Source organism: Macrobrachium nipponense, chromosome 18 (genome assembly GCF_015104395.2).
Source record: "Macrobrachium nipponense isolate FS-2020 chromosome 18, ASM1510439v2, whole genome shotgun sequence".
Lineage (NCBI taxonomy): Eukaryota > Metazoa > Arthropoda > Malacostraca > Decapoda > Palaemonidae > Macrobrachium > Macrobrachium nipponense.
In genome coordinates this window covers 81,117,477-81,189,565 of record NC_087211.1, presented here as the reverse complement: position 1 = coordinate 81,189,565, position 72,089 = coordinate 81,117,477, and the positions used below count along the sequence as shown (strand labels likewise).

General features: G+C 37.7%; 2 protein-coding genes, 1 long non-coding RNA gene and 1 pseudogene across 3 annotated transcripts; 3 read left to right on the top strand and 1 right to left on the bottom strand.

The window, feature by feature from the left end:
• The first annotated feature begins 25,656 nt into the window (after nt 1-25,656).
• Nucleotides 25,657-27,774, top strand: LOC135196861 (uncharacterized). Its single transcript, XM_064223638.1, has 4 exons — nt 25,657-26,047; nt 26,468-26,520; nt 26,933-27,035; nt 27,562-27,774. Exons 1-4 carry the CDS (start codon nt 25,935-25,937, stop codon nt 27,755-27,757), a joined length of 465 nt encoding a protein of 154 aa, XP_064079708.1. The 5' UTR covers nt 25,657-25,934; the 3' UTR covers nt 27,758-27,774.
• Nucleotides 27,775-28,318: 544 nt separating this feature from the next.
• Nucleotides 28,319-29,134, top strand: LOC135196860 (uncharacterized). The gene is made up of 2 exons (XR_010310497.1): nt 28,319-28,490; nt 28,609-29,134. It is a non-coding gene; the product is annotated as an uncharacterized LOC135196860 (long non-coding RNA).
• A 4,736-nt stretch (nt 29,135-33,870) lies between these two features.
• LOC135197259 (ankyrin repeat, SAM and basic leucine zipper domain-containing protein 1-like) lies at nt 33,871-52,221 on the top strand. Its single transcript, XM_064224357.1, has 11 exons — nt 33,871-34,084; nt 35,397-35,457; nt 39,511-39,646; nt 40,028-40,201; nt 40,606-40,728; nt 42,018-42,237; nt 42,589-42,730; nt 42,886-43,083; nt 43,969-44,132; nt 50,783-51,008; nt 51,812-52,221. The coding sequence occupies exons 1-11, from the start codon at nt 33,948-33,950 to the stop codon at nt 51,902-51,904; spliced, it is 1,674 nt and encodes a 557-aa protein (XP_064080427.1). The 5' UTR covers nt 33,871-33,947; the 3' UTR covers nt 51,905-52,221.
• A 4,694-nt stretch (nt 52,222-56,915) lies between these two features.
• On the bottom strand, nt 56,916-65,714 carry LOC135197258 (proteasomal ubiquitin receptor ADRM1-B-like; annotated as a pseudogene).
• Nucleotides 65,715-72,089: the final 6,375 nt, after the last annotated feature.

Genomic DNA, 72,089 nt, shown 5'->3' with positions numbered 1-72,089 from the left:
TAATTACATTCGTGGAAATAAATTGGTACGTTGACAAGAAATGTTATTTTACTTACCGAATTTTCCGGCCACAGATCAGGGTGAATGGCTGCTTAAGTTTTGGTTGCAGATAAGGATTCGGATAGGATATGGGTTAGGATAGGTACAAACAGGAAAGGAGATCATACAAACCAATTATCTTAAGGGTTGTCAATTTCTAAAAACCCTACATTACGTAAATTAAACTCGAGACGAAGTTTACGAACAAGTTATCGATCCGTCTCCGGTGCTCTGTTAAAGAACAAGGCCCCAAAAACACGCGCTCGGCCTATGGCTACCTCCCCCCCCCCCCCCCCCCCCCCCCCCCCCCCCCCCCCCCCCCCCAGAAAAGGCTTATGTCAGGTCATTGGTTCTTATCACTCCCCCCTAAATCAATAAATAATCTTCTTAACTAATTTTGGAAGGGCGACAGTTAAATCTATTTATTAAATCTATCTATCAAATATTTTAAATGCTAGTAAAATTATCAGATTATTCAAAATATAATTATTATAATTTCTGCAGAGCTTATACTAAAGAAAATGGGGTATAGTTATTTTGTAGTTATCGTTAGCAGTGACTTCGTTAAAGGTTAGAAAATGGATATGTACAAATAGATTTACAACACTTTATTATCTTCCCTTCCCCACAGTTCACCTTTGTTAGTACGACATCCAATATGTCCAGCCTGCATTTCGGCGCCGGAACACACCTTTTTGGGCCTGGAATCATGACCCATTCCAATTCGCAGGTAGGTACATATTTCCCTAGGATTTCGTCTCTGTCCTGAAGATATTAAAGATGGCGGAGTAATAGTAGTAGTAGTAGTAGACGGGATTTATAATAGAAAAAGGCTCCCCCTTGCACGTTCTATTTCTCAGTTTGTGTTTGGTGAGGTATATTGTCTCTTTTTTTAGTACTACAAATTTTTCTTTTTATTAATTCCTTTCTCATTTTCAATACTTTCGACAGATCTGCGCTAGCCCAGAAAATGGGGAGGTGCACTCTATCATGCCCCTTAGAACGGCGCACCTGACGGCGACGACTATGAGGGTGTCGCGGTTCATAAGAAGCCCTTCGCAGGAGCTCCTCAGATGTCTGTCGTCTCTTTCTCCATTGAAAAGCAGAAGAAGAAGAATGGGCAACTGTTTGGAGCTATATTTACTTTGCTTGGCTACAGCACTGTCCTTCGCACCTGTAACGGGACAAAACTGTGAGGCTAATTATATTTATCGTAATTAATACTTCATATTAATTCCTGGACTGCATTCTCTTCTTCTTCGCCTTCAGCTTTTCCCATTTCTATACTGGGTCGCTGTTTCTCGTCAGCCTTTTCCATCATCTTGTACATCTTGTTCTCTTCGACTGTAATACAGTTTACATAATCTAAATATATCAATCTATCATCTGCTTTGAAAGACTATAATTACATAATCTTTAGATAACCTGTACTCTGTTTTTTTTCATCTGTCCACCCACATGTGGTGTTTTTGTATGGTAACACTGCATCCCGGGCTTTTAATAGTTACGCTATGTGTAAGTTTTAGGTAAATAAAAGGATATCTGGGTGTACTTTGCAACTGAAAAGTGTTTTAAGAATTCACTGTATGCTAATTACACTGTTAATATTCGAAAATAGGAATTATTAAATTTGCACGGACGCAGTGTTAGCATGCGCAAACACACAGGCGGATGGACAGATGGAAAAAAACAGAGTATAGCTTTGCCTCAAGCATAAATCGTAATTCTCAAGAGCACCTAGTCAAAAATGTTCGAAATTCCCATCCACAGTCGGTTCCATAGTGGCAGTGGGGCAAGTGGGAGAAGATTCCTCGGTGGAAGTGGAGGGGGTATGCACAGACTTCGACCCAAACTGCAGGGAGAGGGCGGATAATGGCGACTGCGAGTCTGATCCCGCCTACATGATCGTCTACTGCGCCATGGCCTGCGATTCCTGTTTGCCTCAGAGTGAGTCAGTGCGCAGGAAATTGTCACAGTTTCGTGCATAGGTCTATAGTTTGTCGGTGAATTTTTGTTTGTTTGTTTGTGTGTTTTTACGTTGCATGGAACCAGTGGTTATTCAGCAACGGGAAGGACCAACGGCTTTACGTGACTTCCGAACCAACTGTCGAGAGTGAACTTCTGTCACCAGAAATACACATCTCTCACTCCTCAATGGAATGGCTGGGAATCGAACCCGCGACCACCGAGTGAGAAGCAAACACCAAACCAACCACGCCATTGAGGCGCTGCGGTGAATTTTTGATTAAAGGCATTTTTTTTATATAGGAGATTATATTTCACATAGTTTATATGTTATTCAGTAGATTTCTGTGTTCTTTTTTACATGTTTTGTCCATTGGGACATTAACATCTATAAACCTAGCGGTCGGAGTCAGCATGTACGTGGCGACTGTTGAGCCAGTTCTCATGGAAGTGATTCGTGGATGACAAAAAATGTCTGTATATATATATTTATATAATATGTATGTTGCTTTAATTTACTCATTAACATTAAAAATCACACATTCCTCAACAGGTCCCTCGGAATGCCTCGATAAGGGCGACAGTGACTCCTGTTACCTGGGATCCCTCCTTGGGGAGTGCACTGCCAATCCTTCCTACTACCTCAGGTTCTGTGCTGGGTCCTGCAGCGAGTTTCTGACAGTGTGCAGCCTTCAGACCAGGGACTTCGGTAAGAGAGACACGTTTTGCAATGGCTGAGCCATTCTCTTTCTCTCTCTGTCAAGAAAATGGCCCGAACCACTCACTTGATTTCACGCCCAGTTTCCTGCAGATACAAGAACTGTCACCTCAGATTACTTACACTACATCAATTCACCCTGTATTGTATTCTATTGGTTTATTATAGTTTCATATATTCATTTGTTAATTTATTCATTTTTTTTTTCCTCTTGAGACAACTAATGTCATCTTTTTCTGTATTTCCCCCCTATCATATTCTGTCACAATCTTAGACTGAATGCCATAATATTCTTTAGACGCTTTGGGAATTTCAGTCGATGGCCCTCTGTGGTGGGCTTGTTCCGTGTGGAGTAGGGGTTTATCTTGTGAATGATAATAATCATAATAATACCTTTTCGATTAAATCTTTTTATGCTCATATTTTTCAGGAGAAGAATGCGAAGATGGCGGAAGGTCTCTCAGGTCTCCAGAATTTGGTAAGTATCTATACTTTTTCTATTAACCCCTGAAGCTTGGCAGAATGAACCTCACAGACTGAACAGCCTAGAACTTGAGAATTAGCCAAAACAGTTAACCCCTCATTATCTAAGAGCTAGAATAATTGTTGTTCCAACTTTTAGTCTCATACCAGGTATAATGATTGCCAAACAAGTTTTGGCTTCTGGGGCAAATTGGATGACAAATGCTAAAAATGGCTCCTTCCACTGACATCTTTTTGCCAGAAGATACTCACTAAACCAAATGCTTTTCCAAAAGGCTTGCTAGCTAAAGTTTGAGCTTGCGACTATGTTCCTGACTCACAGACATCTTAATCTTTGAATAAACGTAAGCGGTCCATCTTCCTGACATACACGGACACTGGAATCTCTGAGTGGATGTGAATGACTTGACCCGCGATGGTTTCTGATGACTTTCAAAATTAATATTTGTTTGTATTTCTTACCAAACGACTGAGATTTACTTTATTTCAGTATAGGAAAATAAAAACGTAGTGATAGTTAGCTTTTTTAATAAATGACCCTTTTCTCTTCCCAACGGCAAGACTGTGGAACAGATTTCGAGGAAAGGACCGTCGAGAGGGATGCCCGAAAGAGCAGCTTCTTCAGTTTCATGGCTGTTTACGACAACCCAGATAAGCGTCCATCTGTTAGACGTGGAAGAGAAGGTGCAGCTGGATCTGTTGTTCCAAAGGGTGGGTCAGAGAGACGACGAGATCGAATACTGACATCGCCTTCAGGGGACGAGAAGAAACCCATCATCACTGCCACCAAAGGAAATGGAAACAAGGAGCTTCGTAGGAAGGTAGAGAAACTTCGCGCCAAGATTCAAACGGTGAAGAGGCAGATGGCATACAGAGGCCAGAAAAAATCTTCGTCCTGGTTGCGCAGAGAAGAAGGAAAAAGTCAAGGAAGAGTAAGAGAATCACATTTTTGTTTGTTTTCCATTGCTATCAATCACAAAGAGACCCATTATCCTTGAAAATCAATACTCTCAAGAATCACTACTCTTGATCACATGTCCATTGCAGAGACAAGGTATTGGGTTCTACAGAAGAAAGTTCAGTCACAGAGGGACCACTGAAAATTGGCAGTAGGGGACTCAAACGCTCAGCACCTTGGAACACCTCTCAGACAAAAACCTCCGTAATAGAATCAGAGGAACCGTCAACTATAACAATAACAGTGTCAACAGTTACAAGTACATCAACTGTTACTGGTTCCATGGAAGACGCCACTAGCACAGAGATCAATGTCATTGGTGTCAGCTCAACGTTATGCACCAAATCGAAAGAATATTGCACATCCACAGTGTACGTAGACCCTCAAGAGAAATCTATACAATTTGGAAGGTCTCCTCGGCATTTAAGCAAGCCTGGTTTCCCATTGATCAAACCCACACAAGTTTTCAGTGTACCGGCAATGACAAGTGTCGTCCTTGGCTCGTCTCTTAGACAAGCAGGGGAATTTGAATGTCCTGAGACTGTTATTGTCAACGTTAGTTGCACCAGAGTAAAAAGAAGCTGCCAAACCTCCAGCGACGCGGGGACTTGCAAGATCGATTACAGGAGGCAGAGGGATCCAGTCTGCTACCTTCCCTGTGATCGTCAGTGTCAAAGTTTTGCGATTGAAAGGAACTGCAACTGTAGGCAGAGAAAGACGAAGGAAGCTGTAATGATGTTAATGTTGATCTTATCCTCCTTGTAAAACCGGGGCATTGGTGATCCCAGCTGCCCAACAGCGGTTTTAAAAAATTATAGGTGGTTGTATCAGCGCTGATGGAGGATGTCCAAATCTGAACATCACTTTGAAAGCTTCCAGTGGCCAAGAAAGGTGTGAAATTCCAAAGCTCGATTTTGAGGAAGAAGCGTCAGAAAACTGCAAACTTCCGTCAACATTATTGCTGACGTTGATGAAACCATGACACGGAGAATAGAGTTTCAAGACCGAGGCTGCTGAAGATCTCCCCAAGGAATTTGGAAGGTGCCCAACACTGCTGCTGAGAGATGTGAATTGCTTAGACGTCGTTATTGGAGATGTGCTGTGCCCCAACGCGGCAGCCTCAGAACGAGGCCCAGTGCACAGTCGTCCTAGCAAGAAGGCTGAAAAAGCTCATTGTGACACCAGTCCCATGTCCCCCACTTCCTTCTCCTCCCCCACTCCTCTCCTCCATCCTCCTCCTCCAAACGCAACTGGTATAGTTGAATTCCTGAGCAAGCTGCACCCATCGCTGGTGCTGCAGTAGCTGGGTGCTGCAGCAGCTGGTGCTGCAGTAGCTGGTGCAGCTTTCGTGGCCTTCCAGGCTGCCCCTCCAACAAGCGCTCCAACAGCAGGCGCAGGCAGGGCAAGGAGGTTCAGGCAAATGCAGATTCACAAAGCAGTCAAAAAAAATACAATCAGAATAATCAAAACAATCAGAACAGAGCAATAACCAGGACAGCAACACTCAAACCAGTGATAACAACCAAAACAACCAGGACAGCAATCAGGATAGCAGTCAAAGACAGCAATCAGTCTGGTGATCAAAACGACCAAAATGCTCAGAGTGGCAGTCAAGCCACTTTACTGGATACCCAGCGCAGGATTTAAACCAGAGCCCAGGCCTGGGGCTCAGCTGCAGAAGGCAATTTTACGGCAGCAGCAGCAGGCCTTCTCCCATCGTCCTGTTCCCAAACTGTGATGGTGACGGCTCCATCTCCCTGGGAGATGAGCTGCAAAGAATTTGTTGGCCAAGAATACCGGAAGACCTCTCTCGCCAACTGCCTTCTCCAGGGTTGTCAGAATCGTCGATGCTCTGAACTTCTCCCCTGGTCTGGTGGTTTTCGTCTCTTTTCCGTTTTGTAAGTCATGTGAAGCCTTGAGTTTTTATGAAAGAATTCCGTTTTCCTACCTCTTCTTCTTCACTGTGGCCTTTCCATGTATTGGGTGGACTTTATTTAGATAGATAATATTTCTGAATCTTTAGGATGAGATGTTAATTATCCTCTTGATCCTTGGATAAGGAACATTGATCATGTTTTGTACCCTGGAGATATACGAATATTCTAAGCCAAATAGATATGATGCTTGTAAGATATGGCAATGATGTTTGTTTGAGGACCTATAATGGGATACATATTTTTAATGTATTCAGAACTGATATATAAATTGGAAACATTGCTAACAAGGATATAAACTATCTTTGATGACCAATGAAGCTGTGTTCTTGACTCAAGAGAACGAGAGACTTTAAAATTCTTGTAATATTTTTTTGGCATTCCTTGTAGCAAAGGCCTTTCAACTTTCAGTTTCTTACCCTCATTATTTCTCATTTCCAGTATGGTGGCAGAGACAGGCCCCCTGCAATGGCTAGGCGTATTTCATTTACTGATGTCGAGTTTGATCCCCCAGCCGAATGGCAAGGGTTGGTAAGTCTTCCTCAACAAAAGTATGGTTTGTCATCGCATTGCGCACACATTCTTTATTCTCGAGAATATATTGCTTGATGGCTTTAAAAAGTCTTATAAAACCTGAAAAATTGGGGCAAATCTCACCTAAACTTGAAACATAAGGAAAACCAGGTACACTTTTCACCATTAAAGGAAAGGAAGGTATGCTTCTTTTCCCACTAATATTGGCCCCTTACATTTTTAGAAATTATAAATGTTCCAGTAATTTTTTTGCAAGAAACCTATGCTCAAGTCTGCCCTCTCGAGACCATCCTCCACTGTGTCGCAAACTTCACCTTTTATTTTCTTTCATTGCTAAAATGCACTTAATGAACTTCCAGTGTCATAATTTGCATATTCAAGAATTAGCTCTATTGTTTCCAGAGTTCTCCGATAAGTAGCACGAAAGGAAGAGGCAGACCAGAACTAAAACGGGAGAAAATGAATCCAAACCAAGACACCCCAAGGTCAAACCACGAGGACACAACTTTAGGTCTAAAACACGGTTAATTCTCGGCAATCACTGGTCTCACAGATACCCTGAAATCCTTTATGGCGGGTGGGAACCCATGATAGGCCCAGGCCGGCCCAGTTCTGGAACCCTGGAACAAAGGGAATTCAAGCCTCCGGCGGTTTTTTTTTGGTTTTAGGAATTCACCGTTTAAGAACGGGATCAAAGAGACAAAGACTCTCAATGAAGTAGTGACTGGTCAGCGCAGCCCCCACCTCGAGGTAATCATGAATCTTACCTGCCCCGGGCCAGTTCTGTTTCACGACGAAGTTCCAGGGGTCTCTTTCACGGAAGATGGACACGGAACTGAATCTGGAATGAATGGTACCATCAGTGACCCTGAATCTTCTCATGTAACTTTGCACGCTGTCAATAATGATAATGTTGGTATTGGCATAGAAGAAAGCGATGACCTAGATGAAGGAGAAGACCAAGAGAAGGATGTTGAAGTTGATGCCGAAGAAGAAGAAGAAGAAGAAGATGAGGAAGTAGAAGAATTAGGCGACGAGAGAAAAAATATTCTTCTGTGGTGGAACACTCATCACTGCAAGGCACACCTTACTGCAGCCCATTGTGTTATTCCAAAAAGGTATGTACTCTTCGCCTAAACTGAAGGTAGGAAAGTTCATAAACAACCTATTCCTGTTTGCGTCTGTTAACCATAAACTTCAGTTACCTCGCATTATTTTTACGTCCATTATAAAATTATGTAAATAATAGCAATTGTTTTGTACACCATCTGTCACGTTCATTCTGTTGATAGCTTCAATTATTGAGAATTATGATCTATTTTACAATATCTAAAACCAAGTTATCTTACATTACCTTTCTAGTTCTCCATCTGTATTATTTCCTCCTTTTTATGTTGTTCACCATCTGTTAAATCCACTAAATTTCATTTTTTCCAAGTTAGAATTTTCCCTTTCACTTGTAGAAAGCAAATCCAGGTTATTGTACGTCTCTTTTCCAGTAAATACAAGTTACCATACGCCCCATTTCCTGCAAATCCAGGTTATTGTACATCTCCATCAAAGCCAGGTTATCATACATCCTATTCCCCTTAAATCTAGGTTATCATACACATTTCCCTCAAATCCAGGTTATTGTACACCATATTTCCCTCAAATCCAGGTTATCGTACACCATATATCCTTCAAATCCAGGTTATTGTACATCCTATTCCCCTTAAATCTAGGTTATCGTACACCATATTTCCTTCAAATCCAGGTTATTGTACATCCTATTCCCCTTAAATCTAGGTTATCGTACACCATATTTCCTTCAAATCCAGGTTATTGTACACCTATTCACCTTAAATCTAGGTTATCGTACACCATATTTCCCTCAGATCCAAGTTATTGTACATCCTATTCCCCTTAAATCTAGGTTATCGTACACCATATTCCCCTCAGATCCAGGTTATCGTACACCATATTTACTCTCAAATCTAGGTTATCATACATCCTTTTCCCCTTAAAATCTAGGTTATCGTACACCATTATTTCCCTCAAATCCAAGTTACTGTGCATCCCCTTCCCTCAAATCCAGGGTTATCATACACCATATTTCCCTCAAATCTAGGTTATCATACACCACATTTCCTTCACATCTAGGTTTATCGTACACCATATATCCCACAGATCCCAGGTTATTGCACCATATTTCTCTCAAATCCCCAGGTTATCATAAACCATATTTCCCAAAGATCCAGGTTTATCATAAACCATATTTCCCCCAAATCCAGGTTATCATAAACCATATTTTTTCCCCCAAATCCAGGTTATCATTAAACCATATTTCCCCCAAATCCAGGTTATCATTAAACCATATTTCCCCCCAAATCCAGGTGGTTATCATAAACCAGATTTTCCCTCAAATTCAAGTTACTGTACATCCCGTTTGCCCTCAAATTCCCAGGATATCGTACACCGTATTTTTTCCCTCAAATACCAGGTTATTGTGTACTACTGCATCCTGTTTTTTTTCCGCCAATTTCAGACCAACGTGATCCGGTTGGGCGAGAAGGATTTTGGCAGCGCAAACGAGAGCAAAATCGTCGATTACAAGGTGACGAGGATTTCCGTCTTCCCGCGCTACAAAATTTCCACTCAAATACAACGATATCGCCGTGAGTATGATGTACTTCAGAAGTCTTGTATGAGTCTAGAGTTGAATTTGGCATATATCTGCCTGGTGTTGTTGTTCAGGGAATCTAGTAGTAGTAGTAGTAGTAGTAGTAGTAGTAGTAGTAGTAGTAGTAGTAGTAGTAGTAGTAGTAGTAGTAGTAGTAGTAGTTAGTAGGTGGGATATGCCTTTGAAACGGCTCCTCCCTCTCGGCAGATAAAGGGGATCATATTTACTGTTAATTTGAAAGATCTCGTTGAAAATACAACTCACGAAAACCTCTTCAGTATTAGCTTTCGTTCAAATTGTATCGGTGTAACGCCAGATAAGTGTAAAATCGATCACTCAGTTGGGGTTCCTAACTTCGTTTTCAGATCATCACGCTGGATAGGACGTACCCTGCCCGGTTCTGGTCTTGGTCCAAGTTGCGTCCCGCCGTCCAAGTTGGATTCTGATGGAAGGAGACGAGGCGACGGTCTTTGGCTGGGGAACTAGCCTAATAGTGAGTCTCTCTCTCTCTCTCTCTCTCTCTCTCTCCTCTCTCTGTGAAAACTCACAGAATTACACTCGCACTTACTTAATAAACACTCTCTCTCTCTCTCTCTCTATCTCTCTCGAATCTCTCTCTCTCTCTCTCTCTCTCTCAAAATAAAATAAATAAATAAACAAATAAATAAAATAAAACATGCAAATACGGGTATATTGAACATTATACAGCTTAAATTTCGCCTAATTTAGAATATAATCATGTAGTAATACCTTTTCAAATAAAATAAAAATGGCGCAGGTAAAAAAAATGTAGTAAACACGGTTGCCTTTGTCGTGTCAAGAAGATTTTACAAACAATAATAATAAACAAACCTCTCCACTTCACAAACTGACTCCCACATCCTCCACAGTTCCTGCGGCGGACGTCCTGACGAATGTGGAGGTCTGGTGCGCTCCCTCCAAGGATGCAACGACCTCGTAGCGTCCCCTGGGGGCGCAGTTTTTCACTTTGCTATCCCCACGACTACGCCCGACATGTTCTGCGCAGTTGTGCGATGACGGGGAAGACGGGTTTGTCGGGTGAGTCACGTGGTTTGAGTCTAGACGCCCTAGACCAATGTCTTGAGTCCAGCTTTACGGAACTCGAACGACTCCGTAGGGCAAGGTCTCAAGTCTAGCTTTACGGAACGACTCCGTACGCCAAGGTCTTGAGTCTAACTTTAAGAGACGACTTTCCGTAAGGGCAAGGTCTGAGTCTGCTTTACGGAACGACTCCGTAGGCAAGATCTTGATTTGCTTTAAAGGACCCGTAGGGCAAGGTCTGAGTAACTTTAAGAGACACTCCACGCCAAGGTCTTGAGTCAACTTAAGAGACGATCCGTAGGGCAAGGTCTTGAGTCTAGCTTTACGGAACGACTCCGTAGGCCAAGGTCTTGAGTCTAGCTTTAAGAGACGACTCCGTAGGGCAAGGTCTTGAGTCTAACTTTAAGAGACGACTCCGTAGGCCAAGGTCTTGAGTCTAGCTTTAAGAGACGACTCCGTAGGGCAAGGTCTTGAGTCTAGCTTTAAGAGACGACTCCGTAGGCCCAGGTCTTGAGTTTAGGTTTACGAGACGACCCCGTAGGGTATTACTGCCCAATTCTCATGGCTTTGGTGGGCATACTTAAGACTCTGCTTATTCGTGATATCCATAAGATGAACCTCTATTCATAACAAGCCCCCACAGGGTTCCCGATTCCTAAAGGCACACTGCGCGGTTCGTGTGAGGCGCAGAGATATTTCACTTTAAAAAGTTTTATTATCTTATATAGTATTTTTTCAATCTGTTTTCCCAAATGACTCTTAATTTTCCCTTGGTATTTACTGTCTCTCTCTTTTTTAATATTTTTTTAGTCGTCTTTAGTTTACTATTTCTAGGACTTCATTAAATTGTTTGTTTCAAGAACATTATTCCCTTTCTCCGCAATAAACGCTTAAAATCATTATCCGCAAGTATACTCTTTAATGTTGACGTTTCCTATTATCGCTAATCATAATAACTTTTATTTTTCATTCTTCTTCTTTCCTTCAGGGCCGACTCAGGAGGCCCTCTCTTCCACCTGAACGGAGAAAAAACCTGCTTGGTTAGCGGGCCCCGTTGGGCCCCCAGCTCCGGCTTCGGGCTGCGGTGACAGCCGGTTCCCTGGACTATACACGAGAGTAGACAGCTACCTGAATTGGATGGACCTCGTCGTGTATGGCAGATGCGCGCGCGCAGGCGGACGAGGATGAGAACGGAGTGCGCGGATAATTAAGAACAAGTGCTCACAGTTGGCCGGGTCAATGCGATGCTGAGCAATCTTCAATAGGGTGGTTTAGGGTGGGCGGGGCCGTATAGTCATACATAGACCTATGGATTCTTGTTGATGTGATGAGTTTATATAACGTTGAATAATTCTAGACCACAATATTTAACGATTATATTATCAAAATATACAACATTTACCACATGTATGTGTGTTCGTACATACACGAAAGCATTTTAGTTATGGACTAAAGCTTGCCAAAAAAGGTCTTTCGTGCAATTTGAGAAATATTCACATCTGCTGGATTTGTCGCTATTTGAATATTACTTTTGTCAGTTAATGGGAAGTATAGAGTACGCCTATTTACATCATGCATTATGTTATGTATGTGCGTTCGTGCATTTTTCTCACAAATAGGCATTTTAATTCTTAACATTATCTTTGGTATAAATATTATAATTTATGTTCTAAAGGGTCCACAATAATACAAAGTGTAAAAAGTCCGTGTATAATTTTGAAGACTTTACAGAAAGCTTTCCCTGGGTTCATCTTCAGTCCAAATCAGGGTTGCCGCGAAGTCCGCACATCGCCGAGAAACTAACTCCGCACCGGGAGGTGTAGTACGTGTTTACCAAGCAATGTTATTTTGCAAAAAAAACACAAAATAGATGACTAGTCCAGTCCCCTGGGTTATATTATATTTAATTTTTACCAGTATATGAGAAAAATCTTAACTCTAAAACTTTAGAGTTAGATTTTCCCCATTTCCGAAATTCAGTTGCTTCATATCTTTTGAAACATGACGTAACTTTAATGATAGTAAAATTTAGAATCGAACGAGATACGTGCACGGTGTTCAGTCTTGAAGATGATTGATTACATTCCATACTATATATATATATATATATATATATATATATATATATATATATATATATATATATTATATATATATATATATATATATATATATATATATGTGTGTGTGTGTGTGTGTGTGTGTTGTGTGTGTGTACTGTTTTTTTTATAGGTATTTTATTGTTATATATGATTTTTTTTTTTTTGATTTGCGTAAATTAGGCTACAAAGAATGAACGCTGGCAAGTTAAATTTATTCATAAAGTTTTCAGCAAAAAGTGGGAAGTTAAAACAAACTGCACTGAAATGTATTTCTTTACTAAAAAAAACGGTTGCTTTTCACTCGGTTCTTTGCGTTAGCCAACTCCATAAATCCTTCGATATCCATAGGTAGTTTGTTCTTTCCTTTCTTTTTTAAACCACATTTGTCACTTTATGTAATATGCAGTATGTTAAATCAGAACCTTTGCTGAAGTAATAATGATGATAAACAACCTGATATATAACATAGGTCAAAAAACGATATTAAACATGTAGGTCTATGCCACCTTTTATTATCCTGATATTTTGTAAAGAGATATTTCCCCAGGAGAATGGACAGCATATATACATGTTTTATGGTATATATATGGCAATCCTAAGCCAAACGAATGCCCTCATCATTGGGCTATGAGTTTCAAGAAAATGGAAAAGAGCACATCATAAATGGTCCAATTTTCAGCAACAAACTACATTAATATAAAGAAAATACACGATCTTAATACACCATTCCCCCTGAGGCTAGTATACTGGGTATCGAAAACTCATTCGGTTATAATCAGTTGAATCACTTCAATTAATGCAATTGCCTAAAAAACAATTTGCACTGTTTTTTTCTAAAAAAAAAAAAAATACTCATTAAACATGACTAAGTTTACAATAATGTAAGACAGTCTTCGCCCTAAGATTAATTTACAAATTAACCAAATTTTACTAACCTATATATATAATTACGAGGGCAGATTGAAGATTGCTGGACCCAAAGAATGAATATATTGTAGGACATCACGTTTGGGTTACGTCATCTGCTGCTGTCACAATTGACCATCTTAAATGAGAATGGTTCGTTTTTTTAATAATATTAGTATTTTAAAGAAATATTAAATATGTGTAATGTGGTTAATGAAACAGTTATAATTTAAATTAGCTTTTATTAATGGAAAAAAAGTTTCAATAGCATAAATACAATAAGCGGACTACAGCTCCGCACGCGTTGCGGAGTGCAGACCGCAGCTCTGCATTCAAAGATCCCACTCGAATCTTCTCCGCACTTTTGTCGTTTCTCCGCGTTTTGGCAAACACTGGTCCAATGGAACAATAAGTTACGACAAGTACAGGAGGGTAAATTAAAAAACAAGAGGACGTTGAAGATCGTTGACAAAAAAAAAACGGTCGTTAGATCGTTAATGGGACCAGGTGAAGAAAGAGGGTAGTTAACAACAACTAGGTGATACCCTCTCCCCTATCAATCCTTCTGGCTGCAATCCTGTTGGATCTTCGTACAGGTTGTTACAACATTACATAAAGTCTTCAAAATTATACACGGACTTTTTACACTTTGTATTATTGTGGACCCCTTTAGAAACATTATATATACTCTCGTGATTGAGAGTTTTTTTTCAACCCTACTATTATAATTTATGTTGTCGCGAGAATGCATTTAACCTAAAAAAAAAATGGTGATAATTGTAACTATGGCGCCCAATTTTCAAGTCATACGTTCTAGCCCTTAATAAATAAATAAAAAAAAAGGATTGAATAATTTCCTATTATTAGTAAGCCTCCATGTCAGTATCAAACCCTGGATCCTGAAAATGAAAATGGGAGACAGATCATAAATCTTTATAGACCTAAAACCTTAATCGTTAAGCGGTTTGGGGTTACTCCACAGCGTATACATGTATTTAAAAAATTCAAAGAAATTCATGTTCTCTTATCTGAGCAAATAAACTAAACTCGAAGTGAATGCCATGCCTCTCCGACAGATTACGTCGAACAAAGGCACACAAAAGCAGAGAGAGAGAGAGAGAGAGAGACAATGAAAAACAGCAAAGAAACTCGTCTGAAACACTTGGTAACATAAAGAATGGCTGGAGAAGCCATAAAGTATCAGGCAGCTCTCTGGAAGCTAGACCGATATGTCGAATCTCATCAGTCAGTGTTGTTTGGTTCGTTGGAGGAATACTTCGGTTCATAATCCTTTCTCGTGTTGGTAAGGCTATTGAATGCTTTCCTTGATTGTTATATAGGTTGTAAATAATTGTATCACTAGAAAAAAACTGAAGGCTAATCACTCACCACCGTCAAAAAAGCTTATGGTACTATGCAGGTGGATGCCTAAGCATGGTACTATATTGTCACCATGAACAGGAAATGGTAGTGCTATTCTGGAATGAGGTTAAAATACTGCCGTGGGAGATTCTTTTGCTTGTAGTTTATATTTCTAACACCATATCTCTACGTTGATTAAACTTTTCCAATTATACAAAATAGGGTATATATAAAGACCAACTTTCAATTCATAGAGACCTAAGGAACAACTTAACTATTGGTTTCAGGATATTCGTCCATTGCTTGTTTAGGGGGGGAGGATTTAAATCTTGCTGTACGATCTGCAGATGAGGTCGGGAAATTTTGTCAAGGATGTTAATTGGCGCAAATGCCTATGATAAAATAATTAAAGAATTAAAGGAGTTAAGTTCAAATGGGCCTAGTGCTTTAGAGGAGAATAAGCCATTCAGCTGAGATACGGAATGTGATGATTAAGTGAGACTGAATATAATTAAATACAGGTGAAACGGTGTAAGATAGTTGTGCGCAAGTAACTATGACACATCCTTTCAATATATCGTCTATTGTAGATCTATATATCGTCTAATATAGATACGTTTCGCCTTACCGTTTTTCCATTCAGGTTTAGTATATTTAAGGAAGACTACCTAAGTTAGGATGTATAATCTGCAAGTTCTACCCCGTATATAACACCATTTCAACCTTCTAATATTTTATTTCAGGCTTAAAAAGCTTACAAAAGGTGTATGTAGGTAGGAGCAATTCAACCAAATATTCTTTGTGCAGATTTTGAACATTAGACAGTAAATTGATGCATTTCTGTAATACCAACAGGTGGCAGCACCTTCCAGCAATTATTTATTTTTTTTTTATTTTAATCTGGTGTGCCTTTTTTTAGTCGTCATATATCTTGGATCTTTGCTGCATCTTGACTCCTTTCATCAATATTCGGCCGTGCTTTTACGTGTATCCGTGTATCTTATTCGTTAAGATTTAGTACGTCAAAATACACATTTGTATCCTATTCTTAATGACATGTAGCCTATGAAACTCGGTACTTAATGGCCGTGACCAGTTTCGTGTGGATTAGTCCATTGTTTTTAATTTGTTTTCATTGTTTAATTGAATTCTGCATCTTTTTTCTTTTTTTTTATTAAAACTGAGCTCAAAATACATTTTAAAAAAGTCCTGATTATATTTTTATGTCCTTTCAACACTTATTTCGTAAAGATACTATATATAAATACGGCTCCATTTCCTATCTACCGTATCTGCTTCTTCTGTGGTAGTACAGAGAGAGAGAGAGAGAGAGAGAGAGAGAGAGAGAGAGAGAGAGAGAGAGAGAGAGAGAGGCCCATAGACCAATAATGACGAATACCCTTCAATGCATAGTCTCAATGTTCGATACTGGCGAATACCCTTTTCTGGGCATAGTTTCAGAACAATATTACGTGAAGGAGGACAAGATCGGGAGGGGTTACCAGGGTTGAAAGGAGAGGAAATAAAAAAGTAAAAAAAAAAAAAAAAAAAAAAAAAAAAAAAAAAAAAAAAGGACACACACACACAACAGGTAATCCGGATTTGGAAGGCTAGCCTAGGTAGGGCTTCCTTTTGGTGGATGAGAAAGAATTTTTGTTTGCTTGGTTGTCTGTACACATACACACACGCAAACAATACACAGAAAAGACAAAGAATAGGTCATGAACTTCCCCCACAAAACAATGGTTTATCAACGTAAATTTACGATTATTTTTCCCTTTTCCATCTTTTTTTTATTTTATTTTCCGGTTATACGGATTAGCAAAAACGCACACAAACGCCAGCACAAGCTCCCATAGCATCTCTTTGTTTATTTTCGTCTTTTATTCATTCATTTTTTTGTAATTTTTTTTGTGCCAGGGAACTATTTTCCTTTAACGTTGTATTGTTACAGTGGCGTTTAATTCATTCAGAAATCTCTTTAGTATTTTAAAAATTATTATATTATTATTATTATTATTATTATTATTATTATTATTATTATTAAATGGTGAACAGTAATAGCTGTTTGTATAAATCAATATATAAATTCTTTAAGCGTTATGGAGGTTATCGTACCTTTCGTAGTCTCTACATAGTTTGTCTCTTATATAGATACTATAAATATTATATATTATTCTATATATCTATATATATATATATATATATATATATATATGACGTATTATATATATATATATTATATATGAACGTAGAAACAGCGAGGTATATGTGAATGTCCTCTCCTTTTGTGTAAAGCCTTATGAAGTCACTCTTAGTGAGAAATGTATACAACAGTAAAGGACAGAATTAGGAAAACTGAGAAGCACTACTGGATTATCTCCCCCTTCAACCCCTTAAGTAGATCTTATTTATACCCAGACTTGTGGTTCACTTTAAAATAAGTCTTTGACGTCATACTTAGACCAAACCATTCAATAAGTCTAGTAATTTATTCCTCTGCTGATATTAGCGTTTTTTCTTATTAAAGAAATGTGACCAGAGGCTCAATAGAGTGTGGTAGAAGATTGTTTATGAAATGGGTACAAGAAAAGTTTTACTTGGACCTAACATTCAATAGGTCTAGTAATATTCTACTGCTGATGTTAACATTTTGCTGTTAAAAGAACTGTTGCCAGAGGCTTCAGGTGGAGAGAGAGAGAGAGAGAGAGAAGGCTTGGCAACATAACAACAACTTTTTTTAACCGTTCCTCGGTCTTCATGTATTCCATGTACGTGCGTACGTGAGGCATTTTATAGGCTTCCGTACCCGCATATACCGTGCATATTATTCTTTAAGTGAATAAATGAATAGGGGTTAGCATTTTCTTAATATGCCATCCGTGTCAAGGTCTGTCAGTGAAGATGAGACTTCCTAGTACTAGAGGGTGGGGTTGTGATAATAATAATAATAATAATAATAATAAAATAATAATAATAATGAATAAAAAATATCCACAATTATATAAAAATTATATTTTCATGTAAAAAATATATTTTATATATAATTGTGGATATTTTTTAAACCATTTGTTTTCACGGAACTGTGAATTTCTTAACAATAATAATAATAATAAAAATGGATAAGTATCAAGGTCTGAAAATAGAATTATGAAGGATATGGGGGATATGCCAGTGGAAATTGTACCCATAATCATAGGAACACTAGGAGGCAACGATCCCAAGATCCCTGAAAAAGGAATCTGGAAAAAGACTAGAGGCTGAAGTAGCTCCAGGACTCATGCAGAAGAGTGGGTGATCCTAGAAACGGCGCACCACATAGTAAGAAAGTAATGGATTCCTTAATGGAGGCAGGATGCAAACACCCGGAACCCCACACTATAAATACCACCCAGTCGAATTGGAGGACTGTGATATACCAAAAAAAAAAAATAATAATAAAAATAATAATAATAATATTGGTACTACTAATAATAGCAATAGCATTAAAATACACAATAGTTCTCATTAGCAAAACAATGCAAACACTTTAGTCACAAGTATATTTTAGCGAAATGCTGTAAAATTTCACTGAAAAAATTATCCAGCTGATTATAGTCCCGCAGCCCAGACCATTGAGATACAACGAACGAGATACCTACTGGAACCTCTACTGGTATTTAGGAGTAGACTTGTAAGCTGTGAAACTGACCGTCTGCCGAAAATATATGGGTGGCTTACTTAACAAGCACCACTAATTGCTCGTTAGATTTTGGGTCTAGATCCAATATATGAGATACCAGATAAATCTAATATATAATATATCTGCAGACTCTACTGATTATAGAATGACCAGTGACAGACATTTTGAAGGGTGGGTTCCCCCTGACAGACGCACTGAAAAGGGGGGTTAATTGGATCTAGATCCAACTTAGGAGATACCGAGTTAAAAAAAAAAATTTTCACACTACAATAGCACTGCACATCCTAGAATGCTGTGATGGTAATACCAGACATTTTAGTGGGTGGTTACCTCCTGACAGACACCCCACAATGAGTGGGGAGGGGGAGGGAGAGGGGGAGACAGGACCGCATCCAACATTGGAGATACCAAGTAAAATTTGTACTACAACAGCACTTAATATCCTAGAATGCTGTGATGGTAATTTTAGTGGGTGGTTTCCCCTCGACAGACACAACAGGTTGGCAGGGGGAAGGGCAAGCCCCGATAATTAATGTCTAGACTATTATAGTAGGCTACTATTGACCCGTATTATACATTATCGTGATATATTTAATAAAATATTTCATCCTTTCCTATTATTTTTCCTTTGTATTTATCCTAAACAGTGGTTCCCAACCTTTGGCACTTTGAGGAACCCCTGAGACAAACTTTCTTCATCCCAAGGAACCCCAATATATATATATATATATATATATTATATATATATATATATATATATATATATATATATATATATATATATATTTATGTAATATATACGCTGTAGTCAGGGTACCGAGCATCATAATTGCGCTATAGCCTAATCGGTTTGTTTTATCGAAAGCAGGACTACCTTCTTTTGGTTTCAATGAAATCATGGATTACATTTTTGTATTATCAGTTTTATGAATGAATATTGTTGTTACTATAGTCGATTTTTTTTTTTTTGGGGGGGGCTGCTGTAAAATTCGTCAGATATAAATACCACTTGGCTGGGAGGGGAAGGACACAGAGGATCTGTTTTTTTTAAAAATAAACAATCTCCCACACACCAAGTTATTTCGAACATTTCCATTCTTCTCAAGAAGATTATGAACAAATATAAGAGCAAACTAGACCAAAATAATCATCTAGCATTAATGAAAAGAAACAAGAGAAATGAAAAATTAGTGCTATTGTCATTTTTTTTTTTCTATCGTTGTTAATGTTTAATGAGTAAGTGTTTAGGGAAATGTTAGTTTAGGGTTTAGTGAGTAAGCGTTTAGTGAATGTATATGAGTAAGTGTTTGATGAATGTTTAGGGTTTAGTGAATGTTATTGAATGTTTATTGTGTAAGTATTCGGTGAATGTTTTGTCCTTAGGGTTTTAGTGAATGTTTTGTGAATGTTAAGTGAGCGTTTAATGAATGTCTGGTGAATTGTAGTGTTTAGTGAATATTTAGTGTGAAAGTATTCAGTGAGTGTTTAGGGTTTCAGTGAATGTTTTGCGAATGTTAAGTGAACGTTTAGTGAATGTCTTGTGAATGTTAGTGTTTAGGGTGTCAGTGAATGTTTTGCGAATGTTAAGTGAGCGTTTAGTGAATGTCTTGTGAATGTTAGTGTTTAACAAATGTTTAGTGTGGAAATGTTGATTAAGTTTTTAATGAGTGGATGTTCATTCACTGTTTAGTATTTAATAAGTATTTAGGGTTTGGTAAGCATTTAGTATTTAATGAGTGCTTAGGGTTTAGTGAGTGTTTAGTGTTTAATTAATGTTTAGGATTAAGTGAGTGTTTAGTGAATGTTTACTGAGTGTTTGGGCTATAATGAGTATTTAGTTAATTTAGTGTTTTAAGTGTTTAGTGAGCATTTAGTGTATAGTGAGTGTCTAGTGAGTGTTGGGTACTCAGTGTGTTTTGTGTTATTGAGTGTATGTTAAGTGAGTGTGTGTGTGAGTGTATGGTAAGTGTGTGTGTGTGTGTAGTGAATGTATGCAAGTGTGAGTGCTTGTTGTTGTTGTTGAAGATTAAGCTGGCTTTATGCCAGCACGAGCTCTTGCTCATAGAGCAGCCCGCAGGTCATTTGAATTTTTGGATGTGGAAAGGTGATTTTTAAGGATATGAGGTGAGCCTTTATTTATGATTCTATGGGTTATGCACGTGAAATGGTATGGATTTGAAAAGGAAAGGAAAGGTGAACAGGCAAGGTTACAAACCCCTTTAAACCCTAAGGTACCCATTAGTAGGAGATAAAGATCGATAGTAGCGAGTCCTGGCGAGTCAGAGATAGCCAGTAAGGAAAACGAAAAATTTATAGTCGTAGAAAAACGGAAAAAAAAAACACATTAATCTATGGGAGTTCAAGTACCATATTTCACTTAACGACAATAGAATAAACAGCGCCGATCGTTAGTAATAGAGAATCGCGAGAGAAAAACGAAAATATTATGAGTTTTAGAGAAAGCAAAACAAAAGTAAACAACAGCTTAAGCGGTAGTTAGAGTGACAGTTGAAATATTCGGTCGTTAGACGGTGAGGCGGCCGAAAAACGGAGGGGAAAGGAGGGTTGTTAGTAAAAGAAAAAGCAGTTAATGCTATAAACAGCACTTTTCTCGAAGGAGGTCATCTGGAACTGATCTCTAGGTCAACAGAACGTGGGACGAGCTCAGAGACCAGTTGATGATCGTTCTATTGCAGAATGGGTAATTGCCTTTGTGGAGTTCTGAATCGAAATTCAGATTGGAGGAAATCATCTGGGAGAGAGATCTCAAAGTTGAGGGCTTCCTGGAAGATCTCTGTAAACAGTCGGTTCGTTGAAAGTGTAATGCTTGTCGGATAGAGCTCTATGAATGAAGGCATTGAATTCGTCATAGGTCATCAGGAGCTTGTTTATCCCTTGTTCCCCTACGAAGCGGAATTCACTTCCAGAGGCGACGGATTTGAGTTTTGCTTGCCGGTCTGGACATCCATGTCTTTTTTTAACTGGGAACATCCTCGCCGTTTGTGTTCCCATTTCCATTGTGCAAAATGGTAGCTACAGCAGGCGTCTGGATTTCCATTTCTTCGATCGTAGTTTCTTCTTCTGTCTGAGTTCCTGCTTCAACACGAGCAGGAGTCGACGTCGTCGGCGATGCGAAGGCTGGGGGAGTATCCTGAGGGGTTGGGGGAATTGACTGAGGGGTTGAGGAATAACTTAGGGGTCGGGGGGTTGGGGGGGGAAGGGGTTTGGGAATTGGAGGGTTGGAGGGAGGGAAAGGATGATGGGTTTGGGTGATGTAGTGACGAGGTTTGGGGTGTTCTGTAGGGAAGGTTGAAGAGCTTGTGGTGGAGGTGGCCGATTAGTTCGGGATCAATACGAGGTTCTAATGGTGGTCGTCTTGGAGGGCGATGGTTGTCTTTTGTTCTCGAGGTCTTGCTGGCGGTGGGGAAATGCCCTTCATCCTCCAGATTTTTTCCAGTCTGACAGGGCACCCTTGAACCATGCATGATGATACTGATGGCAATTTGGGCATCGGGCAACAGTGTGGCCTTTTGCTTTAAAATTTGTTGAGGCAAACGTCGGTCTCATGCTTTTGGCTGCAGATTCCACAGACATGCTGGGCCGTGCACTCCCTCCTGTGATGCCCAAACCTCTGGGCACTTGAAACACCTGAGAGGTTCGGGGATAAGGCTTCGGCGGTCTTGTAGTTTCCGAGGATCCCAAGGCTGATGAAGTCTGGAATTTTGCCTCTAAACGTAGCTTCGACTTTTTGAGTTCTTCTTCAGTACCATCTCTGTTTTCACTTTGCAACGTGAAGCAGTCAATATGCCTGGTACTTCGAGAATCCGTTCAATAGTGACATATTTAGGGACTTTGCAGATCATTGCTTTCGATGACTTCTCAGCAGGGTCCAAAAGGAGGCATAGAGGATCGTTCTTCAGGAGGTCTGCCGACTGTTGGTCCTTCGGGGTAATAATGAATTCCCCTTTCAGATTCGGTCGGGCTTGGAGTTGTGCTTTAGGGTATTTTTTCTCAAGTGCTAGGACGGCCGCATACGATGTCTGGTGTTCTTGGGAAGTTGCTTTGAATTTAGGAGTGCTGAGGTCGTCCATGGGTAGGTGCGAGCGTCAAAGGTTTAGGAAGGTCGATGACATTATTTAGGGCTTTTTTCCGTTTCTTCTGGACTTTCTGGAAGCCCTGATCGTCGAGGAGGGGCGGTTCCCCTTGCTGGGAGCCAGGAGAGGACGGGCCCCCGCTTTTTTCTCTTGCCATCGTCTTGAGTCAACAAGCGAGCTGCTCAGATTATCTAATGGCCAATAGTATTGCGCAAGGATGACGTAACGTAAAACGTTGTGTGAGTGCTTACTGAGTAAGTGCATGTGAGTGTTACTGTTTAGTTAGTGTTTCGCTACTGTATGCAAAGAAAGTCCTGTATTTACACAGGAACCATTTATGCTTGACACTGCTTTGATCCAAGAGCAGATGCTTTGGCCTTAACCACAATGGTTGGAGTGCTTAGGCCTGTTTTCGTAAGGTAATTATTCTCTGTGAAATTGGGTTGAATAATAATAATAATAAAGATTAAAAAAGTAATAGTAATAAAATATAGTACTAAGAGCTGGACCGAGACCTTTCAATATGGTCTTCGGAAGTCACTCTCGGCAGAGAGATTGCTACTACAGCGATTGACGCCCTATGCCTTGCACACAGCTGACATATTTGTACATTCGGTTGTCCGACTTTTATGACTGTTTGAGACGCATTATAAATCATATTAGCAATGGTAAATACATTGAACAGACGTGAGGATATAATATGATGTTAATGCCTGTCTACTGGATATAATGAACAATTAAAGTAAAAATATTACTAGGGAGAAAATTAGCCCAATAATGGTCGTCAAAGCCAGCATCGATAGAATGTATTGAAACACATTATATAGGCTGCCTGTGGTAAGTTAAGAAACAAACACACTCAGCTGGCTTTAAACATCAAACTGCGTATCTTTTTGATCTGAGTTTAGATTTTCTTCCCTGAAGATATATGGTACCTGATACTTGGTGATAGCGTACAGATCAATTTGAGTGAGGCAGCTGAAAATAAGTGGACTATTAGATAACTGACATGATATTATAGGCCAACTTAATTTGGGAGTCGAGCTCCAAGTTGTATGATCGTCAACTTTGGGAGGGGGAAATAGAATGTTTATAGTTAGCCGCCTATCCTGAACAATTCATTCCCATTTCCGTTTCCAGTAATTATTTGTGCTGTGATACATCATCTCTTTGTGAATTTGCGGGTGCTAAAACGGCTCTTTATGATGGGACTTTGGTCTTAATATCAATCGAATTCCCATATCCGATAGAAATTTCATTTCATCCACACGAACCAACAGCAACTAAAGAACAATTCAGTTATGGTAAGACACGTTGGGCTATGAACCTCGACATGGCTGCAGTGCCCTAACTATAGGCAAGAAAAAAAAATGACCAAAGGCGCTATTAAAATGAGAATACTTATCTTACATCTCGTTTTTTAGAGGAATTGAGAGTGGCACCATATGACTGGTTTAATTATTCAAAAATGGCTCAGCACACATACTTGTTGCTGTTGTCACTTGTGACCCCCTCCCCCCATTCAGATAAAATACTACTTTGTGTGAAGTAATAACTACACACCAAAGGTATATGTATATATGTGTGTGTGTGTGTGTGTTAGTGTCTGTGAAAATATAGAAAGTAGACCAAGCCTATTAAGTCTCATACATAGTTTTTTTTATATAGATGTGATGGAATTAATGAAGTGAAATATTCCATATTTCAATAGGAATTTTTAAAAATAACTCCGGCAGTATTTCTTATCCTGAAACATCACAATATTTCTTGAATTTTTTGCATTTTACATTTTATCAGGCTCACGATTTTCAGATAATTACCGTATTCCTAATATTAATATTGCCCTATGATAGATTTTGAATCATTTCAAGGTTTCCCATCTCTCCCTTCCAATCGTAGGTTGTCTGTGAAGGGGTAACCACCCACTAAAATGTCTGGCATTACCATCACAGCATTCTAGGACATGAAGTGCTATTGTAGTACAAATTTTACTTGGTATCTCCAATGTTGGATGCAGATCCTGTCTTCCCCTCCCCACTCGTTGTGGGGCGTCTGTCAGGGGGTAACCACCCACTAAAATGTCTGTCATTACCACCACAGTATTCTAGGATGTGCTGTGCTATTGTAGTGTAAATTTTACTCGGTATCCTCTAAGTTGGATCTAGATCCAATTAACTCCCCCTTTTCAGTGCGTCTGTCAGGGGGAACCCACCCTCCAAAATGTCTGTCACTGGCCCTTCTATAATCAGTAGAGTCTGCAGATATATTATATATTAGATTTATCTGGTATCTCATATATGGATCTAGACCCAAAATCTAACAAGCAATTAGTGGTGCTTGTTAAGTAAGCCACCCATATATTTTCGACAGACGGTCAGTTTTACAGCTTACAAGTGTACTCCTAAATACCAGTAGAAGTTCCAGTAGATATCTCGTTCGTTGTATCTCAATGGTCCGGGCTGTCGCTTTATTATACTAAGAAAACAATATTAAAAGGCAAGAGTTTATTTATTTATGTTTTTTACTGATTATTAATGGTACTATACATATCTTTTTTATTATTTATTGTCTTTTTCATATATTTCAGAAGGCGGGAAGCTGATACAGACTGGAAAGAAGGAAGATAGAGAGAGAGAGAGAGAGAGAGAGAGAGAGAGAGAGAGAGAAATCCAGTCCTTCCTAAGATGAACAGCCCGAAGTTGAAATGTGACTTGGTGAACTTCAAAAGCACCAGACTAAGTTTGGTAGACAATTCTTTCTTTCGCCGTAGAGGTGCACCAAGGTGGATGATTTTTTGGAACGACGCGAAAAACCAGTTCTTGACAATTGTTTTTTTTGTTGTTGCTGCTTTTTTATTTCCCCGATCTAGAAGAGTCTATGGGTTGTTCGACACCAAGAAATGTGTATACTTCTGTCGAAGTATACTAGTCATGGAACCGAGAACCGGCTACTTTAGATTGTCCTTTGCCGTTAACTGTGATGACAAAATGCTTTGAAATGTCAATTCGCTGAAGTTCAAGTTACTCCATCTTATTTCGACGAGTTCGGCTGTACTAGAAAAAGCAAACCGATAGCACAATACAGTATTTCGACTTAGAATCTATAACCTTGAGACAACGCCGCTCTGACAGAGGTCGTATCGAGGGTTTGTTTGTTAAAAGTGTTCACATGTAAAAAGTATTTTTCTTTTTGTCCCGCCGATGTGGTCAAGTTCCCGGCGTGCCATGAGGAGCAATAATCACTGGAGCAACTCACCAGATAAAGAAACTAGTACTATTGACATTGCGAAAGCTCAAAATATGATTGCTACATCACGCTGCGTGGATTTCTGCAAAGTCTTTTCGACTTCAAGCTAAGGAGAGAATCAACTTTAGACTTTCCTAAAGTCTAACGATTGTTTTGAGGTGTTTTTTCATCTTAGCGAGAGACCAAAATGTTGCTAGGACAAGGTGTGAGGAAGCTCGGTGAAGCTTGCTGGACTCACGCTCAGTGCTTCAGATCTCAGCCGCATGCGCACTGCAAAGGACTCGTTTGCACCTGTGATAGGTAATGTTAATTGAAACATTTTATATGTATTTAAAAACCATCAAACGCATGACGATTTAAATGTCTTTTTTACAACAAATTGAAAAAATATCGAGTAGGCCTATGAGGCAGTGGATAGTAATAAAGAAAGGAAAAAAGTAAAAAGTAGCAGAAAAAAAAATCGCAATTTGGCTGGGGAAAATGTCACGTTAATTTACAGTCTTTTGTTTGTGGAAGTATTAATGTGACTTTTTTTAGCCCTGTGACTTTTTTTTTCACCTAGATTCATAATGCATTAATGAACGGGTTATGTCCTGAAGTAATATTCTAACTGACAGAATGACTGAGACATCCAAAACTAGGTCTAGAGACCTCGTGTCTAGACCTCCACTGTAGAAGTGGTAATATTGTTTTAAAACCTATTTCTTTCTTTCCTTCCAGTGGGTTTCACGATACCGATGGAAAGTGTACGAAACACATGTGGGAAGATTTGGGTAAGCCATGATTCTCGAATTTTGGCAGAAGTTCCTATCACACTTTAAAAAAAAATAAGTTTCGAAAAAATATATAGTAAGTTTCAAGTTAGTAAAAAAATAAGAACAATTGCAAGAGCATCCAACAATAACAGTAACTCATAATGTATACTGAATAGAAATCTAGTTTAAGTTCGAATTTTAACTCCATTAAATTGGAGAGGTTAAATGTCAAAAAATATTTTATTTGTTTAATTCAGAATATAGGCATTAATTGCCTTGCGAGGTTGTTGGTTCTGAGACAAAGTACTAGTAAAAAAAAGAGATGATTGTGGCGCTAATATATATATATATTAATATATATATTATATATATATATATATGTATATAATCTTATATATATAAATATATATATATAACTTCATATTTCCAGGTTTGGTCCCTTGGGAAATCATCGTCTTCAGCCTAGTGTTTACAATCTCCGCGTTCGCAATCTTCGTCGGGTGCGTTTACTTCGTCATCTCCAAAGTCGTCAGGTTAGTTATAATTGTTCATGAGAACGCGCTGGTTGCTGAGTTAATTTACATATCTCTGTTATATTATCATTATGGGATTTTCTGATAGATTTCTTTATGTATCTTTTTTTTTTCCGAATACATGGTAGCTACTACCAAAGCTCCTCGGAGGACGCTATACAGTCAGGGTCTTCTGTCGTAGCTTAGAGTTGCCAGGTAAAGTTCGAAATTATAAAGTGATTTTATAGCTACCAGGAGTTATGCGATAGAACTTGGTGCATATTCATTGAAAGGCCTCGAGATTATTATCGTTCAGAGGGAAACTGGGTCGTAGGGACTAAGTGTTTTCCGCTGAAATTATCGCAAATTACTCAGTTGGAGCAAGTCCACAAAAAATAGTTATCTATTGTATATCACCAAACCTTGTTGACTTGTCCTTTAACGGAGTATTTTATTTCTCATGGTTATCTGCATTCCCACCAATCTTAGGACAATGTCAATCTGTAATTATGTTAAATCAGCCATTATAATCGTAACGAATCAACAGGTTTGCCAGAACGCGTCCAGCAGAGACCTTGATTCCCAACAAAAGCTTCAAAGGAGATCCAAGAGAGTTGAAGAAACAGAACTCGGTGGTGGAGGGCAGGATGGCCATCAGAGTCCCCAAAATTTGCGAGACAAAACTGACGGAGGACAGCACAGTTGAAAGCCAGTTGGTCGACGAGACAGCCGTCAGATTCTGACGACTTCTCGGATCTCGGCGACAGCCAGAGCGACGCCAACCACAGAGACAGTATTTCGACGACTTCACCAGTTTTGATGTTTGAGCCGGCCAGGTTCATAACGCCGCTCGACTATAGGTCTACTAGTGAGTCTGGTGAGTGGGTTTGGGCAATAATTCATAAAAAAAAATCAAATAAAAAAAAAATAAATGTTAAATAATGTATATTGTAAATTAAGATAACTCTTAGGAAACCGCAATTTTCAAGTTTAAAATCATAACTTTCATTTCAAGAAGAAAAATTACATTTTGCTCGCAAAATCTAAGATTTCATCTATAAACTATACCATTTTTTAGGGTTTAGATGCCTATAGATATCCAGGCATTCTTAGTTTTGTTATATAGACATATTCCAATCTAATAATACAATGAAATCAGAGTAGGCGTACATTTATAAACCAGGATTAAAAAAAAAGTCAAAATACTTCCCGGAGGAGACGCTTTCCAGAAAGCTTGGCCGAGTCGAGTTATTTTAGAGCTTACCTATCTACCTATTTTATCTCTGTCGCAGCGAGACCCCGTCAGAGCTCAAGACGAAGCAGCAGCACCACTCAAAGCGCCATGAGCCAGCCGATGGGCGGTTTCCGTCCTCCTCAGCGCTTCATGAGGGCCTGGTCGACGGCCACCTCCCACGACGATAGCGACGACTGGTTCCAGCCGAACAGGAATCACTTCAGGATGGCGGGATCGAATAGGCGAGTTTTAAATGAGTTTCAGTTTCATCTGCATTATCACGTCCACAGTTTATATTATAGATGTAAAGTTTATTATCTAAAAACATTCATTTTTTGTCGTTTTTTTTTTTTTCAACAGCCCGGGTGGTGCAACGCGTCTTCCACTGCTCCTGAGAGCATCCACTTTTTCGGAGAGTGACGAATCTCCCTGAGGGCACGAGATAAGAACCGCTCCCCCCCCCCCCCCCCCCCCCCCCCCCCCCCCCCCCCCCCCCCCCCCCCCCACCCCCAAGTTTACGGAAGATCCCAACCGCGCCAGTGTACCTACGAAAGATAAATACGTCGCTATCATCACATGGGCGATCTTAAACCTACACCTAAAATTAAACTACTTCAGTGGATGGAGGACATTCCCTGGTGTTACGAAAACGCTGATGAACTTGGAACCTGGTTGACTGATTTCTTATTAGACTCAACAAAAAGTTTTTTTTTCATATCAGTGGAAATTAGTTTCACAGACGTGTCTGTGCATCAGTCAGTATGTGTAACTGCATCAACTGTTTGTGTGGTGCGTTTGTGAGCATGTGTGTAACTGTATTTAAGAGAGGGTAATTGCGTCTGTTTATTATAAACATCTGTAACTTAAGTATAAAAACCTAATTTAATGCATGTTTATTTTCCATCCCATTTTTTTCTTATTCCGCGATATAAGTTGGTATCAAAAAGAGGAGAAAAATGATGTACAAAAACGTTCACTTGCCTTAAAATAATAATACAAAAATTTACTGGAGTACTTATTTTATAAATTAGAAGAAACAAAAATAGTACAAGAACGTGAGCAGTTAGTAAAGAGCCGTTGCAAGGGTTTCCCTCAGATAGCCATACTACTAGTCTCAAGCTTCTATCTACCGTCCTGGTAAGGCAATTTGGTAGATTACTGGATTATTATTAATTTTGTACTTCTGTAGTACTTAGTAGGTCAGATATGTGATTTGATTATGGGTATGACTGAAAATTAGGCTAAAAGTTTTACTTTAGGCTTGAGAGTTCAATTGATGGCCCTCTTCGTATTCCAGTAAGTAGGCTAATCCTTCAAGTTGATCTTAGGCCTATTTCCCCGCACCACAATACACCGCCTGCAGCCAAAGCAAATTCCTGCTCAAGGAAGCCATTGTAGTTAGGCCTTAGTCTACCCAAAAATCATGTCAATACCGCCCTATAAAAGTAAGCCACATAGAGACGTTCCATGGCCAACTTTTACCAAAAAAATCACCCAGAATAAGAAAGTCACCTATTGTTTTGACCAGGGAACGCCTCCACCATCTTTTCTTTGAAAAATAGTCGCCTCCAATTTCAATTTGCTTCATCAGGACTGCTTTATTTGTTTGTTTATTTTTTTCTGTTTGCAAATTTACACTCGAAGTACTACAGTTTTATGTTTCAAATCGCCCTTGAGTTTATAACTAATTCTTATAATAGGCCTAGTACTATAAGTTTCATAGCCATGTCTCTTGTTTCTGTGACTACACAACATTAAAACTTTGGTGCTAAAACATTGGCTTTTGGTTTTAATTTCGTAAAAATCTATTTTAATATAATCTTGAATTTGCATTATTGTTTGTGCATGATTATATATAAGTGAATACCACAGGAAAATGATAGCCAGAAATCCAAGTGCTTTCGTTTTTACTAAGACGTTGTCAAGGAACGAATGAAATACAATTGGTGAGAAAGGTCTCAGGTACAACACAAGATCAAGAATACCAGATGGCTAATTGTCAAAAGGGTAAAAATTAAAAGAGATAATCCGGATTTATTTCGGATATCACACGGTCACAAATCTAAACATAGATTTAACCCTAACCGAAATTACAAAGTTCTTACAGTCCAAAAACATGTAAAAACTGAATATATTAATTTTGTTGCTTTCATCATAGGGTAATTTCTAAAATTACCCTATGATGAAAGGTTTTTAGATATTCCTCGAATTTTAAAGCTTTTTAACATAAATGTTGTTTCCAGTAATATTAATGTCAAGAGTTTAGTAACAGAAAAATTCTCCTAAAGATCTTCCAGGCTGCATATATGAAATTCCTCGCAAAAAGTGTAATAAAGTCTATTACGGACAGACCGGTAAATCGTCTTTCACAAACGTCTCAAACAGCACCAATATTCTGTGAGAACTGGGCAAATATCGAATGCATTATCGTACATATGAGATTTTAGATCATCCTATTAACTGGAGTCAAGCAAGAGCCTTAATCCCCATGTAATGACACAGTTAAAAGGAATATATATCATTGAATTTTGTTTCATCAAGTCAAATAATGGAAATGTTTTAAATTCAAGTCTTGGGTTATTTAAACTTGAGCCTTCATAATGAAAAAAGGTTGTAGATAAATATAAGCAACAAAATTAATATATTCAGTTTTTACTGTTTTGGACTGTAAAGAAACTTTGTAATTTCGGTTAGGGTTAAATCTATGTTAAGGTTTGTGGCCGTGTGATATCCGACAATCCTGGATTATCTCTTTAATTTTTACCCTTTTGACAATTAACCATCTGGTATTCTTGATCTTGTTGTGTACCTGAGACCTTTCTCACCAATTGTAATTTCATTCGTTCCTTGACAATGTCTTACTAAATACAAAAGTGCATGGATTTCTGGACTGTCATTTTCCTGTGGCTATTCGCTTATTTAATTGAACGTCTCCGGTGCATCTACTGTGATTGTTTAAGCATATATATATATATATATATATATATATATATCTATATATATATATATATATATATATATATGACTGGTAAAAATTTTGTTACAACAGATTTCCATCTGATAAAAGGAGCCCATAAAAACACCAAAACATAGAGAGAAAAATACTTTATTTCAGAGACTGCTGTCTCCCTCGTCAGGTAGATGAATGAGAAAAGTTACAGAAAAGGTGGTATGTATACAAAGAGGTCCATCCACAGGTAAGCCAATTTAGGTCACTCCCGCTGATAATCTTCCTTTAATCTTCTTTAGCTTTGGTTAAATGAAAACCTTGTCGATGATATCTGAATCCTATGCTCCTTTTGAGATTGTTCATTACCTGCCTCTGTTTAATCAAGGCCGATTCCATCATTTGACTCTTGTACCGGCAGTGCTGCTATAAATTATATGTGACAAATTCCAGTTTATTCTATGGTTATGTTCATTTATATGGTTGAAAATAGTAGAGTTCTGTTGTCCACACCTAACTGACCGTTTGTGTTGTATTAATCTCTGGGGAAGTGATTTTCCTGTAAATCCGATGTAAGATTGGTCACAGTCCAGGCGTGGGATTTTGTAAACACCTGTGTCCTTGGGGGATGTCTTTTGTTGGACGTTAATCAGGGTTTTGGCTAAGGTGTTTGAGTAAGTAAATGCAAAAGGGTTAGATTTTTCAAGTCTGGGTCACCGTCTTAATCCTGTCCAGGTGTAGAATTTTTATTTTATTGTTGGGTGTGTCTACTGGGTCTTGTCTTGAGGGGGGTGGGTCAGTAGAAAATTACGTTTTGCTTTGTGAATTGCTTTCTAAATTATATGGTCAGGATACCTTAAAGACGAAAGTTGCTTACGAATTAGTTCAAATTTTGGTGTTTTTATGGACTCCTTTTATTATATATATATATATATATATATATATATATATATATATATATATATATATATAGAAACATTGTTCGTTATAAGTGTTTTTTTTAATTCTGAACGATTGACTTAAGAAAGAAGAGACAAATTCATCTTCAATATATACTAAAAAGTCTTATGAATCTTTTTTTTACACTCGTTAATTATATGCACGTCAAATAATTCACGGATAAGTGAAGCCTCATCAGAACAGCTACAGGCAAACTATACAGCAGTTTTGGACATTTTTGTCCGCGCCAACTATTCAGCAGCCAATCATCCTGAGAGAGAGAGAGAGAGAGAGAGAGAGAGAGAGAGAATAACTTCTTCTTGGCTAGGTTGACAGGAAGATTAACAACGGTTTCCTGACGATGTAAACCATTGCTAACAGATTTAGCGTTACAACGAGTTACACTGTGACTCCTGTGGACAACGTGTGATTTATAGAAACTGCAAAACGAATTTTATAGCCAAGAAATGTATAAAGAACGGTCTAACTAATGTATTTACTGTTCTGGCCACTCGTCCACTAAGTTTAACATAAACAAACTGAAAGCTTCAGTAAGAATAATAAAAAAAAGAATCAAATTGTTTACATAATTATCCATTTCCATGGCGTAAAAGAAATTGGCAGATGTTCGTGTTTTTTTTTATTTTATACAGCAAAAAGTCCTGGCATAAGAACACGAAATGTCAGTTGAGTTTCTTGCTTTGAGAGAGAGAGAGAGAGAGAGAGAGAGAGAGTAGGACTAAGTTCATATTTAAAGCTTTTCGAACTTGTCAACTAAAGAATGAAATAAAGAAATAACCCGCTGTTGCAAGTTGAAACACGTGTTTCGTCTTGTTCAACGCTACTTTTATGTAAAACAGAGCCACCACTTTTGTACATTTTGCAAATCTCCATATTCAGTGCTTGAATTTTGTGTCTCATTATACCTTTCATTATTTCATTCATTTTAATTTTCATTACTTTATTAAGCCAGGATTTAGAGATGTGGTGATCGGTCGTGAAGGGCAGAAAACTGGATATCACACGCATTCTTTTAATTTTGTTTTTGTCACTGTATAAAGTTTTATAGGATATGACATCCAAACCCAGAAGCCTGAGATGTTTCATAAGTATTAGGTTATCCTCATAATTGGTTATAATCAACGTACAAGTGAGGCAACCGCAAATAATAGCTTTGAAATGAAATAAGTAAAGATTGGTTAGATCTACCAAAGACACAACAATGACATCAGTACCACATCCAGACACAACCAATGTCGGGTAAAAATAAGTTGAGTAACCTGAACTTTTTGGAGTATTTATTGCAGAAACGGGCAATGTTCAAGGGTTAAAGGAAATAGTTTGCTGAAATCTTAAGCTAAAGGCTATTCAAATACTAAAAAAGCAAGGAAATGCAGTGTCATCTGGTGCAATGAATTAGCACGAACAGTGTGCCCGGAACTGTGTTTGTGGAAGCAGAACCGTGACGTCACGAATGTAAACATAAGTCCGGGGAAATAGATGTCAAATTTTGGCTTTTTTCATGGAAACCATTTTAAATTGTGCCATTATTACGAATGCTGTCCTCGAAAACTAAAGTAGAGGCTGGTTAGATCTACCAAAGACAATGAGATCAGCGCCACACACAGACAACACGGTGACAACCTCCATCCGTGACGTCACGAATGTAAATACATTAGTTCCCGCAAGTAAGAAGGTAGACGTCGACCTTTTTGGCCCGGAAAGCCATTTTTTAAAGTTGACTTTTGCCAGTTGCCGTTGAATTCCGTGTCCGTGCCGTCTCGCGACAACGAGTTTTCACCAGCAGTGGGCCATGTTTGCACCTGCTGGGATGAGCGATTCCTCCGAAGAGGACGAGTTCGAGCTGGAGAGTAGTGTCGGGGGACCCGAGCGGTATACGAGGCCCAAGAGACCCCGCGAGGAGTTGATTGACATGACGCCTATTTCGAAGTAAGTGGTTTAATCATCCGGTTTTTAAATGTAATTAAATCAAATCAGACCCAAGAAATAACGAGAGTAGTGATGTCAAGCCTCTGGCTTAACAGCTAGGATGAGCAAATCCATCTCCCTACCTCCGTATTTGTGCCTTTATTATTAAAGGCACCTAGCTAGTATTTGTTAGAGGTGACAGGCCACATTTATTTGTCATTTTTGTGTAAAAGTTTCCTAGTTAAACCTTCTTGCATGTTGTCAATATCCTAACCTATTTTTATAATGAAAGTTAAAGGCCTAGCCTGTGTCGAGTTTTTTGTTTGTGTGTTCAAGGTTTGCGTTTTAGTTAATTGGGTTACGTACTACTACCTATTAATTAGTAGTCAGTGTGATATGTATTCAGTTTATTTATTTACCAAGTAAGGTCATTCTACTAAGCCCTCATTCCACGGTAAAGTAGACTATGGTAGTTGACGTTATCCTTCGTTATTTTACTTACTGAACAAGAATTTAAAGTAATATTTATTTGGACGACTGTAATTAACCCCCAGGGGCCAGTACTAAACACGGGGAAATACATTGGACGCCCTAAACCCTAGTGGATGTCGTATTTGCAGTTACGTTTCTTGCAGGGTAATTCCAAAGAATAGTTCTGCACAGACTGCAAGGAACGTAACCGCGGATACGTCATCCACTAGGGATTGGGGCGTCCAATGTATTTTGCCGTGTTTAGTACTGGCCCCTGGGGGTTAATTACAATCGTCCGAATAAATATTACTTAAATTCTTGTTCAGTAAGTAAAATAACGTAGGAAAATGTCAACTGCCATAGTCTACTTTACCGCGGAATAAGGGCTTAGAATTTCCTCAAGTAATTTTCCATTTTACTCCTTTAAGTTTTGTGCCTTTATATTTCCGTGGTATATTTCTGTACATAGGCCCAGGCATACAGATAAAATGTTTTCCTATATGTTCATTTATCTCAGTTTCATTCCTCACCAACATTTTAAATCATGACACTTAGATAGACCTAGACGGCTGCTAATTCTGACAATCTTTGCCTTTCGTCTGTCAGGACCAGTAGCACCAGTATTTTAGATTGATTTTTGTAATCTTGCAGTTATTCTAAATTATCATTACCTCAGTATTTCAAACTTGTTGACATGAGTTGCATGTCAGAGTTGAATTATTAGAAATCTAAATACTACTATTAGAAAGAACAAAGATGTTCTGTTTACTGATAATTTAAAATATGCTACTATTAAATAATATTAGTACTCATACAAGTAGGTATTACTGTATTAATTGTGGTGTTTTTATTTTCATTCCAGGCGAGACGAGTCTTCAAATCCCACTGATTCTGGATTTTTCAACAATGATTCTGCCACACAGGTCAGTTGGTGCTCTACTTTATAGAGAAAACTAGTTAAAGAATGTAAAATTACAAGTAATGTAGTGTTGTCATAGGCTACGACAGAAGGTAATGAAAGCAGTGTAAGGTCTTTTGTACAACAGGAAAAACAATCACAAAGAAGACTTGTTTTTTAAGAGTTATTAAGATTAAGGTCTTTTAAAACCTTTTTAGTGCAAAGATTATTGCATTTGAGGATTTTCTTGATTGATGCCAGCTGGGATTAACCAAGGAAAGGTTAAGGATATTAGGAAAGATTATTGGTAATCTTTAGTTTATTATATTAAAAATACTCTTAGTAGCGTGAGTCTTGAATTGGAGAAACAAACTTCAGTTATGTATTGGTAAATATACTTCAAAAGATATCTCTGCAGAAAGCTTTCGGGAATCTTTTCAATTGCAGAAATTTATTTTTCAATACACATACCCATACATACCTGTGGATTTGTTTCTCCAATCTTTAGTTTCTTCGTTAAATCTCTTCCTAACATCATGTACTCAGTGGGTCAAGGGTATGTGAACCTATACTTAATATTACTGTATTTTCTTTTATTTGCATTTTCTTTGATTCTAACTGGTTTTTCGAGACGATAGTATTACATCTGTGGTTTGAGTGTGTCTGAGTAAGAGCACACTCAGGCACTTTTTTAATAATTTTTTATTGATGATCTTTTTTATATTTTTATTTCCACTTATATTTATTGTTCTTTATTAGCAAGTTACACATTTTGTTTGTATGTATTTACTGTATTTTAGTTTAATACAGCACAATGGCTTTTATTAATTCCTAAGCCTTCCTGTCTCTGTTCTCAATGTTTTCAACTGTTTGAAATCTTGCTTTGTGAAAGATCATGCCCTCTGGCTGATCCCAAAGCAGTGCACTACCCTCATAATTAATAATACAGTAATAAGGTAAAGGCATACTCTCAGGCCCCAGAGATGAGAGATGTCACATATCATCTCTCACTCACCCACTGGGGCCCCCCATCCCACCCCCCACATACACCTCCCAAGGGTGGATGCTGTTATGCCAACTTATTGCCATTCTTTGGCACAGAACACACCCTGGGTCAGTCAGGATCTAGTGTGTGTGGTGATTGGGTCATTTGATAATTGGTCCAGTATAACTTTGCTGTTTTGTTTGATGTACAGTGAAAGAACTTCAAAATGCTCTGAAGTTATAGAAATTGAATTGAATCTTGTTTTTCTAAGAATGTGATGATAGGGACATTTTAAAAGCTCTGAACTTATTGAAATTGAACTGAATCCTCTTTTGTAAGAATGTGATCACTGGCACTTTTTAAAGGCTGTAACTTAGTGAAACAGAATTGAATCTTTTTTTTGTTGTTCTAAGAATGTGATAATTGCCAATAGGTTTCTGTTTGTGAAGATGACAGTTTTCTTTAGAAAATTTTGTTTGAAGAAGAGTCATGATTCAGTCAGTGCTATTCAAAGAATTTTTTAGGTAATTTATTATTTGGTTTCCATCAGTGGCATAATAATGAGAACTGCAGTTTTACTTGTGCTGTTGTATGTCCAAATTCGAAATTGCAAACATACCTTCTCGAGTTTTACTATGTTTTTTCATGGATTATTGCTGGAAGAATTCTTGTGCTTCATGATGGCTTATTTGGAATCAACCTCCAAATTAAATAACCTGAAATTAGACTACATATTTTGCTTCATTTCAGTCGCCTTTTTTTGGTAGCTGGCGTAGTCTGTCAGATGTGTGGATTGAAACATAGGTGTTCAATTTTAATTAAAAATACCATATGTACGTACCAATGTATGTTCTTCTCTGATAGGATATTGTGTCTTATATAGGCAGGCTGTATGTTAGCATTGTAACAAATTAAATGGTAATGTTGGTTTATAGATAAGATTTCAGTTTAGGTCTAGTTAGTTATTCAAGGGTGATGCTGTACCTAAAAACTGTCTCTAGAACACATTTACTCAATTGTGCTATAATCAGATTTCACTTTTCACAATTTTGCATTGTGATTCTATTTGTTATTTTTCAAGGGTTGTGTCATCTTTCATTGTTGTTTTTTGTAGGTTATTAAATGAAATTTAAATTTTATTACTGAAGACATAAAATTTTATTACTGAAGACATACCAATTGGGTCTGCTTCATGAAAGTTAAATATTATAACTCAGAGGTCTGGATAAACTTCTTGATAATAGTGATAGATGGTTGCTTTTTCTATTTCTTCTTTCTGTAATACTTCAGTGTTCTTAGCTTCTTTGTCTTTGAATAGTTTTCATCGTCCATATTATACTTTAGATCTTCATACATCATGATCGTTCTTTTCATTTTGCTTATTTTTACATGTTTTCCGTTTCTCTTTGTTCTACATTTTGGTGATCTGGCTGTTTGATTGCCTTACTTACTATGCTCAAGTTGTCATTGGATATTACTTTCATTTCTTTTTGCTGACCTGTCAAAATTTTTCTCATCTTCCCATCTAATTTTTCTTTGATCTCACTTTTGGTTACATTTTTATTTGTGCATTTCCTATTTTCACATTTTTTTTTTTTACCTTATTACAGGTGATAATAAGGAATTGTCATCAACAGTACCATTTAGCCTCTCACTAAGTTGAATTATTCAGAACTGCAAATGAAATTGACAGTGCGTTTTTATTTGAGTTGAAATTGTCTTCATTGTTGCTATGTTTATGTGTCATGGACAAGTGTTACTGCCTATGATAAAATTTGTGAATCAAATTTGTTATTTTAGAAACGAGAACCTTTAGGGAACTAAAGGTTCGCATTATTTTCGATAAGTAAAGACACTTAGTGAAACTAAACTATACAAACAATTTTTTACGATGACTTTAACACGAAATATAACGAAAATATGCATAACTCCACTTCTGACTATGATTCATTAGATGTGGTGAGTATATCTGGTATAAATAGCCATGATGGTTTTACAGGTGGTTTCTAGAATTGCTTTTTTTATCATAAAGTTGCTTGCTTGTTCAACATCTTGAGGAATTTATTTTATTATAAAGATTTAGAATTTGATCACTTGAGTTTATCGAATAGCTCTGTCAGTGGAACTCATATCTTTATTGCTTTTTACCCGTTTTTTATTTGCCTAATTTTATTTTAGCAGACATCATAGATGTTAAGGTGTTTTTGTTTTTATTTTGTGGAAGTTACTAACTTGAGGCACATGAAGAGAATTTGAATTAATGATTGTAAAATATGCCTATGGATACACATCTGTAGGGATTTCATTGAATTACCAAGACCACACCTAAGTTATTAAGGTATTTGTATAAGAGGGGTGGATTTTGAGATCAAGTGGGATTAGGCATCGACAAAAAATGAGCATATGAAATGTGAAAGCATATTCTAAGGATTTCAGGGCTGCATCATTTTTAACAAAAATGTACAGTGCTTGTGATGAGTTTAAAGAAACATTACAAGCTCATGTGAAAAGAAAGTGATAGATCTTCATTTTACCATCTTTTGTATAGTAAAGGAGTATACTTTAATTGAAGTTATTGTGCATAAAACAGCTATTTATGTATAGTTACAGCTTGAAGAATGAAGAGCCAGGACTAGTGATTGTTAATGCATTTTTACTCATTTGATGTTTCTCTATTGTTACTGCAGTCACTGGTTCTCAGTGTCTTTAAAATTATACAGTATGTAGTTTGAGTTACCAAAAAGAATAAAGTATTACCATACAGTGATTTTGTTTGCCTGTGAAGAGAGGTTTTACTAGGCCTCCTATCAGTTACTTTTTTAAGGAAAACAGGGTTTTAAAATTGTGACTAATTCTGTAATAAAATCCCTTGTTTGCAATATAGGCCAGGACTAGTCCTGTTATGTTTGGTGTAGTTGGGAGTTGAATACCAATACCAATTGTACCAGGCATTTCCTTAGCATTTTGAATTAAGAGTGGAACTATTTTAGTGGAAAGGAGCTTATGGTTACTTTTAGTAAGTTTTAAATTTTGAAATAGTTTTTCTACTGATTCAGAATTACAGCAAGTATTAGTTCTGAATTATTTCAACAGAGTCTTGGATCCATTATGCAAACCAGTATGCAATCCAGTGGAAGCAGCCTTAATGAATTCGGAGACAGACCAGATGCTTATGTGAATGGGTACTCGAACACGCTTAATCCTGGTTATAGCAACGGATACTTGAAAGGTTAGACCTTTGCACAGTACTACGTAGTATATAGATTTTGTAAAAATCAGCCTAAAAAATTGGATGTTTGGTGGTGTACCTTATTTATATACAATTGAACCCGTTGGAATGTTTTTTAGTTTAATTACAGTAATGTTAATTGCAGTATGTGTAGTTTAACTACTACTGTATATGTTGCTTATTCTGTATCTTTGGATAGTTTATTTTAAAAGTGAGAAAAGGCAAAGTTAATATTTTTGTAGTTTAATTACAGTACATATTGTTTAATCACCGTATGTGTTGCTTATGAAGACCTAATTTAATTTAATTCTTTGGGTAGGTTTTTATTTTAAATGTTAAGAAAGACAAAAAAAAAGTCTGACGTCTTTGTCACGAATACAGCATCGAGCCCTACGCCCTCGTGGGGTTCCCGTAAGAGCCGTAGTCCGGCACCCTCTCTTACTGGGTCATGGCGACAACGACGAATGCACGAAGGTTATTCTCAACCCCTCGATGAATTTCGAATGGCAGGAATGCAGGGAAACTTGCCTGTTATTAAGTCCTTAGTACAGCAAGGTAGGTTATGGAACTGATTATCTTCAGCTTACTGGAAAGTATACATTTTTTTAATATTGATATTGTTGAAGTCATATTCTAAGTTGAGTTATGTATGCAAAGAACCTTTTAAAATGCCCTGTAACTATTCTATAGAAAGGTGTTTGATGTTGAGCTAGATACTAACTAGAAAATAAAGCAGTTGTAACACAGTTATAGATACTGTACATATACAGTATACATGGTTACTGTTGAATTACAGTCTTTGTCATGATAGTAATAAGTTTTTTAATTGATCATTTTTCAGTTGTTAATTTACTGTTTTATTGGTGAAGACATTGCTGTGAATTATATCTTAGAAGCAGGTAGTGTACTTATTTTTTTGTGCAGATATTTATTTTACATTACGTATTTATTTTTTGAAGGAATTGCTGTGGATCAGATTTTAAAAAGTGGTTGGACCTGCCTGATGTATGCATGCTCATGCGCAAAGCCTCACATTGTGCAGTATCTCTTGCAACAGAATGCTGACCCAAATCTTCACAAAGGTAGATGATCTTGCATTTATATTTTTGGTTCAGGCCAAGGCTATGCTTAAGGAAAGGTTGGATTGTAGTGGTATATGCATAATGATTAAGAAATATATTTTACATGAAAGTGATTATTCTTGGTGTAAAATCAAAGTGTGTAGAACTCATAAGGAGTCTGCAAAACTTATCAATGTCAAGTTAAGTCTTGGATGTGTTCCAATTGGCTTAGTTACGAGACCTCTACCTCTCACTCTTGTTGATTTGTTTGACTTTGTTTGTGGTTATGTAAGCAACAGATGTTTACATATAATGTGTAGCAAGTGCATGCTAAGTTGCTGTCTTTATTATTTTAAAGTATGTACTGTACTATCTGTGTATTCATACTGCTTTTGTGTCCCTGACTTCAGTCTCCTGACGTTCAAAACATACTTTGGCATTTTATTGGAGACATTTGATGGCCCCAGGTCTGATAATACACTGTTAAATGTCACAGTGGAATGTATCTGGCAGCTTCTCTTGTTTATGTCAGAGGAGGCCTTCTTAGATTCTGGCCCTGTGCCATTTTACTGCTTGTTGAATGGTAGTCACAGGGTTTCTCACAACGCTCTATTTTTAGCCTAGACTGCCGTCACACAATTAGTAACAGGTTTAGTGTAATTTTTCTTATTTTGGCTCCAGTGACCTCATTACTTAGCTAATTTAATTTGTTTGTAAACACTTGTCTGTAGAATTTTCATGGCTGATGTACGACATGTTACTAATATTCATGACGTGTTTTTATCTTTTGCTTTTAAAGTGTGATGTGGTAAACTTACATAGCCTTAAAATTTTAGAAGAAATTACTGTTAATAAAAGGAACATACAACTGAAGACCTAAGTTTTAATGAACATACAACTGTAGTGATGACTTGTGTGATTGTCTTGCCAATAATGCTTCATTGCAGTTTTAACCCAAGGCTCTTAGTAAAGTTTAAATATTCATATCTCTCTCTCTCTCTCTCTCTCTCTCAGAAAATACTATCCAGGATACAAATGAAGTTCCTTCTGTTTAGTTCTAGTTGAATATGCAGTGGTCTTACAATAATAATAAACTACCATAATGCAACCTTTCATTGCTTTTACTTTATTGAACTAATGGTAATTCATTTAAATGAATGATTATTAATTTTAGTACGTATTATCTATAAATGATATGTTTCCTTTAATTCATGTTAGTTTCTTATTGCTTATCATTATGCTGTTATTGCCATGCACTCTTTACTCAAATTTGTTGTACTGATGTACTGATACCTTTCATCTTTCCCAAGAGCTGTTCACCGCTCTCATGGCTGCGTGTGCTTCAAGTCGGGAAAGTGAAACTGACTTGTTGGAGTGTGTAGAGCTCCTGCTCAGCTACGGAGCACTGGTGAATACTGCTGAACGACACAGGATGACAGCGTTGATGTTTGCAAGCAAGGAAGGCCGCGCCACCATCGTTCAGAGATTAATCGAAGCTAAAGCTGATGTCAACAAGCAGGACAATAAAGGGTGAGTGAGAGAAGTAATTCTGCTGCACGATTCTTTCTTTTCCTTTTGGGGCAATGTGATTAGAGATTCATGTCCATTTAAATCTTTGTCTGTGTTACACTCATAATTATAGAAAATTGTCATTTTGTTTATGTAGTTTTTATGTAATGTGTATACGTGGTACTCTTTGTGTAGTTGGATCTTGTGGTTTAGGATGGTCCATGATTTTTGGCCAATGAATCAATACTTTAAGATATGCCTTGTTTATAGGGTGTCTGGCTTCTTTGGTAGAGGGACATTACCTTTACTAGCGGTACTACACCTTTTATTGTAAAATGTCAAAGAATCACCTTAACATTTTTCCTCACACAGGTGGACTGCACTATGTTGGGCAGCTACAAAAGGTCATGGAAAAGTTGTTAGAATTCTTTTGCAACATTCGGCTGACCCAGTAAAAATGAATAACCATGGGCAGCGGGCATCAGATATTGCTCTTGCAGCAGGATATCCTGAGGTAGGGCAAAGTAATGGAGCTTTTTAGTTTTCTCTTTCTCAGTTTCATGCATGATATACTTTGTACATGAGTAGATGTACCTTTTATATCTAATACGAGTCATTTGCCTTCTGTGATGTTGGCTAAAAATCATTCCACCGTTTTGTTTATTTCAGATCGCAGACATCCTTGATCGTGTTATTGACAAAGGAAATGATGCTAAAGACAGCCTTTCCATCTTGGATGCTTTGCCTGATGCCACGTTGCCAAAGTCACCTAATGGAAGCAAAGATGCAATAATATACGGAGAATTGGAGATGGTTCTGTGTGGTCTAGAACTGAAAGATTTGATTCCTTTGTTTCATGAACACAAGGTATTGATAATGCATAGTATGCTTTAGTTAGTTATGTAGTTTATGAAAGGTTTGATTATTTTAACCAAATACAGAGCATTTATATATGTACTCAAATCAGTGACTGCTAGACCATGTAGAGGCTTTTGGTTCCGTCATTTGTGTTTGGTGATCTCATGTATTGCGCACTTAGCAACCACTGATATTTGGTGATAGGGTTGGCAAAAGTTGTTCAATTTTTTTTATGGATGTTAGTGATTACATTTGGTTTCCAGTATTTTATATATCTGCTGTAACATTTTGAAAAATGTCACTTTCTTTGATATTGATTGTATAATCTTCTACTATGATAAATCTTTCTTTGTTTTATATTCATTTTATAATTACCAGTCTTTAACTGTGTTCACAAAGTTCTGTATTCTTTTCAAGAAGCCTTCAAGAGCACACTATAATACATACAGCATAGCATGAACTGTCACTTGTAAGCCATGGATTAAACTACTGTTTGTTAATATGACATTTACAATAATGAAGTTGATTACTACATACTTGCGTATGCTCAAGTTTTCTTTGTAGTGATTATTTCTTATATGAGTTTTAAGTTCCTTGCTGCTGGCTACTAGAATCTCAAAAAATAGCTTCTGGAATGTTATGCTTAGATCCTTAGTTGTTACAGTATTAGTTGCTGTAACAGGACATGTTAAAGTAGGGTTTAATTATATATATATTTTATTTTGAGTATTGTGTAGTGCATTTTAATAACCTGAATTCAGAAGTTTCTAGCACCTGTTTACTGGGATATTTAGTCATATTACGCTATTTTTATTCCTTCCTATTTCATAAGATGCAGTACTTAAATTTGACTACTTTCCAATTCCTGCTTTATCACTGGTACTTCTCTTTCAGGTGTCCTTTGAATCATTTCTTCGTTTTACTGAGAAAGACTTGGAAAATATGAATATTGATGCTGTTGGAGTACGCAAGAAGATCCTCCATGCTATCAAGGAAATCCACAAAAAAGATTGGCAAACATCTAGTCTACCTGATTTAACTCAGAGTACAATTATTACGTAAGTTCAAGAATTTTGTAGTTTGTTTACATGTAAGTAGTTGAACAGTTTTATGAAAGGATGATGATGATGGTAATTCTCTTACAAAAATAAATGAGCAATAATAAATATGATAACAAGTGAGTTGGACTTGCGAAGGGAATGATTATCAGAAATATTATTGTAACAAAACATTTTCATACAATCAACTTACCTGTCAGATATATACATAGCTAAGACTCCGTCGTCCCCGACAGAAATTCAAATTTCGCGCCACTCGCTACAGGTAGGTCAGGTGATCTACCGGCCTGCCCTGGGTGGCAGGACTAGGAACCATCCCCGTTTTCTATCATATTTTCTCTGTCGCCGGTGGTATCAACATTGTTGCTATTACCTCCTGACTTAGATTCATATTTCATCCTTTGATCATCGTTTCTCGGCTTTTTGGTGACGTATCTGGATCGTGTTTTGGCATTCGCTACTGTGGACTGTTTTTGGAATAACTCTTTTGGATTTTTCTCAGTATGTCTGATTCAAATGTGAGTGTGAGAATGTGTGTGAATGTAGGCTGCAGGGTGAGGATACCGAAAGCTTCGGTTGATCCTCACACTGTATGCCATAAATGTAGGGGGGTTCAGTGTTCTTTGCTATTAATACTTGTAAGGAATGCGAGGGATTGAATGCAGAAGAGTGGAAGACTTTGACTTCTTATTTGAAGAAGTTAGAGAGGGATAGAGTTAGACGGCTGAAAGGTGTGAGTTCAAGGCCTATTGAGCCTTTCACGGATAATTCTAATCCTACTGATGTAGATTCTCCCTATATATCTCATTCTCAGAGTGCTTTTTCGGATTCGGCATCGGAAATCGCCAATCTGGAAGCTACTATTAGAGACATGAAGTCCAAGATGGCTGACTTCAAAGGTAAGGCTAGTGAAAGTTGAGCATTTCAGTGAAGTGAGTTCTTCCAGTGTGGTGGAGGGGGCGTTTGATCGTCCCTGCGACGCTCCCAGGCCTAGACCTCTTCCAAGCTCCCATGCCCAGAGGAGAAGGAACGTCGAAAAGCCTTAAGGAGGTCGTGGGAATCCCCAACGGTCAGACGTCCCTTCAGCTAGCTCTGCTTCATGGCAGGCGGCTCAAGGGCGCTATAGAAAAAGCGTCCTTCGCGAGTGTTTCTCGTCCTCTCCCTCTCCCTCACCTAAACGAGGGTGGAAGGAGTCGAACTTGTCGAGACCGCTGAAGCGTCATATGAAGCCTGACATAGATTCGAGCCCAGAGCGCTTCTCAGATGACGCTCCTTCTTCTATTAAGAAAGCGAAGGTGGCGTCAGCGTCACCTGACGCGTACGCGGAAGTACCCTTTCATTCTTCTCCCCGAGTGATGACGAAAGGCGTCATGCACTGGACGTGGGAGAAGCTTCAAGAAAGATAATTATGGCAGTTCAAGAACAACTGTCATCTCTTGTGGGAGTTTTAGCGCCCCGTCGGAAGGACGTGACGCTTCCAATTAAGAAGTCTCGTCCTCTCTCACCTACTCAACGAGAACGTCAGACAGACGTGAAGCTGCTAAACGTCTTGCAGAAGCTTCGAGTTCGAGAGCTAGAACGGGGGCTTACGAGAGTTTCGTAACGCCAGAGAGACGTAAGACGTCTTTTAGACGTGAAGCGTCATTGAAAGCGGATCTTAGACGTGACGCTCCGTCCAATATTTGTGACGACCAAGTAGGACGCCTTTGGAGAGCGGAGCGTCTTCCAGGCGCGAAAGCGTCATCAGACGTCAGCAAGAGACGTCAGCCAGACGCTTGGAGAACGGAAGCGTCATACAAGCGGGAAGCGTTCTTCTAAAGTTCAAGAGAAGCCGGAGCTTGTGAACGCCTTCCAAGTCTTTAGAGCGGGAAAGAGGAAGGATTATCATTCCCTTAGCCCCTCTCCTATTAGGAGTTTGTCTCCTCCAGAAGAGGAAAGTTCGGAAAGGAGAACGGAGGCTCAGATAGATCCGAGTTGGAGGAAAACTCGGATGATGAATATCATGGAAGCAGAGGGTTCTGTCCAACTATAAGGTTTTGACTACCCTGCTCTTGAGGAGTATGGAGACGAGTTGACTCCTGCCGCTCCTCCTTCTCCGCGCTCGCTCTTTTCCAGTGCTAAGACGAAGAAGCCTTCGTCTTTTCTCAAGATGAAACCCACCATCTCGATGAAGAGGGCATTACATTCCTTAGACTCATGGATGAGTCTAAGAAAGACTTAGTCAGGACAGTCTTTTTGCATGCCTCCAGCAAGATTAGCTGGGAAAAGAGGCATCTGGTATCAGACGGGAGAGAATATGGGTATCGCTCTCCCTTCTACAACAGAGGCAGATTTTTCGACCTTAGTTGACGCTTCACGTCGACAAAGTCTCAATTCAGCACGAATTACGTGGGGAATTTCAGAACTGGATCATCTCCTCAAGGGACTCTTTCATGTATTGGAAGTCTTCAACTTCTTAGATTGGTCCCTTGGGGTGATGTCCAAGAAAGCCCATGATTCGGAAGGAATCGAACCTGAAGCTCTGTTATGCATTTTGTCTTGCATTGACAAAGCGGTACAGGATGGATCTTTGAAATCTCTCATTGTTTGGAGCAGGTCTTTTAAAGAAAAGGACGGTATATGGCGCTTTCTTAACAAAGGCAGTCTCTCATGCTCAGAGGGCAGCTCTACTGTATTCGCCTCTATCTGACTTTTTGTTCCCTTCTCAGTTAGTGAAGGACGTTGCTCACTCTTTAACTGAGAAGGCGACTCAGGATCTTCTGACGTAGTCAGCTAGGAAGAAGACCTGTTTCTGCATCTGACAAGAAAGGACCTAGTACATCAGTGCAGCCCTTTCGAGGGTGGTCCGACCTCCAGACCTCCGCAAGAAGAAGGCCTCCGGAGAAGAGAGGTAGGTCTGCCTTTCGTCCCTTTAAAAAGGGAAAATGAAACTTCTCTCCAAGCACCAGTAGGTGCCAGGCTCCTGGGATTTGTGTTTCGGCCTGTCCACAGCTCCTCAGGTCTTCACAAGCCTGATGAAGAATGTGGCGAGGTTTCTTCACCTCAAAGGAGTAAATGTCTCTCTGTATCTGGACGACTGGCTCATCAGGGCCAGATCAGAGAGACAGTGCTTGGAGGACCTAAAGTTAACTCTAGATTTGATCAAAGCGTTGGATTGCTCGTGAACCTCGAGAAGTCTCAGCTGACCCCCCCAGACAAGACCTAGTCTATCTGGGGATTCGGATGGATTCTCGGGGTTTTCGAGTATTTCCTTCGCAAGAGAGAATCGCAAAAGGTTTGCGGATAGTCTCTCTCTTCTTAGGGAAGGAACATACGTCGGCGAGGGAATGGTTGAGCCTTCTAGGGACCCTTTCCTCGCTCGAACAGTTCTTCCCACTAGGAAGACTGCATTTACGTCCGCTTCAATTCTTCCTCAAGAAGTCTTGGAGCTGGAAAACCGGACAGCTTTCGGACGTATTTCCCATTCCAGTGGAGATAAGAACGCACCTGGAATGGTGGTTGCCCCCTCTGGAAGAGAACAAAGGGATCTCTCTAAAAACACAGAACCCAGACCTAGTGTTGTACTCCGACGCGTCGGAGAAAGGTTGGGGAGCGACATTAGGCTCAGAAGAGGTGTCAGGCACCTGGGAGCCAACACAGGTGACTTGGCACATAAACTGCAAAGAGCTCTTCGCCGTACATCTGGCTTTGAAGAGCCTAGAACCTCTGGTGTCAAACAAGGTAGTGCAAGTAAATGTGGACAACACCACCGCACTTGCCTACATTCGGAAACAGGGAGGGACGCACTCCTCGTTCCTTTACGAGCTGACGAGAGACCTATTACTTTGGACGTCTCACAGGAACATCTCCCACTGACAAGGTTCGTACAGGGAGTAAAGAATGTGCAGGGCGTACAGGCTCAGCAGGAGGAACCAGGTCCTTCATACAGAATGGACACTACACGAGGGAGTGTGTCTCGATCTCTGGTCTCTGTGGGGACTCCTCATGTGGATCTCTTCGCAACATTCATTTCAAAAAGGCTCCAGTGTTTTGCTCGTCGTGGAAGATCCAAGAGCACTTATGGTAGACGCCTTCCTGCTAAATTGGTCTTGAGTAGACGTTTATGCTTTTCCCCCATTCAAAATCCTGGGGTTAGTAATGAAAAAGTTTTGTGGCGTCAAAGGAGACGAGGATGACGTTAATAGCCCCCTTTTGGCCGGCCCAGGAATGGTTCACGGAGGTGGTAGAGTGGATCGTAGACTTTCCAAGATCCCTACCAAGGAAGGCGGATCTTCTCAGACAACCACACTTCAAGAGGTACCATCAAAACCTCCCCGCTCTCGCTCTGACTGCCTTTCGACTATCGAAAGACTTGTCAGAGCGAGAGGCTTTTCTCGCGAAGTGGCAAGCGCGATCGCGAGAGCACGCAGAACCTCCACTACGAAAGTATACCAATCGAAGTGGGAGGTATTTAGAAGGTGGTGTAGATCCAAGAAGTCCTCCTCCACTACCTCTATAGCAGAAATTGCTGATTTCCTGCTATTCCTGAGAGAAAAAATCTCATCTAGCCGTATCCACAGTAAAGGGATACAGAAGTATGCTCTCGGCTGTATTCAGGAACAGAGGATTAGATCTGGCAGATAATAAAAGATCTCCACGATCTCATAAGGTCTTTTTGAGACTTCAAAGTCTAAGGAACCAGTACCTCCGAACTGGAACCTAGACGTAGTCCTCAAGTATCTGTCATCGGAAAGATTCGAACCTCCGCATCTGGCATCGTTTAGAGACATAACCAGAAAATGCCTATTCCTATTATCTTTAGCTACGGCAAAGAGAATTAGTGAATTTACATGCTCTGCAGGATAAAGTAGGATTCAAGGGAGACTCGGCTATTTGCTCGTTTAAGACCCTGTTTTTAGCGAAAAACGAGAATCCCACGAATCCCTGGCCTAAGTCATTCGAAGTCAAAGGACTGTCGAGTCTCGTAGGCAGAGAAGCAGAGAATCTCTATGCCCTGTTAGAGCTCTGAAGTTCTACCTTCAGAGAAAGCATCAGATGGGAGGTTCTAGACAAGGTCTTTGGTGCGCGGTAAAAGACCCCACGAGACTAATGTCCAAGAATGCGCTGGCATTCTTTGTAAGAAAACGTCATTACAGACGCTCATAAGGCCTGTGCCTGACGAACAGTTACAACTGTTGAGGGTAAAAGCTCATGAAGTGAGAGCTATAGCGACGTCACTCTCGTTTCAGAAGAATATGTCGCTTAAAAACATCATAGATACTACATATTGGAGATGCAAACTCAGTATTTGCATCTCATTACTTGAAAGACGTGCGTGTGACATATGAGAAGTGTTTTTCTCTAGGTCCTTTCGTATCGGCAGATACGATTCTGGGTACGGGAGCCGACACCAATCCTTAAATGTATTATACTTTTCTTCTTTTTGGATATGGTCGAGAGTCTCTTCGAACAATGGAGGACTTAGGCTCGCACGGGCGGCCGTTCTATGTTGTTCAGTAAGAGAATTCTTGTCATATCCAATGAGTTGAGTATAATTTTTTTTGAAAATTAGTATGTAGTGTGCGTAGTGGTTTTGAGTTACGGTTGTTGTGACGAGTTCGGGGATAACTCGTAACAATCCTTAGTTCTAACATAGGGTTAGGATCAGGTGGTCGGGATTGGTTGTGTGCTCCTTCATAAGGTGTATTGTCATATAAGTGGATCAGCACCCATTGACAAAGTCCTTTTAGGCTCTGCCGATAGCGGATAAGACCCCATCGGCAGACCCACAAGAACTCTTGGCCATAGATCATATATCCTCGCTAAAGTTTTCTTGAGGTGATGCAGACTACTGGGCAAAACACCCACGAAGTCTACCACCTATCAGGTAGGAACCAAGGTTTTATTTATACCTACAACATATGTTGTTTACCTGTCTATTCCATATAGAAGCTGTCTCTTATACCTCCCCACCGAAGGGTGCCAATCAGCTATGTATATATCTGACAGGTAAGTTGATTGTATGAAAATGATATTGTTTTTATGTTACAATAAAGTTTCTTTCATACATACTTACCTGCAGATATATACAATTAAAGGCCCACCCAGCCTCCCCGCAGGAGACAGGTGGAAGAGAGAAAATATGATAGAAAACGGGGATGGTTCCTAGTCCTGCCACCCAGGGCAGGCCGGTAGATCACCTGACCTACCTGTAGCGATGGCGCGAAATTTGAATTTCTGTCGGGGGACGACGGAGTCTTAGCTATGTATATATCTGCCAGGTAAGTATGTATGAAACTTTATTGTAACATAACAATATCATTTTGGTATGATCGTATTCAACAATAATGTATATAATTACAATATACAGAAGCATGAAAAAGTCCTTTAGAAAGGCCAAAAGGCCTAGAAAATCAAGGGAAGATGGAATAGCTAAACATTGAGGGAATTTATTTCATATTTAACTTCATGAAGTAAATGATTGTAGCAAGATTGCACACTTGCTTTCCTCTAAAACTTCTAAGTGCCATAACAGTTCTTACTTAACTTCCATCATAATTTTTGTTGTTACCTTTCCAGTTACAGTTTTCAATTGTAACTTATTGATGCCCTTTAGTAAAATATTTATCTGTCTACTTCACTATAGTTTTCTAATTCAGCTTCTATTGCAGTGTTCCAGAAGCAGTGGCAATGATAGGCAACATCAACAAGCACATAAGGTACATGCATGCATCGGTTGGATATTTACGGGACCAGATACAAGCCAACCCGCGTCTGCTTCAGCTGGGCCAGGAGGTTCATTCTGTGTCATCTTTGGCATCCAATTGCGGAGACTCTTTGAAATATACGCAAGGGTTATTCGAGGAGCTGAAATTCTTCAAAAATTATCTTGACAAAGTATGCATATTTTTTTATTTTAATTGTTCTTTTAAGTTGAATCCATACGTTGCAGAGGTTGTAGTGGCTTATGATTGGATGGAAACTGTCAGTGTTGAGTAAGTGGAGAAAGGGAATGTTGTTTATTCCTGCTCAGATGCATCTAAAAAATCCACAAGTAAAATATTTATTATTACAGTTTTTAATAAGTCAATCTTTACATATGTTCATTGCTTTTGGTGTATGAAACTTGTTAAGCATGATTAGCCTTAATTCAGTCACAGGGCATATTTTTCTCATTTACCACCCTGTTTCTTGTAATTTCTTGCTCAGTTTCATGTTCTGTAATATTCTGAAATAGTTCACACACACATTTTTGCCGTCATAGAGGTTTCATAAATGTTTTTTGCAAGTTTTTGCCCCTTTTTTCTTTCTTGTTTCTATCTCTTTCCTTACTTATTTATTCTTCCTTTTTATACAAGAATATTCAAGATAAACGCTCCATGCAAGAGCAAAACATTACCACATATAAGCATTCACCATTTTGTGGTAAAAATGGCAGATTCCTAAAATCAACAGCAGTTTTGCCGGCCTACAGAGATACTCTCTTTTCAGTAATAAAAATAGAATTCACCACCTGAAGTTATTGCATCATAAATATTTAAGGCATTTATTCTTTCAATTTTGATATTAAGTTATTCATGTCCCATTCACTCAGAAATTGTTATAAATTATCTCATATGTTCTTCTAATTCAATTAATTCTCCTTCAGACTTTATACAAACATGATAGTCATAATAATTAATCTAGAACATTTCCTCCAGGTGTCAGGAAATGCTGAATACAGTCCTGCGGATCTCATAGTCGATTGCACAGACAACGGGAGAGTTTGGCAAAGACGTATATTGGCTTCTTAATAGCAACCACTGCAGTTGCTACTGTTTTATGGTATTCAAGACCGAGGATATTTGCCAAAGTATTTAATATTACAATTATGCTGAACGACATAGTCACTCTCGATGTTTAAAATGCCCAGTCCACTGTAAATAAGAAATGATTTAATCAGTCCAGTACTTTTGTCAAATACTAGAACTAGGGTATTTTAGTAATCAGTTTGATCCATAACATTGTTATATATATTGTCCTAGAAGTAGCAGTCTGCATTATCAAAATCAATAGCTAATAGTTTTATCTTGGGTATGGCCAGTGAATAAATCAAAAGTAGAAATAGTTGATAGTCTTCTGTAAATTCAGTTAGTGATAGTCATCACGCTGTACTCACTGAAATTCTTACTTCCATTTTATATTGTCCTATGCTTTATTTGTATCCCCATGTAGTAGTCACTTAAATTTGATAAAATATTTAGTTCTTATCTAGTCAGCCTGTGATATACGTAGTAGTAATAATAAAATAAAACAGTTAATGCTCATTGATTTATGTAGTGGTTAAAGAAGAAAGTACTATTTTTTTGTATTCTAGTGAACCCAAAGTGGAATTCTAGTTGTCTGCTCAAGTTTAAACTCGAGTCATACAACTCCTTAGAGTAAACCAAACTTATTTTATTTACTCTCAGGAGTTTTTCAAGTTTTTCTAACCTTTAGCGAATAATTCTTTTGACTAGTCAGTTTGCTGTCATGTGTAATTTTTCATGTGGTTAATCATACCTTTTTGGATGAAGGGTTGTTACGGTAATGTGGGAATATAAACAGCCTAATTCTACATTTGTATTTACAAGAGAAAAAGCATATGCTTATCTTTGTTGGTGTGGTATATTATGAAAAGATTTATGTACAATAATGAAAAGGGTGATGACATATTAGTTGATTTTGAGGATGTGCATCTAGAGGGTGTAGCAATGATTTCATGTCTGTGTAGCTTTCAAAGAATTTCCTTTCAGCAAGGTTCTAGTACTGAGATTTTGTGTATAGTAATACTGGACAGTGCTGTAATGGTGTCATATTCAAATTATTTTGTAATTATGTATGCACTGACTATGTTTATTATAGATATAATTAAGTCTGAAATTCCTCTACTACTAAAGGAAATGGTTCAGATATTCAAATTACAAGAATACATAATTGTAAGCTGTAGAAGCCAAGTTTTAGAAAACTTAATAGTTCACATGTATTCTAGATATACTCTTGTGATATTTTGAATTTCAGTGTTATAACTTAAATTAATGTAAGCTATAAGGCATTGTTGTTGTTACATTATTATTTATGAATGTATAATTGTAAACAACTTATTAACATTAGATGATGTAGTGTTGCAAACCTGAGGGTGGTATTGCCAGAACAAATGTAAATTTTGAGACGAGAATGGTTAGGATTGTAGAGGGTCACGTTTGTTAAGAGTAATATTTTCATAATGTCGTAGTATCTTACACAATTATCATCTTACCACAAATATAGCCATTTTTACATTGATACAAATTGAAGTCAGGCATGTTCATTTTGGTGCTACCTCAGAAGCACAAATAGGTCGATTTCAATTTTTCTATCGGTATTGGTTACTTGGAGGAGAGTTTGAAGAAACTTCATATCATACTACATAAACATACAGATAGCTTCATTAGCTTCCTAGGCATGCATAGCTTATGTTTTTTTTTTTTTTTTTTTTTTTGTTAGAACTTTACTGTGAAATTGCCTTTTTAGTAGAAGTGCAGCCAGTATGGTGTTGTCCAAAATGAAGTTTAGCACAGTCCACACAAGGTGCACATTTTTTCAGTGCTGTATTGCCTTTACTCACGTGACCTTAAGCACCTCGGTGGTGTGATTGGTATGGTATTAGCGTTCCACCTCGGTGGTCGCGGGTTCGATTCTTGGCCATTCCATTGAGGAGTGAGAGATGTGTATTTCTGGTAATAGAAGTTCACTCTTGACGTGGTTCGGAAGTCACGTAAAGCCGTTGGTCCCGTTGCCGAATAACCACTGGTTCCGTGCAACGTAAAAACACCATACAAACTCACATGACCTTTATCTTATTGAGGCAATCCAGATGGAATCAGACCCAAGCTAGCAGTGCTAGCAGTTACCTTTGTTTTACAAGTTGGAAAAGTCAGTGGACTGTTCTAAGGTTATTGGGCTTCATTTACATTAGTGATCCTGTTTGTAGTGTTGATGTAGAGAGGCAAATGGATCAGTACCTGTATATGAAAATAGTCTCAGGGATATGGTAGCCTTCTTGTATATTCATTGTAGTGATTAAGTCTGTTATAGCCATGCCAAATAGGAATTGTTGTATGGTATATAGGGTAAAGTGATCAGACATATCATTGTTCACACATTGGATTTAGTGACGAGTGTGTGTTTGTTGATTGTAGTGCTTTGCATGTTGTTTCTTCTGCTCTAATACTCACTGGATATTAGTCCTTAACTCAAGTGTATAGTGCGAGGATGCAGAATTGTACAATTAATCCAAACCATAACAAGGAATGCATAATTAACTACAAAATAAATAAACCTGTTTTACCTGTGATCGGAAAATAATCAGAACCATGCCCTATTGAAGCAGTCCTCATGTTCATGCATGCAAGGTGACAAATTTTTGGAGTCAATTTGGAAAAATGGTAGAAGATACACTAATTTAAGCCTGTAAGACATAGCATTATATAGATGAAAGTTCTGTCTGTGCTGTTTCAAAAGAAACATTAGTGAGAAAGTTTTAAAGTTTTGGGTTAGGTCATATCATTGTAAGAAAACATTCAGCTACATATTAAGGTTTCTTAGGCTCTACTATATTTCCAGTTGAAAGTTGCTGATAACTGTCTCTCATATAAATTGTCCTTGGTAATTGTTTCAAATATCTTGATGTAAAGTTTTAATCAAATCACTGCTGGTGGTCTGTCAATCTATGATTTATCATATCAGAAACAAAATTATGTTAAGCTTAGCCAAGAAGTTTCTTTTTGCTGCATTCTAGTTTTTTTTAATGTTATCACTTGTCGCCAGTCATGAGGCCAACCTTCAGTAAAATACTGGTAAAAAAGGACATATTTTGTATAATCTTTTTATCAAATTCAAAGTAGCTGAATCAAGGTATACTCTCGTCTGCTTTAAGGAATATGCAGCCATAGAAAAATTGTGGACAGTATTTATCATTTAAAGAAATAGGATTATGTCCCATAAATACTTAGTGGTAGCATGCTGTAGTGTACTATCATTTGTAGCTCTATTCTCACTTGCATGTTGTTGGGTTTTACTTTCGTAACTATAGCTCTGAGATATCTCATATACTGTTGCCAAATATCACACAAAAAATGTAGTTGTTTGTTTAGGATATTTATGGGTACAAATGGAATTCAGGCTTCAAAACTAGTCACTGAGATTTACAGGCCTTTCTGAATAATACTGTGAAGTGTATGACTAGGTGAGGGAATCTTCAACTTATAATTTCTTTCTTCTCTCTTAAAGCATTGGAGAAACTGTACATAAGATACAAATCCTGCTGTTGGGAAACTGGCAGAATTCATTTTGCAAGTGTTTTATTTAAGGAAAATGGTGGCATTTAGAAACTTGGTGACACGATATATTCTCTACCATATGGATATAAACCGGGTTGTGCTTATACCAATTTAAAAACTTTTTCCTTTAGAAAATTCATCCAGTTTGGCTGTCCAATATTGTAGTAGGTTTGATGTACAGCAAGACAGGTTACTGTATGGAAATTACCAAGCATTTTTGCATATTCTGCTTTATGGCCTTAGCAAACCATAGGTTCCTTAGTTTCTGTAATACATATTTTTTAAGATATATGGCATAAAATTTTATATTAATTGTTATGAAGATAATTTCCTGCGATTTATTTTTTTGGCTGTTAGCTCTCATTAAAATATTTTTTTCTATATTGCTTTGAATTGACCCCTTAAAAAGGCATTTACCAATTCTCAGCAGCAAGATGGTGGTCACAGAAAGTGTGAAGAGTCATGTTTGGAGGGCATTCATTTGTTAAAAGGGGAGGTAGTAAAATTGGTGGCTTGGAAGCCACAACTTCAGCTGTTCTTGGTCTGTATGGATTAGGTGACGATTACTCCAGCATATTCCAGAGATACGTACATTAGCTTTCAGCAGAAAGCTACAGCTGGGACCAAATGGAAGCAGCAAAGAGCCTTTAGTACCATATAGTGCGCTGCCCAAGGCATACCAAAATCTTAATACATAATCTGTGGTCAGTCCTTAAATCCAAAATCCCTTGGCAATTCATCATCTCTATTAATTTTTTGACGAGAGATTTCACAACAAATTATGAATATGTCATTCACAAGACCTGAAGTTGAATGACTGTGAAACCCTTGCAAGACCTGAAAACTTTCTTTACAATAAAATTTCTCTTTCAGGTATCGTACACAAACCTTTAAAATGCCCACACACACCAGGATTATCAGACAGTCCCCACCTTAGGTAGGTGGTTCCATGAAACAAAGCTTAAATACCACCAGGGTCAGTCAGAGGACACTTCTGTACAGAAGGGCAAAGTAACCAGCATTTCAGACCCTTTTTTAAGTTACATTCCCATGAATTTTGCTGGTCCTTCCATATTTATTCACGGTGTTTAGTGGTGTGAAGCACTAAAACCATGTCTTGCCAAATATGCCTCAAATATATTTGCTGCACTGAGGCGATAAGGAAATGCAAGTGGTTCAAGATGCAGTCCTTTCTTCTCCAAACACTAACAATCATGCTATTGCATCTGTGTAATATTGGTTTGGCAAAAAAATCTGACTGCCTGAAAAAAAAATGCCCTGAAAAAAATGAGAAGTTCCCAATATTTTCTGAAATCAGGACAAAAACAAAAAAGGTTTAAAAACAAAGAACTTAACAATATTTTTGTTCAGGTTTAAAAAACTTTTCAAAAATAAAATCAAAAGGTATAAAAAACTAAACAAATGACCGGACTTCATTACTACTTCAAACTTTTACCTTGATCAAGAGTAGAAAGACGATAGATTTTAACATCAAAACTGAGAAACATGGCAACAATTCCAATACTGTACTCCCTAGGGAGTAACATAAAAGCTACAAAATCTAAACAATAACAACTAAGATTATTTTTATCAATCATAAATTATTTCTCAAGGATTGGTGCAGCCAAATCCTGAAATGTATATAAAAAGTAATGAATCAGTGTAAGAGCTGCTGTTCTCACTTTCGTGACAAGAAATTTAACCCACAACGTAACTATGGTGGTGGCTTAAAAAATGTGCAACTCTACTATATGCATAGATCATATTTCTTAGAAACTCAAACAAGACTGAAAATTAATTCTAATACAAAACATGCAGCAGTATTTTTTAGATATTTACCAAATCCTATTTCCTTAGTTTAAATATTGAAAGCCTTTTGAAAAATATGCCATCTTAATCGACAGACATGGAATCGTCCTCATCTTTGTCTTGATCTGTGTCCTTATCAGCTTTCTTTTTCTCTTCCTCTTTCTTGCTGCCTTCATCACTGCTTTTCTTCTTCCCCAATGCCTGAGAAAAGACATTAAAATAATTTCTTTGAAAATACATGCTTACGAAAATAATTGCTTAATGTAATCTATAAAGGGTATAGATAAAGGACTGGGAGCCAAAGCTATAAAACAAATCTGTAATTAAAATAACAATTCTCATGATTCTTAGTAAGCAATATGGCTTGACAAACCTTCATACCTGTCATTACCAATAATCTCAAAGATCTTAAATCATCCAATACAATATACCATGTATACATCTTTTTGGAGCTCTGAAGCTTAGTGCTCTTAATAATGATAAAACTTTAATATACGTATATGTAACAAATCTACTGTGGAAAAGTACAGAATTTTCAAGTTCTTAAAGAAAATTTAATACTTAAAATGAAAATCTGATTTGAACGAGTTTGCCATTGAAAAATTAACAAATGGTAAACATATACATACAGTGGACCCCCCCACAAATAGCTAGAATCCGCAAATAGTACTTGGAACCCCTAAAAACAATTAAAACTGCCTATTTTGTTAGTTCAAACTCAAGAAAAACCCACTAAAAATTCTTATACCTGATTTTTTAATAGTTTTACCACAAAAAGTGCATGTAATCATGAAATATGAAAATTCAGTAATTTGTGGATGTTTCTCATAGAACAATACTGTAAATATGCAAATTTCCCATGAGTAATGGACATATAAGATCCACGCGAAATCCACGAATAGCGGGGGTCGAATGTAACTCAAATAATGACAGTAAATCTCCAGTACGTATAGACTTCTTACATTTACAAATGCTACAATGCTCCCTTAAGGTGTCACAAATAATTTACTCAAACCTAATATTCTAAAATGTAACATTCTAACACTGAAGATCAATCTTCACTAACCTTGATGAATGCTTCCATATCGCAAGATGAAGCAGCTAAGACAGCATCTTCACCTAAACCAAACTGATTAATGAGAGGCCCCAACTGGCCAGACTGTAATGCACTGCTGAATAAACTAACAGCCTGCTGGAACTGGGGAGAGGTCACCGTTCCACGCAGCTGCTCGGTTGGAGAAGTTCGTCAGCAGTGGCAGGTAGGTATGGTTTGAGGGCATTCACAAAGTTTCATTTGTTAAAATAGGTTGAAGGGCCTCTGCAGTCATGGCCGAGCTGAGGTCCACTGGTAATCTAGGAGAACCCGACGCATCTGGAGGTACAGAGATTCCTGAGAGAATATTCTGCAAATCAGAAAGCTGGATAGGATGAACACTGCCTGAGCTGGCGTAGTGCTGCTGCTCTCGTTACCACTCCCGCACGGGTGGAATCCTGGGCGGGAGTAGGGGCTGGTGTTGGGGTGGTGGTTAGCTGCAGGAGTGGTTGAGGCTGTGGTTGTCGCCGAGGTGCTATTGCTACCGCTGCTACCGTGACCACCACCACCACCACCACTTCCACCCGATCCAGGTCCAAGCAGATTGGCTAAACTGGACATTCCACTACCTAATATTTGCATCAACTGCTGCTGGCTGATGTTGCCAAATAAATTCTGGATGTCCGAGTCCCTGAGGTTAGATATGTCATTGCTCAAAACTTGGTTGGGGGTTGACCCAGTTGATCTCTGAGATCCTGGGGCTGGGGGATTGTTGATGAGCTCATTCACTTTACGTGAATGCTCTTCATCTTTGTCTGTTTTTGGTTTCCTGGGAAAAAAAAATACACAAGTCTAAGAATGTGACACACTGCAATGAAGTATTTAACAAGAAGTCTATGAATGTGACACAATGTAATGACGTATTTGTAACAAAAGAGAGAGAGAGAGAGAGAGAGAGAGAAGAGAGAGAGAGAGAGAGAGAGAGAGAGAGAGAGAGAGAGAGAGAGATCACTGATGTTAAGCTTAAGTTACTTAATAACAACACACGTTACTCTAAGGAATGGATGACAGGAAGGCCTATATAACATACATGTGCAAGGTGAAAAAGGTACGGGCTTTGGTATGTATTTAATGATAAAATTCATTACAGTATTTTGTAAGAAGACTGCTTACCTGCATCCAGAAAAAGAGTTTTCTACTTGAAGACTTAAATTTCAAGACATAAACTCTTCCAGTGGTGCACTGAGGTACTCGTTTGTATTCACAGTCATCAGGAAAGATTATTAGGTCCTGGAAGTATAAAAAAAAAACAATTTATATTAAAATTATAACTGAAGAATTATGTAACTTTTTCAATATATGCTAACCAACTACTAGACATCATACTGAAACAATTTTCCTTTCAGAATTCAAAAGGCAACAGGTAGAACAGAATCTATCAGAAACTTAAGTTATTAAGAAGAACGTCTTATAAATTCTCTGATCTTCCGTAATATTAAAAATCATATTAAAAAAAAATGCCAGTTTAAAATATAAGCTCACTTCTTCGACTGTTCCCGTAGTCCTGTCCTTCCAGCAAAAGTGCATAAGTGAATCATCTGCCTGGTACAAGTACACCTGCCCCTTCCTCTTGTCTGGATGGACCATTTGACCTTTAGTGTACATCTTCCCAGCCTGTAATAAAAGAAGCCCATTTACAAACAGGATTATACCTAACTTTTGAAAATAATTTACATGTTAACAAATACTGTACTACAGTAATCTTAAAAGAAAAATTGTATGCTACATAAGCATACAAACCTCAAGTCTTTTAGGTGGATATACCTTTCACAGCAAGTTAGCTCAGTCACTGACACTAAGTAATTCGTAATTTTCCTGGGAATACAAAGCTAGATTGGTCGTTAAACTTGGTATCAAGGTCATTAACTGGTAGCCATAAGAAATGAAGAGGAGTACATACTTATCACTAATGAACTGAGGCTAGCCACTTTTCATTCGCCTACAGGGACACAGCAGGGTAGTTGAGGTGAGATTATGATAAAAGGCTCTGGTTTGTATACCTACGGAAAAACAAAATTACTTCAAAAATTTCCTGCTTGTTCCTACAAAAACACAAATCATTGCCTTTTACATAGGAGGCCTACTCCTTAGGTGTAAGGTTGTCCCTGAACTTCCACTGCAAAGGAGACCAACTAGCAAATTAACATAATAGCAAAATCAGCATAGGAAGCAAGGATCATGAGTGTAAAGGGGCATAAAGGATCTAAGCACAAGATGAAGAGGATACTCAGAAAAGGTTCAAACTGCAATTCTGAACAGAATGGGGGAAACGTCTGCATAGGATTGTTAGCTACCACCAATTGACCACCTCGGTACCAAGTTTCAACGACCGTTTCCATACGGAGCCTTGGGTACTCTTACATAAAGGACAATGGACCAAGATAGCTTAATACTATTTTACCATATCTACCCATTCAATTATTTTGCATCATGCTTACATCTTTCTGAGTTCTGATTAAAATTTTGTGTGTGATTACAATTCCAGAATCTGGACAGAATACTTGTGGATTTCATTGCTTAACTGTCTCATTGTTTACTACACAGAATTCTGACTGCCTTTCAATACTTGAGAGGTATAAAAAATGTTAAGAAATGCTACTGGTACTTATCATTTTCCTGAAATAATTCCAGGGTACAGATTTTTCCATATAAGGCAGTCCCCAGTTGTCGGCGGACTTGCTTATTGTTCTACAGAGCTTGTCTAGGGCCAAAAATCTCCTGCAATTTTCACCAATAGTAGAGTTACGGTGCCAATGCATACCTAACAGACACACCAATGACCAGTTATCAGCACCATGAATTGCCGATTTTCGGTTATCGGCGATTTTCACTCATCATCAGTTGAAGGTTTCAATTTTTCTCAGCATATTCCATTCATTGCTTTCATGTGCGTTAAATCCCATTGCAGGACTTAATTTCCCAATGGGAGGTCACAGCATGATTCCCATTTCCTAATATGAAAGAGCTTTCAGTAGGGCACATACTAACATAACCTTAACCTAGGATTCTTTTCCCAGGCTGGGGAGGGGAGGGGGGTTATTTAACCACCACAGACCTCCCCTAACATGATACTGTGCAAAGAAGAATGAAGTGCGTATCTCTTCTACATGTGTAGTATGCAGACCGACAGCCAGTGGCTATACTGTATCTGATGATGTAAAGATACAACCTTTCATTTAATAAGCAGTAAAGAATAAAAGTTGTTCAGTGTGTTGAAAAAACTTTGAAAATTGTCTTACCTAGTCAATACTTGATCAATTATTCAGTCTGTGACATTCTGTCATCCTCTTATTTTTTGTGTAACCTGCGATTTTCCCAAGTTTGTAAGTAAAGTTAACAGTAACCATGGACTATTCTGTCCCTAACTTTTTTTTATGTACATTTAATGACTTGTCAACAATATGGGTTTGGCTCTCAGGCTTTTAATATGAAACCAGTCCATGCACAGACTGACCTGCATCACGGCCCTGTCATATTTTGGCCATTTTCTATATTCCCCACAAGAACTATAACTAGTCATCCACTTTGGATTTTGCCAAAAGGTGGGCAGGCAGTTCTTGGATAGACAACTGTTTAATGAATCATTTATTTATTTCTTGTGAATGATTTACTCAAATCCATGAACCTAGGTCGTACAATGTATTATTTGACTGCACATGTTGATAATGATTTGTAAGAGTTTTTATATCATCAAAATGGATTCTTAAGGTAATTACAGTGGCAGATGCAACGCACTGAAAGCAACATGCATTACCCATATTATGGTGGTTACACTCACAATGGCAGGCCTGTGTATTTTACAACCCGAAGAATCTGAGTAAGTTAAGCTAAAGTGTTTTTATCCTGTTTGTAAATAGTGTTTGGAAAGAACATGTGGTCTTTTTCATTTAGTAATAGTCCAGAATAGTTGTGCAAATATCACTGAGTTATGCAAGCTATCATGTTTAGTTGGGGAAGTTCAAGGGTAAGGGCATGAAACTCTAGATTAAGGTTATTTCACCTATAGTACTGCATTATAAAACCCTTTCCTATACAGGTCAGCTAAAAAATTACATTAATAAATGATATCTTTATGCAGCTGTCTCTTATACAACCAAAAAATTACATTAATAAATGATATCTTTACGCAGCGTCTCTTATACATTAAGCAAAAATCATTAGCAGGCTCCAATCCGGTTTCTCCTAACAATACTATTATTGACAAGCTCCAGATTCATCCACTTTCATGCAAGATAAACTGTTTTATTAGAGTTAGGAGCAACTGCAGATAAAAGGATGCATGAAAACTTTTTGTTGTTGTTAAAATTGACAGAAAGCCCAATATATCCTATTATCTTCCCTTAACCTAACCTTACCTAGGGCATAGGGTTCTACCAACCCTGTTCCACTAAGATTTCAGACATTTTCACCAATTTTAAGGTCGTTTTTTTGGTAAAAACTGAAGACTACTGAAACGGCCTCGTTCCCATTAGTCACTGATGGGAATATTTACCATCTTTTACTTGTGCTTATATTTTGTGTCTTGTTTAAGATTATATTTACTGTCTTTTATATTTTAACGTTCACCCTTGGTTGTAAATACAGTTTAGTAAAAGTTCATTTCTGGTCTGAACTCCGATTCAACACGAGGGCTAGTATTAAACATGGCAAAACAGTTTTGCAGTGTTTAGTACTAGACACTGGGGGTCACATGTATTTTGCCGTGTTTAGTACTAGCCCATGGAGGATCAAATGTCCCTTCAAATGTCCCTAAGTGCATTTTGCAAAACTGAAATTTAAAAACCCTCAATTATTTACATATATTTGATTTTTTAGGTAGATCTACATAGTAACTCCGCATCAGGTATTTCTTTGGAAATTACAGTTTCCTATAGTATTTGGGTTGCTTATTAAGAATTTATCATTATTTTTGGGGGGTCAACTATAATTAACCTCCAGGGACTAGTACTAAACATTGCAAAATACTTTTGACGCACCAATCTCTAGCGGCTGTCATATTCGCAGGAACGTTCCTTGCAGTCCGAGTGGAGTTATTGCCTAAAATTACCATTTTTTTATTGTGATAAATATCATTTTGCAAGAATTATGTATATATCTAATTTTTTGTTTTCATTTTTGTATGAAAATTTGAAATATTTAATAAAAAATAAGAGTAGAGACGTTCAGACCAGAAACGAACATTATCCTTCAGTTTGACATGGGTTATGGCCAAACTCAAAGACTGCAGTCAACCCTTGAGAGTTACCTAAAGTGCGTAGAACATCCTTTAAACCTAGGGCTATTCAGTGCTCAATGTCTAAATACGATTTGTTGTAGGTTTCTATTTAGGCTATCAATTAGGGGTCCCCATACACTCAACAATTGTATGAACGATTGTCATTATCGACACACACACACATTATTCAAACAGTATGAACAATCTCCGCACCGATTTCAATTTGAACAAAGATTTTGTCTCGGGAAGACAAGGAACCACCTCTAGAAGAGACGTGCATGATAGCGTTATATCGGCAGACAAGCACATATACTGAACGACCTATGTATGACAGACATATATCAGTCGCAAGCCAGCAACCCTGGTCATGATAGATTCCTGCCTAGATTGTTCAGACCACTTTTGCATTCAGACAAGCCCGCCATACAAAGTGTTTTTACGAACGATAAAGTCGCTCAAACGATCGTTTAGTGTATGGGGCCCTTTAGGCTAGTGCTAGACTAGATAATCGAAGTGTATGATGCAGTTATGGGGAAACCATTTTTCAAGGAGTATTACAAATGCCAAACTAAAACTTACCCTAATTTCCAACATCTGTAATTCTAAAGAATAGTTCCGCACGGACTGCAAGGAACATAACCGCGAATACGACAGCCACTAGGGATTGGTTTGTTTGTTTGTATGGTGCTTTTACGTTGCATGGAACCAGTGGTTATTCAGCAACGGGACCAACGGCTTTACGTGACTTCCGAACCACGTCAAGAGTGAAAATCTATCACCAGAAATACACATCTCTCACTCCTCAATGGAATGGCCGAGAATCTAACCCGCGAACACCGAGGTAGGACGCCAACAACATACCAACCACGCCACTGAGGCATTTCCACTAGGGATTGGGGCGTCCAATGTATTTCGCTGTGTTTAGTACTGGCCCCTGGCGGTTAATTACAGTCGTCCGAATAAATATTACTTAAACTCTTGTTTAGTAGGTAAAACTGCATAGAAAAACCACAACTGCCATAGTCTAGGCCGTCACAGAATAGTAATAAAGATCTACCCCAACATCTGATATAGGGTATTAAAGAGTAGGGCAATTCTAAAGAATAGCTCCACATGGACTGCAAGGAACGTAACCACGAATACGACAGCCACTAGGGATTCGGGTGTCCAATGTATTTCGCCATCCTTAGTACTGGCCCCTGGGGGTTAGCTAATTACAGTCGACCGCCCAAAAATAACGGTAAATTCTTAATAAGCAACCCGAATACTACAGGAAGCTGTTATTTTCAACAAAATACCCGACGCAGTTATTATTTAGATTTACCAAGAGTAGGCCTATCCTCGTCAACTAGCTATAATTTCAGTGATTCAGCGAATCCAGTAAATGGCCTTCATGTCCAACCCTAACCTACTACTTCGGGCCACGGGTCTCCTTAAGCAAGAAACGCTTTTAGATTTTTATTACTAAATGCGGAGATAAAATAGCCTAGTTTAAACTAAAGCCTGGATTACCTATAGCCCTAAAAGTCGCACCCTAAAATTGGCCCGTCAGAGACTACCTATAACCTCTTGCCTAGGACCTAATCTTCTACGTAGCAAACCGTTTTTTCCATTTTTATTTTTTTGCATTTTATAGTAACTTTATGGCCAAACAATCGTTATTAAAAACGCCAGGCCTATAATAAACTTACGATAAATTAGCCCTACGCATTACAAGACTAAGCCTAACCTGTAGGGCTAGGCTATATTCAAAATTGGAAAAATAGCGATAACAGGCGATAAAATATTATATAAAAAATTAAATCACGGCCAAAATTACTTTAAATAACCAGATTATTATTATAAAAACGCTATTAACTAAACTAAGACATAGGCAGTATAGGCCTAGAACCACACGACCGAAGTAACCTAGACATAGCTATATAACCGTTAATAACCGACCACGCAGTTAATTAAGGTTAAAACGAATTAAGTAAAGGCTTCACTCACCCTAAACTCAACCAGATTTTTACTGGAAGACCGGGCACTGCCTCCAAATAACGCCGACGACATCTTTTTTTATAAGAGTAGTTGCTCTCGAGTGACTGTCTGTAAGTGACTCAACACTTTGTGTAGCTTTGCGTCTCTCTCTCTCTCTCTCTCTCTCTCCTGGGGAAGGTAAACATTCGACTATGGCTTTCTCCTTCTCCTCCCCCCCTCCCCCATCTCTTAAAAAACCTTCATTTTTAAATTATATATCGATTTACGAAAGGTTTTTCGACGCTAAAGAATTATATCTACTTCAATTAAGTCAATAATGACGCGTTCTTTAAGTGGTTTCACTATGGCTTTCTCCTCCCCCTCCTTCTACTCCCCCTCCCCCATCTCTTAAAAAAACCTTTATTTTTTTCAATTATATATAGATTTAAGAAAGTTTTTTCGACGCTAAAGAATTATATCTAAGTCATTTAAGTCAATAGTGACTCATTCTTTAAGTAGTTTCTTAGGCTTTCTCAGTTCGCCTGCATGTCCCAAGATGGCTTCATTTGCTTATTTGTTGGAATCATACGAGTTTTTAGGACCATGCAAAGTTATATTCAGTTTATTTAAATAAAGAGTGACTTTTCTAAGTGGTTTTAAAAAAAAGTTTTATGCTGTTTGCCGTGCAAATCCGAGAGTAGCATGATAATCGGGAGGAAATCATAGATATCAAATTTATCGTCAAGATGTCACGTAGTCATACATAGGATGGAATGAGGTTGTTGAAATTGGTTTTAATTTAGAATATTTTGTTCAGTTAGTAAGTCTGGACGTTTGTTTTAAGTTTTTAAAAGTATCTAATGGGGACTTTTAGCTAAATCGAGATATTAGAGTCATTTCCAAAGCCGAACGAAACCGATATAAGATGTCGACATTGCAACCACGTTAATTCTGTGGGAATGTTTGATCATCTTTTATTTGTAGTGCGTGTAATTATTTGTATTAGTTACCATAAAATCATTTCAGATCTCAGGTAAAATGAAATCTATTTCCATCCTTCCCATTCTGTCTCATCCTCACTTATAATTTTTGATTATTCGTCCTCCAAACTTGTCTTGAATCTTTAAAAGGGGATTTCCTTTTAAACATTTTATATAAACTTATTAGCATTTTCTGTAAACTAGTGAATTATCAAGATGAACTACTGTATCTATATAGCATTCAGGATATGCATATGGATGCGTAAAAGGAATGAAATCTTGTCGACAAGAATTTAGATGTGCTTAGAAGTATGGCGTCTACAACGCTCTGTGGCCACTCCGCTATTGAGGAAAATTACTTTCACTGGTGTACGAATTCTGCTTTAAGTATAGATTAGCTGCTGTGTGATCTCCTCTTCTTGCCTTGTCATAGATTATTATTAATTTATATAAATATATATATCAAAAGCATACCTTCATCCCTTGCTATATTGACATAAGTTAAACGTCCCTTTTTCACTGATATGGAAAAACTTACTAGATTGAGTGCTAATGGTTCTATTCAGAGTTGACATAAACTGGAAAAATGAAGTTTTCCTCGGTTTTATGAACTTCCTGGGATCGTCTCTAATGAAAAAATTAAACATGTTTTCAATTTACCAGATAAATTTTAAGAAATATACGCTCTGATTAATGTAGAAATAGTATTATATGATTTATTTGCGCCTAGCACGCCATCAATTGTAAATTTATATAGCATTTCAAAGTAATGTTTGGAAACGGAGTATAGGTCTAGCAAATTCATTCAATTCTAGTAAGAGAGCCAACCCCCTTCCCGTCTCCACCAACCCGCAGATGGGGAATGGGGAAAGGTGATATATATATATATAAGAGATCCTCACGTGAAAATGAAAGAAGGAGGTACCAAGACTTTCAACTCCTTATTCCAAAGTCATCTTCAGGGTACTGAACAATTTTAAGAGAAATTGTTCAGTACCCTGAAGATGACGTTGGAATAAAAGTTGAAAGTCTTGGTACCTCCTTCTTTCATTTTCACGTGAGGATCTCTTATATACTTCACCACGGGACCATTGTGGAACTGCAAGATATATATATATATATATCGATATATATATACTATATATATATATATATATATATATAAAGATAAATGCCACGAAGGAAAAATAAACGAAGGAGTCTGCGAGATCTTTCGACTTAAAAGTCCTTTACTGAAGCAGATACTGACAAAAATACGAGAAAAGACAATACAAGAAGGTTCGTATAACTGACAGATAGGGATTATAAAGGGATTAGTGCCTAGAATCCGACACACCTGGAAGATAAGAAACCTTCCCAAACAAGCATAAACAAAGGGTGCAATTAAAGGTTTAAGACAATCATCTCAGATACAATCTCCAGACAATTAAAGGATTATAGGTGACAGCTATTCGGAACCTGGTAAACAAAACCATATTTACAAAAACATGACAGAAATTCATTACAATAAAATTTTAATAACTCTAAGGCAACTGATTTTTATTTAAGTCAGTAATTATATATTTGAGGTCATTCTTAAACATGTTACAGATACAAGGGTCTAAATGAAAAAGGCCACGACTAACATTGAAATTACAATGAAAAGTAAGTTGTATTAAAGCAGATTCTAAAAGATTTCGTGATAAGACATCTCTTGACCGTGCAATTACTGAACTGTCAATCCAATTAATTCGGTGGTTGTTTTCACTTAAATGAATAAATAATGCATTAGATTTTTGCCCAGTTTTTACAGAGTATTTATGCTGGCTTAGCCTTACTTCTAAGCCCTTTGCTGGACTGTCCGAGATGGAATGCGGGACAATCCATACATGGAATTTTTATCATATTATGTTGTTGCTTTCTTTGGGGCCATTTTTTATTAACATTCTTTTTAGTGTGTTATTATAGGAAGAAACGAGGTTGACATTAAAAGCTTTTAACAATGGTTTAATGGTTTCAAATCCGTTAAAATAAGGCAAACTGAGAATGTTCTTAGAATTTTCTTTCTGTGTGTTATTTTCAGTATAAAACTTTTTGTGGGCTTTATTATAACAAAATGTCTAATATATGTGAAGGATAGCAAAATAAATCTTTCCCTATTTTTCTTATGTATTCAATTTCTTGATCCAAATATTGTGGACTGACAATTCGCAATGCTCGTAAAAACATAGAGGAAAAAATTGATATTTTTATATTAAGATGGTGGCCTGAGAAATGAACATAAGTTAAGTTGTTAGTCGATTTCCTATACTGAATTTACATTGAAATGGTTCTCTATGTATCAAAACGTCTAAGAAAGGAGGCAATTGTCTTTTTCTAATTCTAGAGTAAACTTAATCGATGGTACCTGGTTATTTAATTTAGAGAGTAAATCATTTACATCAATACCGACAGGAAGAACAGCTAAACAACCATCAACGTAACGATACCACTTTACAGGAATATGAATGATATTAGGTAAGTAGCGTTTTTCAAAGAATTCCATATACAGGTTTGAGAGCAATGGTGATAAAGGATTTCCCATTGCCATGCCAAAAATTTGTTGATAAAATTCACCATGAATATAAACTTACAATCACAAATGCACAAACTCGTGAGTGAAATAATGTGACTTATAGGTAGAGGTAATTCATGCTGAGTTAGTTCATTGCTAAGATATTCTAAAATAGAGTCTATAGGAACTTTAGTAAAAGAGAACATACGTCAAAACTAACGAATCTATCAGTAGGCAAAGAGCAATTTTGTATAATTTATCAACTAAATCTAGAGAATTATATATATGAGAATCGGAGATGGTTCCAAGTAACGGGGACAAGATCTTAGTGATATATTTCGAGAGTTTATATGAAATTGAATCTTTATTTATGGATTTATCACGTTCCTAACTTTCGTGATTCTGTTATACATAATTGAGGGCCACGTTTTACTTTCGCATCCTGTTTCCTCTTTTGAGATGTGTTGTCACTACCTTCTCCAAGTCTCTTGTGGCTGCACATTCAACCAGAATTCGTCTTAAGTTCCTGAAGAAGTGCCTTTCTGAACAAGTGCTCCCTAAATCCTTGCTGCCACGCCGTCTAAGAAGATATGACAATCACCCATTCAAATGAATTAGTGTCATGATGTTGAAACAGCACATAGCAGCCGCCAAGCAAGAAGAGAAAGAAAAATTCAAGGAACTGGAAAGAACAAGGATCTCTTTCAATCATTCCATCCCGGTCTGATTGGAAGGACTCGCTGCGACGGGAAATTTACGAAAACTACGTAGGACTACAGATGCCTGAAAAAGGAAACTCGACAGAAAACTAAAAAATCTTATTCATAGCAGTGATTGGACTAATTGTGCACGTCAAGATTGTGTTGTTAACTTATCTAGTAAACAAATAAGTGAAAATGTTGTGAGTGCGCTTGGATATGGTTTATCTTTCTTTGCAACAAGTAGACCTTCTGCTTTAATGATTGGGTCATCCCTAAGTAAATTTGAAAAATATTGTGATCTTCCTCAAAATAATGTCGACATGATTTAAAGGTATTGTTTACGGAGCTGCCAATGTTAAGCATAAAAGTAACTTCCCTGCTCGCTATAAGAAAAGTTTCTGACCGATCTTAAAAAGGACAATACTATCCACATCACAAAAGCTGATAAGTCAAATAGTATAGTAATTTTAGATAAAGCTGACTACATATCACGTATGCAAGCCCTATGGATGATGATGTGACTTATAAAAAACTAACAAAAAATCCTCTTGATCAAGTCATAAAAAACTTCAATAGCATAGTGAAAAGTATCCTAAAGATAAAACAGAACTACTAGGGCAAATTGTCAGTCAATTCTCCTTCGCTACCTTACTTATATGGATTAGTCAAAACGCACAAAGAAAATAACCCTATGCGACCTATTATCAGTACTGTTGGTTCAATTTCATATAAACTCTCGAAATATATCACTAAGATCTGTCCCCGTTACTTGGAACCATCTCCGATTCTCATATATATAATTCTCTAGATTTAGTTGATAAATTATACAAAATTGCTCTTTGCCCTACTGATAGATTCGTTAGTTTTGACGTATGTTCTCTTTTTACTAAAGTTCCTATAGACTCTATTTTAGAATATCTTAGCAATTAACTAACTCAGCATGAATTACCTCTACCTATAAGTCACATTATTTCACTCACGAGTTTGTGCATTTGTGATTGTAAGTTTATATTCAATGGTGAATTTTATCAACAAATTTTTGGCATGGCAATGGGAAATCCTTTATCACCATTGCTCTCAAACCTGTATATGGAATTCTTTGAAAAACGCTACTTACCTATATCATTCATATTCCTGTAAAGTGTATCGTTTACGTTGATGATTGTTTAGCTGTTCTTCCTGTCGGTATTGATGTAAATGATTTACTCTCTAAATTAAATAACCAGGTACCATCGATTAAGTTTACTCTAGAATTAGAAAAGACAATTGCCTCCCTTTCTTAGACGTTTTGATACATAGAGAACCATTTCAATGTAAATTCAGTATTTATAGGAAATCGACTAACAACTTAACTTATGTTCATTTCTTCTCAGGCCACCATCTTAATATAAAAATATCAATTTTTTCCTCTATGTTTTTACGAGCATTGCGAATTGTCAGTCCACAATATTTGGATCAAGAAATTGAATACATAAGAAAAATAGGGAAAGATTTATGCTATCCTTCACATATATTAGACATTTGTTAATAATAAAGCCCACAAAAAGTTTTATACTGAAAATAACACACAGAAAGAAAATTCTAAGAACATTCTCAGTTTGCCTTATTTTAACGGATTTGAAACATTAAACCATTGTTAAAAGCTTTTAATGTCAACCTTGTTTCTTCCTATAATAACACACTAAAAAGAATGTTAATAAAAAATGGCCCAGAGAAAGCAACAACATAATATATAAAATTCATGTATGGATTGTCCCTCATTCTATCTCGGACAGTCCAGCAAGGGCTTAGAAGTAAGGCTAAGCCAGCATAAATACTCTGTAAAAACTGGGCAAAAATCTAATGCATTATTTATTCATTTAAGTGAAAAGCAACCACCGAATTAATTGGATTGACAGTTCAGTAATTGCACGGTCCAAGAGATGTCTTATCACGAAATCTTTTAGAATCTGCTTTAATACAACTTACTTTTCATTGTAATTTCAAGAATGTTAGTCGTGGCCTTTTTCATTTAGACCCTTGTATCTGTAACATGTTTAAGAATGACCTCAAATATATAATTACTGACTTTAAAAATCAGTTGCCTTAGAGTTATTAAAATTTTATTGTAATGAATGTCTGTCTGTTTTGTAAATATGTTTTTGTTTACAGGTTCCGAATAGCTGTCACCTATAATCCTTTAATTGTCTGGAGATTGTATCTGAGATGATTGTCTTAAACCTTTAATTGCACACCTTTGTTTATGCTTGTTTGGGAAGGTTTCTTTTATTTCTTCCCGGTGTGTCGGATTCTAGGCACTAATCCCTTTATAATCCCTATCTGTCAGTTATACGAAACCTTCTTGTATTG

Coding starts and splice junctions, on each gene's coding strand:
- LOC135196861 (XM_064223638.1), top strand. CDS start 25,935: ATGTTGCTAGGACAAGGTGTGAGGAAGCTCGGTGAAGCTTGCTGGACT. Junction 26,048..26,467: donor CTCGTTTGCACCTGTGATAG/GTAATGTTAATT, acceptor CTTTCCTTCCAG/TGGGTTTCACGATACCGATG. Junction 26,521..26,932: donor ACACATGTGGGAAGATTTGG/GTAAGCCATGAT, acceptor TCATATTTCCAG/GTTTGGTCCCTTGGGAAATC.
- LOC135197259 (XM_064224357.1), top strand. CDS start 33,948: ATGTTTGCACCTGCTGGGATGAGCGATTCCTCCGAAGAGGACGAGTTC. Junction 35,458..39,510: donor ACAATGATTCTGCCACACAG/GTCAGTTGGTGC, acceptor TTATTTCAACAG/AGTCTTGGATCCATTATGCA. Junction 44,133..50,782: donor ACTCAGAGTACAATTATTAC/GTAAGTTCAAGA, acceptor CTTCTATTGCAG/TGTTCCAGAAGCAGTGGCAA.